Raw genomic sequence first — 58,412 nt, 5'->3', positions numbered from 1 at the left:
CAGTGGCATGATCATTTCCAGGATTTTTTAAAATTATATCACATTAAAACTGTTTTATATCAAACAACATTTTTTACTATTTTTACTTTTACATAAGTAAAAGCCACAAGTTTAGCATAAAGAACATAAAGTACTCATTATACAAAATGTATATCACTTTAATGTTGCAGCTGGAGAAGGTTTTACTTACTTATATGCTTATATGGTTATATGCTACTTAGGTGCTTGTGGTCAGCTGCTTGTTAAAGCAAATATCTAATTACCCAATCACATGGGTTCAACTAAGTCCATTTAAGCATGTAGTCATGGACAAGACGACCTGCTGAAGTTCAAAGTGAGCATCAGAATGAGGAAGAAGGGTGATTTTAATTATTTGTATAGTGCCAGATGGGCTGGTGTGAGTATTTCAGAGACCACTAATCTGGGATTTTCCCAAATAGCTGTTTCAGAGTTTAAAGAGAATGGTCCAAAAAAAAAAAAAAGAAAGTATCCAGGTAGAAGCAGTTCTCTGGGTGAAAATGCCCTGTTGATGTCAGAGGAGACCAGACTGGTTCAAGGTGGAAGGGAGCAGTAACAAGTAACTACATCTTTAAGCCAAAGTATGCAACAAAGCATTTCTGAATGCTCAAGACTTGAAGCAGATGGGCTACATCAGCATAAGACCATACCAGGTGCCCCTCCCATCAGCTAAGAACAGGAAACTGAGGCAAGAATTTGGACAGGTTCACCAAAATTGGACAATAGTAGATCAGAAATATGTTGTCTGATCTTATGCACCCAATTTCTGCTGTGACATTCAGATGAAATAGTCATTTGGCATAGACAACATCAGTTTCATGTTGCTTTAAATTATGTTTATTAGTTTGGTGTTTTGTGCTGTTTGCCCATCAACAGATCATGCAGCAAAAGGAGATTTAAATGTGTGTGCGATACATCTGAACATTAGTTTCAATGATAGTGCTGCCAAAAGAACATCAATCTGCTGCCGTTTGACATTTTTTCCTATTCTCCCCTCTCTCTCAGCAAAACACATCTCCATATTTTGCTTTTCATCCCTCTGCCCTTGAGTCCTCGTAATCTGCGTGTCACATTATCTTATAGTGCTGTCCCACACTAGCACATCCAGCAGTCAGCGTCTACCTGTTGGCTCACATTTCCTTCCTGTTTACCACTCGCAGCTCTTGACCTGCAGGGGTCACAGCTTTATTGTGTGTCCCTTGGCTTGTGTTACCTACTGGCTTCCCCAACCTTGTCCTGCAATCAGCCATCATAGTCTGCCCTCCATGCCACCCCCCGTCTGCAGAGATGAGAATTCAAATCTCATAACAGCAGCTAAGGGTAGCCTACATGATAATCTAATCAAGTGCTGTTGTGCTTGTACAGTGCTCGTGTCACAATACAGTATATCTGCTGATGTGTTTGCTTAACACACACAATTGTTCATTTATCCAGTTAAATTCCATATTGGAGTGATGTCAAGGTTATAGTTTTTTAAACTTTGCACAGTTTATAATACTTTTAAATGTTATGTTCAAAAATAAATTTAAAATGACCTTCTCCGATACAAAATTGTGAATAATCAGGCCCCGTCATGTCTTAAAGACCTCATAGGACAATATTATCCTATCAGAGCACTTCACTGTCAGGCTGCAGGAAAAGTTGTGGTTCCTATAGTTTTCAAAAGCCCATGTACTGTAGAGACATCCCCCAGTTTGGATTCAGGAGACAAACACCCTCTCTACTTTTGAAACTCATTTTTGATAAAGCTTATAGTTACGGGTAGATCAGATGACCATGAACCCTCCCTTAGTTATGCCACAATAGACTTATGCTGCTGGGGGGCTTCTTAGAATGGGTTGGACATTTCTTCTTTACTCATCTGTTTTCACTCCCTGTGTGTTTATGCACCATTACTGCTTTCATTAGTTTATTATTAACATCTGGCTCGTTCTCACTTTTATCCTGTCTCTCTCTGCTCTCTTCTCTTTTCCCTCATCCCCAACCAGTCATAGCATTCTTCCTGTTAAAAGGGGTTTTTTCCTTACCACTGTTGCCAAGGGCTTCTTAATGTGGTTGTTGGTGTTTCTTTCTAATATTGTAGTGTTTTTACCGTACATCATTCATGAGGCTACAGTCGCGAGTTGACAGTATACAAACAAAGCTGTATAAAACTGAATTGAATCCAGTGGTTGATTTCTTATTTCCTTCATGTGTATCAGTCTAACCTTCAAATGTTTCCCTTTAGCACACCTTTACCTTTTTGTACTACACATATGCCAAAAAGTACTGCAGATTATCACATTTAATTCTGGACTTAACTATTTTGTTTATCTCGTTATGTTTTTTTCTTCTCTGCTCTGTACTGATTGGTCTTGCAAGTGTAGTTTTAAATTGCATGGCCTTTATTGGTTTATTCTGATACTGTGTTTATTCCTATTAAACTGTAAGTGTCCCTGACTTTAGAAGAACAGGTCTGTATGAGTCCAGTAGAGAAAGAAGGAATAAAAAGCATTTCGTCCCAAAAAAACCTGTGAATCAAGCATCTAAATGTGTGACTGCACGACTACATTTGTGACTGTGACATCAAGCTAATGCCAGAGTAGGCCCCATACTGTGGTTCGGAGTGGCAGGTGTCTGCTCTAATAGTCAGGTTCCTCCTGTAATATACACATAATTAAAATGATACTAATGCGGAAGCCCTGAAAAAAAATTGCTACTCTGTATTTTGGCGCCGCTAGCGGGCCGGAGAATAGTGAGGTGGCTGTTAGTTTTAATCCCCCAAATCCTATAAGTGCAGAGAATGAAAAATCAGTGTGCTATTTAAAGTCTTCAGGGTGTAGGGGTTGTGATGATGGTTGTAAGGTGGCCAGAGTTCTGTCTGAGAGCTTGGCAGGTTGTCCCACATCTAAAGTGACTATTCTCATTACCCATTGGCTTCAAATGAACGTGCACCAATTAATTTGTTTAGCAAATTTCTGTGCTTATTTAAAACTGGTTGTTTTCTTGCTATCTGTGTCTAATCTCTTGATTTTAGCTGATGTATCGCATATTATGTGCAGCATGTGCAGTGTTTTGTTTGCCTAGCCTGAGCAGCACCAAGGTGTAGCTGGGTTTATTTGCAAAGCTGAGGTCAGGTGTCACCCAATCCAACCACGGTGACACTCAGGTGGTCATCAAGGACACCTCTTCTGGTTTCTCCCTGTGTTAGCTCTATGGTTCTAAAACTCTCTCTCTCTGTGACACACACACACACACACACACACACACACACACACACACACAAAACTACAGTGGTACTGTACATACAGTGTTTGTGTCAGTTCTCATATACCTGACACTGACACTGTCTGTCTCATTTACTGCTGTGATCAGGGTAAGTAAAGATTTAAAGGGCACCTCCAAACTGTAAATGAAATATTGTAAGTGGGTGTTTACGTGTGTTGTGTCCATACAGGTATGTGTATATGCAGTATAAATCCCCATACAATAAGAGTTAATTAGAGCTCTTCTTGTGCATGTAAAATATTTCAGTGCTTGAACTGCTGTTCTTGCAAATCTGCACTGTGACATCCCAAAGCAGAGGACATACTGAAACACACTGAGATCTGCACTTGTTTATAAATAATGAAAAGAAATGCATGACCTGGATTTATTCTTTTATTTTTCTCTGTAATTTGTTAATTTGCACATTTATTTGAACAATACAGCTTTAGACTCTATCTAGAAGAAAGCTACTTAAAAATAAGAGAAGAACATAGATATCTTTGGACCATTCAGGCTTCATCTAACTAGCGGGACAAAGGTTGACTACAGTAAAAGCCCCTGAAGCAGTTGGATAAGGATGGCAGGAGGAAAAATCTAGATGGAGTCATGGAATCCAGCTGCTTAGGACAAGACCATGGCTTGGAACTCTGTTGAGGAAAAACATGGATCAGTAAGATGTAGCTCAGTGTAACAAAAATATTATTTATATATATATTAAAATATTATTTTCCGTGCAGCAACTATGGCAATCTTATACCAGAAGAGAGAAACAGTTTGATGGCACAGTTGTAATATCAAAGTTAACAGCTTGCAACTGACTCGAGTGTATAGCCAGTTATAAACCTAAAATCACAAATGTTCTAGAAAAACTGTGTGCAAGCATGCAAATTCAGGAATTATATGTCAAATAGGTATGAATTGCCTCACCATCTGCTCCAATCATACCGTCGCTATCATCATCAGCAGCACTCAGGAAAGCCTTGGTCTCCTTATCTGTCAGAACACGAGCCCCGGGACAAAACCTCTGGAGGAAAAACCTGGTAGGCACAAACAGGGACAAACACGATCCAAAGGTAGAGTCACTCCTCAATGACAAGTGGATAAAAGGCAAAGTAAGTGAAAATGTTGCTAATTTTAATGCAAGCGTAGGCCTATCACACTGGCTTCAGTCGTCAGCCTTAGATGCTGCTCTGTGTGGTATCCTGCAGCCACAGCACCCACACTTTAAGACCTACCTTATATTAACATTGTCTCGTTGTGCTTTAGGTTTGCTTTTTGCGTCTGTCTTTTACTGAGGGTTGGTAAAAATATGTGACTGCTGTGCTGCATTGTTCAACTTGAATATATTTCCCAGAATATTATAAATTGCTCTTCCAGCTTTCACGTCAGCCTTCCAAAGTCTGATAGATTAATGCTGAGGCGCATCCTCTTCTCTAAATCGCTCATATCTCTAAAAGAATAAGTGCACATGAATTTGATTTTGCTTTAAGGAAGCCAGTTGAACTGCTTCTTCTGTTAAATCCTGTCTGCACTAAAGGGGGGGAAAAAGTTTATGAACTCTCTTCTCACTCACTTGAGCTCTTCTTCCTCGATGAAGCCACTGGCATCGTTGTCCAGAATCCCAAAAACTTTCTTTATATCCTGAGGGCTCTTCTTGGTGAGGCCACATATCTGGAAAAACTTCTTAGCACAGAAGGAGTCTGGAGCTGGAGAAATAAATCACAGTGAGTTTGGTGGATGACTCCAAAGTCTGCCTTCCATTCATTAAACTGACTTAAACAGGTAAATACTAATATATGAATGAGTAATGTCAGGTATTTTTCAATAAACTGGTATTAAAGCAAACTTGTTATAATACCTGCAAAGCCTCAGACTATTTATGTGACTTTAAATTACAGACACATGATAACATACAACCAACAAGGTATTATTAAGTATGATATAAAACACGTAATCTTCTTATTTAGGGTACACATCATGAAGAAAATCACCGTTTCAAATGTTGTATCTTTATTTTATTTTTTGGACGCTGGGAGGCCAGTTACTGGGATCTTTACCTTTTATATTTTATATATTTTCTGTGCATTTATGTCAAGACTTTTTATGTCTTCCATTTATGGGCTTTACACATAGTTACTTGCACATATAAATATATATGTGTGTCCTTGTATTCTGTTTATGTTTTTATGTGTGTGTGCTTTTAAATGTAAATATATCAGGGGGAGAAAATCTCCATACTGTAAACATATTGGTGGAAAACGATACCTTGGCAGTCCTTGATAGCACTGTCGATGGCATCAGCAGAAAGGATAGATGAGAGCGACATTTTATTCCTGCAGGAGGAACAGCCATGGTGAATTATTAAGATTAAGCCAGGTGCAGTACAAACCTTCTAAGCTGACACTGACTGACAGACAGACTGGCAAAAGATGCCCAAGTGGAAACACTGTTACGGAGAAGTTACTGAAAAGTACGGCATGGAGTTAACGGAACAGCATCCTTACACAATGAAAGACTTCGATCTTAAAGAGTTGTAAAAAAAAAAAAAGCCCGTAAAACTGCGATAGGTTTTCTCTTTGCGACCTTTTTAAGCCACTCAAGCAGCCTACCACAAATTAAAAATGATCAAATGAACGTTTCGCTTCTCGCTTTGCCCTTGTTTCCCCGCCACCTACGGCGAGAGTCAGTCACAACTTTTACGGACGCAATTATTTGCCCTGTCACTCAACTAGGCGACCACACAAAAATTAAAAAAAATTATCTCACACAAAACTTTTCAGTTTTTCTAAAAGCAGTTAACTTCCTGCCCGACTTGGCGCAGCAACTCACCGTGTTAAGGGGGTTCTCTCCCAGGTAGACGATCCAGCAGAGAGATGAGGTTATGTGGTGGCTGGTGTCCGTTAAGACGGATTTATATAGGTCTGATTGCCGTGACAATGGGGATTGCTTGGGTTACCCGTCTATGGATCAAATTCTAACTGCCCGCCCCTGATCCAGTTTCTCGGCTAACTAATTAACCTTTACTACTTATAACGCCCAGGCGCAGAGAGACCGGAACGTGAACGTCTGTAACGCCCTCGTAAATAGCATATTAATTTAAGAGCGCTTTCTTCCTCCCATCCTCCACTCCCTCCTTTTATCCCAGCGTCCCTCCTCTAACCTCCGGGATTATACAGTAAATGCTGCTTTTCTCCTTATCCTGCTGTTTCTGAGAGGGTCCCCATCCCACCCTCTCATGCACGTATCCTTTTACTTGCAGCACTCCCCAACCACCGTACTCCTCTGAAAATATGCTCTTTTTATGACATCTGAGTAAGTATGGGAATCCCAACGTTAAAAGTCTGTTTTGCTGTAGTCTTGCGCATGTCTTTTCGTATGTCATCTTAGCTTGTTTAAAGCAAAATAAGATTTCACGGAAAAGATGATTTCAGAGATCAACACCTGAACTTGCTCTGCAGATGATGCTCTGCAGTCTGTCCACATGTATGCCTCATGGGGTCATGCTAAATGGGGCTCACATCATCTCCAGTAATATCTAAAGCGACCTGAAACACATGCTCAGAAGTGAATGTCAGGGACGCCGGTACAGTGTCTCTGAACTGCTTTGTCAACTGTGCTCATTAAGGGACGGGCAGTCATCCCCCTTCTGCCACTATCCCGCGACAATGTAGGCACAGGGGCGTAATAATCAGGGGCCCAATGACAGGAGTGACCCATGCAAGCCATAAAAAGAGTTGTATTTGTCTTAAAAAATATTATTTCTAAAAAAAAGAAAGAAAGAAATGAAGTAAAACAAACTGTGGGAAGTCGGCTGTTAACACATATCTTTAAAAGAAATGTGAGCAGGGCACAACTATCAGATTAAGAATGATTTAGCTGTCAGCAGCTACTAAAGACAGTGAGCCAATGTCAGATGTGACCCTATATCAGAATGACCCAGCACAACTTAACACCAAATGCATGAGTCTTTCAGAAACAGCCATAGAAGCAGCAGCAGCACATCCCTTTCCAAATGACATAACACAACATGAGCTCACATGGTGGCAACTAAAAGTTATTCCAAGCATTCATTTGTATTGACATCCATACCAAGGTACTGCAATTTTAGTATTGCTGTTTTGTAAACATAAACATGTTTAGACACTTGTTTAACCATTCATGATTACCAAGATAGTATGGTATGCCCTGATGATCTGGCTCAACCTCTCATGTACTTTAGTACCAAACAGGCTGAAAACAGTATGACAGCACGAGGCTGTAAGCAGGTTAATGGGTAAATATCAGTCCTATATACTTTATTCTTCTGGAGGTCTGCCTTTGTAGCAGATAGTGAGCGATAAGATGAGATAATGGCTCAGGGAAGTGAAGAGAGGGAGGAAAATGAAGGTTGCTCTGAGGGTAATGGGGAGGATGGGCACAGAGGAACATGGTTGAAAAACTGAGGGCAAGCAGAAAATGTTTTGCCCAAACACCTCACTAATCAGTAGAGAGGAACAATTTTTTGGAGACTGGCCAACAAGGGTGTAGAAAAAGCAGGTATAACCAAAAAGCAACCAAGATATGGAGGAGAAAACATTACCAAGTTATCTTCAGCATGCCGAGTCAGCCAAAAGGCTATTTAAATTGAGAGTGCACAAGCACTGCACATAAATGCTTCAGTAGTATCAATAAATAAGTACTTAAATAAAAATGAAAAACATAAACTTAAAAATGGTAAATGGTAAATGGCCTGTATTTGTATAGCGCTTTACTAGTCCCTAAGGACCCCAAAGCGCTTTACACATCCAGTCATCCACCCATTCACACACACATTCACACACTGGTGATGGCAAGCTACATTGTAGCCACAGCCACCCTGGGGCGCACTGACAGAGGCCTAAAAATAATCTAGTAATAAAATTATACAAATGAAATTGTGACATAAAATAATAATGATAACAAATATTAATAATAAAAAAGACACGTAGGGGAAAATTAGTTAAAATTAGTCTGAACTTGAAAAAGTTGATGAGGAGAGCCATGTTTTCTGCTGGGATTTAAATAATGTAAGTGAGGTAGATGACCTAATCTGATGAGGGAGACAATTCCAGAGCTTTGGAATTGCCCCTGAGAAAGCCGAGGTAGGCGCTAAGAGCCAATCGGGATTCTGGAATTACTAAAAAATGCTGATCGCTGGAAGTGAGCGGCTTGAGACAAGGAATTTTAAAAAATCTGTGTGACACGATAAAAGACCCACACACAGCGTTGTAGGTTCAGTGTTTTTATTGTCAGACTGCTCTGCTTCACAGGAAGAAGGGTTAGGGTTATAGAAGCAGCTTATTACCGGCAACATTAATGGTCAGTACAGATTGCTATATACAGTATACACAATAATTTGCTTAAAAAAAAGATCTGTAATGAGGAAAGGAAGGGGGTCCACAGAGACAGTTAATACACCTTGCCCAGAGTTATTTGCTGCGCCCCTGGTGATGCATAATGTGCAGTGCTTCATTTATAAGAAAAAACAAACAAAAAACACAACAGCGGTAAGCACTAGTTTCATATCAATTACAGTTTAAGAGTTTATTTTTTGTGATTTGCTCAAAGTCAGAGCAGCACATTGGATTTTGTTTCCTGTACGATTTGTCCAGTTGCAAAACGACCAGGTCGGCTTGCCTTTCCGAGGACGTTTGTGTCCTGGTCTGACACACAGACTAATGCAAGGGTCATTAAGCACATCCCTGGGAGATTGGTCACTGCAGCAGGACACGGAAAAGAAGGTTATATCTCTCCATGAGATAAGGGGGAGGTGAAGTTGTACAGATGTAGCAACCAGCACCTGGGTGGTTTGGAGATGAACACTTACAATTTCAAAGCTATCAACGTGGACAGAAAAGCATCAGTTAAAACTCCAAACGACAAATTAATCGAAGATCCCACGGAGAGTTGAAGTCAAATCCCTGGATCCACAACCCTGAGTGCTAACTATTACATCATACAAAACAGTATCCAGCTTTTCCCGATTATTCCCAAGACCTTTGCAACCCGACACCGAGCCTCATTCTTAATTCTAGCCAAACGGTCACAATACCTCGAGGTCACTTTTCACGTTGAAGTCGGATTCTTAACGTACGCGTGCTTGAAGCACGGGGCGAATCTTGGCAGGGATGCGCTCCCTCGCGCATCAGCTGGCGAACGCGAACAGCAGGTAAAGTTGCACTGGAGAGGTATCGCGACATGTGCGTAAAGATCGCATTTAAACATTATTTAAAAGCACGAGGGTGTGAAACTGCTGTCAAATTTGTGGCCCGTGTACTGTGTTTGGTATGACAAAGTACTCCCTCCCCCACCACCTTCTTCCAAACCCAAAGAAAAACATTTTCAGTGGAGAGCGTCGCATTCCCAACATGTGCACAAAAATGATCAGACTTTTATTTGTTCAGACCTTCTTTTTTTTTATCAAATAAACGAATAAAAACTGAGATGGAAAGGTTGATTTGGTAGATTTTTCATGTGTGGCAAATGAAAGATGTTGATTACATCAGGATGGGCAGGTAGTGATTCTCTGTGTAACATATTGTGTTCCCGTGTGTCGTATAATGCACGGGAAGTCTTAGTGTTTTTATTATATTATTTTAAATGCGTGGTGAACAAAGTTTATACACAGCATGCGCTCAGTGGCTCTTATTCACTTCTTTAGCAGCATCCTAAAAGCTTACCTCCGACGGTTTGTCACCGTCAGCCACCTAATCCAGTTGCCAACTTATTAATGGGGCCTTCTCCTCTCAACAAGTGATGTCCGACTGTCTGCAGTTAGGTTCTAGTGAAGCACAGAAAAGGTAAAGAGAAACTTAATCATCCACTGTGTGTGAAAACGAGACTCGGGACACCGGATTAAAAGCAGTGGTGCGATTTTATCAGCACCCGGTACATGATGTCATACGTCGTACTGATACCTGGCAGACTCTACAGTTACTGGGCAATTATTTATTTATTTACATTTTCTAATATTCTTTCGCGGAGCTAACACAGAGTCACAAACAAACATTTATAGGCTACTCACATTCACGCACTCATTAAATATAGCAAAAAAAAAAACGTTAATTTGCAGAAAGGCTCCAGCCGAAGGGTGGATTCGAACCAAGGACATTAGTCCTGTGAGCTAACAGTAATTTCTTTAACATCCTACTGCCCCTTGGGCGGTTCTTACGCAATGAAAGTTTACGAAACTACAAGAAAAAGAGGAAAAAATGCAATGCAAAAGGTCGGCTAAACAATGAAAACAACGTCAGTCGGTATTCGTTTTAAACGATGCTATTCTCCAATTAAGAACAAATCAAAAGTTCAATGTACGTTTCATTGCATTAAGCCAATATTTCCTTTAATTGATATATAACTGAAATATATTTATGTAGTACAATTTCACTTTCTAAAATGTGTAAATAAAAGTAGCCAGTAAATACTACAGCACTGCAACTGTAGTTGTTGCTATGTTGCCGCCCCAACCCCACTTTTTTAAATGCTTTGGCTTAGGTTGCTGAAAAAGAACGTATCCCATCTAGCGGCAGTAGGGTGGAACTACATGAACTGTGAACACTACATAGGCTGCACTTGTGTGCTCGCTGTGTGTGCAGTACGTGTTTTACTCACGGACATATACAGTAGCGGTTTTAGATACGGGCGACACGGCGGTTGCCCGGGGCGGCATCACGGGCATCGGCAAAAAAAAAAAAAAAAAATTGCTCGTACTCATGCTGCCCCGACATCAGCCAGCGCATATTGGGAATGGCATAGGCACCGATCGGTTTTCTATCGTCCATTTGCTGGGAGTAAGGGCGCCTGCTGCTTGAGGCAGAGGGTGGAGGAGCGGGGCGGCGGGGGATTCTCTGGCTGGCTGGAGCAGCATCTAATAACCAGCTTGCAAAATAAAACAAAATAAAAACAAACCAACAAACACGAAAACACCAGCCATTATAATACAAATTTATAATTTGCAACGATGTTTTTTCGAAATTCTATACACGAAAAGTGAGCGCGAGAGCCCTCGATGCGCCTGCTCGCTGCTGAAGTCAAAGTAAACTTTATTGTCATCTCCGCTACATACAGTCCAGTATATAGAGAAACGAGGCTCCAGTTACAGCAGTGCAAGTAAACAAACAATAAATATAAGAAGAGTAAGAAAATAAATATACACTTTAGGACCAGGGGTAAAGGGATCAATAACAATTTAAAATTTATAATTTACAGTTTGATGATTTAAAGTCTCACACACAACCTGCCGAAAGGGGTGGGGGGCCGGCTGCTTCCAAATAGAGCACATTTCATTCATAATGATGTAAATCCAAGCCCATCATGTATTCATGACTTGAATTCTGGGTTGTGCGAAATCCCAGAAATACACCTTAGACAAAGTGAATCTGTGAACTAAGGTGTAGGTCTATTAGATTATGTTGTGGTGATCCTCGGGTTGGGGGATGGGTGTTCATACTGGAGTGCAAAATTAAAACCGATGGAAGATGGACAAGAAAAGTTCAAAGCCATCAGGTGCTCAGTTTAGAAAAAGAGAAAAGAGGAGGAGGAGAAACGAGCAAAAGATACAGGTAAGCAGATGTGTCATTGGATAATGGCAGGTCATCCGTTACTTAGAGGAAGAACCTTATATATATATATAGTATATACATTGGGTGAATGTGCAGTAGTAGCAGCAAGCAGGTGAATTCTGTACATTAATATGAATAGACATCTGACTATTTTACAGAATAGACAATATAAACATATTTAAAATTAAAGGAATTTGAAATGTACATTGTGCCTGGATTTAAGAGTGTCTGGAAGAGAGTCCTGTCTCAGTCAATTATAGATGATGTGAGAGGGTGGGTGTGTGTGTGTTTAGGGCCCGGATGGCTTGGGGATAGAAGGTGGTTGTCCTGGCACCATGATGCCAGATTCTTCACTTCGTCCATGTAGGCCGCCTTTATTAATCCCTAAGGAAATTATGTGGGTTACAGTTGCTCCAAGAAGAAATGGTAAAAAAAATAGTAACAGTAACAGACTAAACTCCAAACAATACATTATGTTACAGATTTTAATATTAATTAGTCATTGTCAGTTGTTGATTTGTCCTGTTCTCATTGTATGACAAATTATGATGGCTGTTTGGTAGCCGTTTGCATACTATGCATACTCTCTCTCTCTCTTCATATGTGTGTGTGTTGGGTGGGTGGGGGGGGGGGGGGGGGGGGGGGGGCAGAGGGAGTGTTCGCCAGGGCGCCAAACAGGCTAGGACCGCCACTGGATATATAATAATAATAATGGGAAGAGGAAACAATAACACCGTAGCAAAAGAATATTTATTCTTTTTGATCGATCGTTCCTGGAAAGAGCATCATCAAAGATTTTACAATAAGCAAAATTCGTATTTAAGACATGAACACAACCGAGCGGCATTTTCATCATTTTGGACAGGTGTTGCATAGAAGAAAACGTCTTTTAAGCAAATGTATAAAAATTAGGGTGACGAGATGGAGTTCGCTGTGGTCATTGTTGTTCCATCCATCACTTGGCACCATTATTTGTCTTAACCATGACAACGAACTCTGCAAAAAGACAGAAGGAAAAACACCTGTGACATATCCGTTAGCAGGAAAAACAAAACATCCAAAGAGGAATTTCACTGTGGTGCACGTGCATTTTTTTAATTTATTTTTTATACCATCAGCGCCAATCTTGCCGTCACCGTCGGTGTCACCGGCACCGAGGAAAGCCTTGGTCTCGGCGTCGTTCAGGACGCGTGCACCTGACTTGAAGTTCTGGAGGAACAGCCTGCAGACAGAGGTGAGCAGTGAGTTCACAGACCCAAGTTCTCATTGGCTAAGACATGCAATCTGACTGCAGAGAGTACAGTTTGGATACAAGTCAACTAAGGCATAAAAAAGCTGTTTTCTTTAGCTAAATAAATAAAATCAAAGCAAAATATTCATTCAAAAAAACGACCCATACCTAACCGAAATATATCATTCTGGTTATATAAAACCAGTGCATGGGTTAAATATGGCTACACATAGCTTACTGTAGTCTACTGTTAGTGGCTGAATGGTTTTGTGCTTACAGCCTCCTGCCACTCATTATGATGCATCCAAGGTCAAATCAACAACAACAGCAAAACCCTAACAACGCCTTTTGTATGAACTTTCTTACTTAAGCTCGTCCTCCTCAATGAAACCGCTCTTGTCCTGGTCAATGATGGCGAAGGCCTTCTTGATGTCATCTGCGGACTTGTCATGAAGGCCGCAGGACTTGAAGAACTTCTTGTGGTCGAATGTGCCGCCGTCTGAAAGTAGCGCAGGTTGTTACTGAAATTCGCACAAAGCAAGCGCAGCTGAACAAAAAAGAAGGTGAGTTGTGATCGCAGATGAGGGAATCACCTTTGCACGCATCCAGGGCTGCAGTGATGTTAGCCTCAACTAGTACACCTCCGAATGCCATTGTGAACTGGGAAAATAAAAATAAAATCCATTATTAAGCTTTTAAAGTTGGGCTTAATGTCCATAGGTGACCATCCCAGGTTATTATTATTATTTTATTATTATTAATAATATTATTATCTTTTAGAACATTGGCAGCATCTGAAGAATCACACATCTGTAAGTTTGCTTCTTGCCAAAAATAATCTGAGCCACTCCAAATATGAAAGGGCAAATTATTCATTGCGCCTCTTTCTGAAGCTGCAACTCTAAAGATGCGAGTACGTCTGATCAGTAATCCATGTGGCCAACGATGATGACGCTCCGGCAAGAAAGCGCAAAACTCATCTCCTTCTTCTGATGCTGCCTCGCAGTAAGGAGTCCCGATTTAAAGCGTAATTAACAATAAATTTAAAAAATAAATAAATGTAGTGTTTTCTCAAAGATGCCAGGTGATGATGTGGCTCCCGGGTTTCCCTTCTCCTTTCCATTCAAACTCACCTCTTGTGTCTTTGCTTTGTAGGCTACGAATGACACAGACAAGACCCGAGTCGACTGCAGTGACCATCACGGCGCTCCGGGTGAGCTTTTATATGATCACGCCATCGAAATCTGAAGCATAAGATAACTGACACCGAGAAGAAGGATGCGAAAATGCGTCCCCTTAGCCAGAGAGCCGTCTATTTTAAGTTTCACAAATGAAGACGCTTAAAAGGTGCGTTTGAAGAAGTCTTTCATGTCCACTCAAAGCTAAGAATAGGCCCCAGCACTGCTGAGGAGGACGAATTGGAAGTACTGCGGGCGGGGGCGGGGGACTGAGCATGCATGCATTAGAGCTGGCGTAAGTTGTACTAACTGGTTGTTTCTCCTCTTTTTGACGATTTAGAAGGCGTGGACTATTCACTGCAACAGTATGTGAAATATATTTGGCGACTTTGAGGGAAATTGTGGTTTTGATTTCTTAGCTGGAACAATGAAGGGTACTTCGTAAGATATATATGTATTTCACTCCTTTCAGATTCGTACAGATAGTCTGCCTGCCTAGCACATTGCTAAATACTTTTTAAAAACCCGTCTTACTTGTGCCGCATACGAATTCCAAATATCAGCCACGCCCGGTTTTACTGTCAAGTCCTTTTTGTTCCAAATATTTGTAAAAAGATTTATTAAATAACCAAATTAATTCAAGGGGACTCTCTGACTTTAGAAATATTCTTAAGTTTTCCTTAAAAATTCCATCTGCCATGTGTGATTACGATAGATATTCTAAACCCCTAAAGGCACAAGGGCATGCTCATGCTTTTAGACAAAGCATTAAAAATCAAAATGGGCAAAAAAAAAGATAATCACAGTCAGCTACTCTTGCTGAAAGAATGTGTTTGACCTGTAGGAGGCAGCAAAGTTCTGTGGCGCAAGCCTGGCAATTGTGAGGAAACGGCAGACTGCTATCACTCAGACTATTTCTGATTCCCCTGCTGTTAGACAATAATAACCTTATGGCGTCATCTGATAGGCTTGAGGTTTACATAATGCTGAATTCTTAGCTTACATTGGGATCGTAATTTGACTTTAATATGGAAACTGAGCTGTTCAAAATTCCATTCCAGGCTTATGCATATAGAATATTTTCTTCCTCAAAATGAGGTACACACCAGGTGCTGATAGAAGTTAAATAATGTATTAAAGACCTTCGGCTGATGTAGATGTGCAACTGTACAGTGGGTTCAGTGTGTTAAAAGTTCCTGCTGATGCAACAGTGACTGTTAATAGAACTCCTGTTGCCACAGCACATCATTTAATTGACTATGCAGCAGTTGGTGGAGGAGGAGACCTTGGAAGAGACAGCGTGGCAGCTATCCATTGCAAACCTCCCTAAGATCCCAGAAGCATGTGAGCAAAGCCCCATGGGCCCATTCCCACAGCATTTCCCAGTCCATGGCCAGAGTCCAGCCACACTCCACTATCTCATTAACCAATTATCCAAACAAGTGCTGGGCATGTTGTTTAGACCGTCACTCAACACCTCTGGAGTATTCAAACACCCTGGCAAATCAACAACTAATTTGAAACGGCCACTTCCTCAAACCATTGTGTTGGCATAGCTACGTCTGTGTGAATAGAGAGGGTTTTGGTTGACCATGCAAAAAACGACTGACCTGAACGAGATGACTTTACACCAAAAGAGTATTTATTCCTGGTTTTTCACTCTTCCTCAAAAAGTGCAGATGATGTTGTACAGTTTGCACAAGTCATTTTTTCAGAACATTTAACACATCTGAATAACAGTATCAGTAAAATATGTGCTCCATGTTGAGAAACAGTCCACAGGCAACTCATAAATAAGGTATAAAAAATATTCTTTCAGCTGATGATTAGTGAATCTTGCAAGGAGTTCACAGTTCCATGAAAAGAAATGGATCTTGGTCAATGGAAATTTATGCCTTTACAAGGGCAGCAAACTCTGTGAAAGTAGAATAGAACTGCCATTAGTATTGGGAACAAAGTGGATTCAGGTTAGTGGTATAGTTTAAACTGACAGGAGCCATTCTCTGACTAAGGGTATGTCAATGGATGTTAAAAAAATTAAGCTTGTTTCTAACATCTGATTCATGTAGGCTCTGCGGGTAACACTTCATATATATGATGTGTTCTGCTAAACTGAAAGATCTGTAGGAAAGTGCACCATGCTCCACAAAGAACCCTCACCATCAATTCCGATCTTGCCATCACCATCACTGTCACCAGCGGAGAGGAAAGCCTTGGTCTCCTTGTCAGTGAGTGCTCTGGCACTAGCAGAGAAGTTCTGCAGGAACAGCCTGGCGTGTGGACAATAAAAAGCAGCAGTTATTATTTATTATTTTCTTGTGAACCCTTTGGTTTTCTATGTTTTCATGTGTGAGATTTTAAGACTTAAATTGATGTGTCAACCAAATGATCCATAAGAAAGTCATCAACAGCTTCTTTTTGGGGGCTTCCTTAGCAATAGTTACTATATTATTTGGCTTGTAGACTAAAGCCCAAGTCTATAAATAAATGACACAAATCACACTGATAAGATCGTGAATACTCTGGACCACTTAGGCTTGCAAGTATGAGATGCCAGCATTAAGTGTGAACTGCTGGAATTACTTACTTCAGCTCATCCTCCTCAATGAAGCCGCTGTTGTCCTGGTCAATGATTTTGAAGGCGTTCTTCACATCATCGGCAGTTTTTGCAGCCAGGCCGCTGGCCTTGAAGAACTTCTTGTAGTCGAAGGAGTCAGCAGCTAGAACACACATTTTAACTCAATTAGCGCCCAGCAAGTCTGCGCAAGCACAAGTCAGGACTTCATTGTTGATGCAATACGATAACTGTGACTGTTTATACGACACAATGTGAAACTGAGACTTTACTGCTTTCTGACTGAAGCCAAGTTGCATCACTTGTTGGTGTTTTGAATCAAATAGCAGTAAAATGTTCAACAAAGTTACATGAATAATGAAAAACTAGAACAGCTTGTTCACTGTCTGATGAAATAATGATAATGAATGCTCACCTGCGCAGCCATCCAGAGCTGCTTTCACTTCAGCATCATTGAGGACACCAGCAAAGGCCATTTTTTAATCTTAGAGAGGGAAAAAAGACAAGATAACTGGATTAGTATGGTCATTATAAGTCCTATGCAGTGGTCATACTATTGGATTATAGATCATTTTTCAATTCTCCAACTTAACTGGACAATTTGACCTATTTTGTTTTGACTACATTACAGTGAACCTAACTATATGATGTGAGTAATCATAAATAAAACACAGGAAGGGTCAAATCAGACATTAGTGGTCAAAAGCTTAAACAAGGATTAATCCACAATAAAGCAAAGCCCCCTTTTACTTTATGTTGGTCACGAATCAACTCTTTTCCTTAATCCAAAGTCTACCATGCAGCTCTACCCGTCCCGATTAATATAAACAACTACTCTTAAGAGCTGCTCTTCGCCTCCGGATGTTTAATCACAACACGGCACTGACTGTGTATCCCAAAGCGTTTTGCTGCTATGGCACGAAATAGATGATGCTTCCACCGAGAGACCAAATCACGGCAACATGAATCACTGACACAAATAAACAAAGCACCAGTGATGTCAAGCGCGCCAATAACCCTAGGTGTGTTATCATAGCATTTCTTTTATCCCGTTAAAAGAGATAATGTAAATAACAATATTCATCCACAAACGGCGCTCTTCTGAAATCTTTTGGCCTCCTTTGCGCGCTAATTGAATTATCCTGTGGTCCATGAAGTTGTTGGCTATGTTTGTTCCAATTCTCTCTATAGTTTATAGTCCACGTGGATCTCCTTGTCTGAATCCCCTTTTCCCCCTTCCAGTGTAGAAGTCGGTGTGGCGTTCGTCCGCATCCCCGCACTCACCTTTGCGCTGAGTTGAGGCGAGTGAAAACCTAGGCGGACTCGAGTGAATGCCACGAATCCCCTTTCCCTCTCTCTTATATATCCTTGAGCAACACCATTTACAGACCTTTGAGTCCCAGTATCAGGTACCAAGATCCATGGGTTTCGAAAAAATGTGTCTAGTAGTCCAGACCTATTTTTAGGTGAACAAATGAGGATGCTACCATGTGTGAGTGAGGCCTATAGCTAGACATGTGTAACTCGAGCATGCCCGCTGCTACCCGACTTCACTGGTCATGTTGCACCTATATGATTTATTGCCAGCATGCTGATTTTGATTCAGAACGTTTCCTCTACGAGCTTAAATTAAAGGAACTGATACATGTGAGGGTGCAGGTCATCCTTATTTTGATTTGTGAGAACCATGTAAAGGAACACCAGCCAATTCAACTTCCTACTTTAAACAGGATAACCTTTATTAACGTCACTATAAGCCTTCACTATGAAGAGAAGACCACTGGAAAGGACTGCCTTTTAAAACACCTTTATTTTTGATTTCCATGTCAATATGATCACAGAGCCATTTTCTCCTATGCCTTTTAGACTTCTGATAGTGTTTATTTCTACCGTGTTTTCTCTGGCATCATATACTCCAATCACATGCTATATAAACCCACAGTGAGTCCATACAGTCCATTAACAGAGCTGTTTTATGATAAATCTTTCCAGCAATATTTAATACTCGTGGTTGTAGAGTGGCTGTGGCTCTTGGGCGACTTATAACTAGATTTACACAAATTCCAGGTTATTTTACATAAATGCAATCTTTTTTCCTTATATTATTAAGAGTTTCTTATTTATTGGTGTCAGGCTTTCTATTCTTGCCTCTGAAGTTGCAACACCAGGCAAGATGGTCTCAGATGATAGACATGTGCAGCTTCTGCCTATATGCTGTCCTGTAACATTAACTAGCTATACCTAGTGTATAAGCTACAGCACAGTATACACAAGGTTCATCTGAACTCTTCACGAAGTGTTGAGTTTCAAACTAAACCACCACCTTATCAGGGTTGAGACTTTGAGGCCTATTTTTTTACATGCTGTATGATTGCAAGCATGACAGTTTTCCATGCTATCCTCAGTAGTCACACCAGCATGTGTCTGTGAATAACATCCTTATAAAGCTTAAACCAAAGACTGCTGATCTCAGTCTGGTAGTTCTGTGTAGTCAGTCTTTCTTTTCTTTTCTTTCTGTCTGGTCAAACTGAACTCGTGCTAGTGAGTCTACAGCAGTGACTCAAAATGAGGATATTCTTAACTGTCAGAACCATGGTAGTGGTCTTTGGTTAGATCCCAGTTTTAGGCAAGCAGTTTTAAGTAAAAGCATTGGAAGAAGCAACTTTATCATAAATATTTCATGTTTAATGGAAATACTGGATATCAGTTTAATAAAGTAAAACAGTGGCTCTCTCAGAACCTGCATTATACACACTATTAGGCACACCTTGCTAATACTGGGTTGGACTGCAGAGATATTGGTCCATATTGATATGATAGCATTGCACAGCTGCTGCACATTTGTCTGTTTCACATCCATGATGCAATTCTCTTCATTCACCTTTTTGGATTTTCTCTAAATCTCAATGGGGATGCGGTGACCATTTGAGTAGAGTGAAATCATTGTCATGTTAAAGGAGCCAGTTTCAGATGACAGCAACAGTACTGGCAAGCAGGCTGTGGTGTTTCAACTGATCCTCAGAAAATATCCCCCACAGATTTACACCACCACAACCACTGCTACAAGGAAGGATGGATTCATGTTTTCGTGGCTAATGCCAAATTCTGACAGTATACCATCTAAATGTTACGACACAACTCATCAGACTAGGCAACCTTTTTCCAAACTTCTGTTGTCCAGTTTTGGTAAGCCTGTGTGAATCATAGCCTCAGTTTCCTGTTTTAGGTGACAGGAGCGGCTCCTCTGTGGTCTTCTGCTTCATCTGCTTCAAGGTTTATGTTCAGAGATGCTCTTCTGCATACTCTGCTGTAGGTTTTTCTGTTGCCTTGCTATCAACTTAAAGCAGTTTGGTCATTTTCCTCTGAAGTCTGACATCAATAAAGCATTTTTACCCAGAGAAGCGCTGCTCACTGGATATTTTTTAGGTCCATGCTCTGTAAAGTCTAGAGATTGTTGCATGGTAAAGTAGATCAGCAGTAGAATTGTTATTTTTAAATATTTTTTTCATTTTCATTTTGGTTTGACTTTTTATTTTTAATTCTGTTTAGTCTAACTTACTGCCCAGATTTGTTTCCCCTTTGAGTTGTTTTTTATTTGAAGATTTTTTTGTTTTTGTTTAGTTTTTTTTTATTAGTTTCAATGTTAGTTCTAGATAGTTTCATATTTTTAGTTGATCTTAGTTAGTTTTCCAAGTTCACAAAATAACTTAGAATGATTAATTTTCAACCTATGGCAGTTTCAAAAGTTTTGCCTTTTATTTTTCTCAACTAGTTCCCCTCTTGCAAAACACTTAGCCCTATACTGTTTGGATCAAATAATATAATGGTGACAAATTCACCCTCTCAAGCAGCAGGTAGCTGGTTTGATTCCAACCAGAGACACATAAACCTCTTTGGGATTGTGACAGGGTGTCCGGCATCAAACTGCAAACTCAAACATGCAGAGCGACCCTTTGTGATGAGGGAGACAGCAGAATAAGAACCCTAAATTTCATATATTTCATTTCAATTTTAACCTGAAATTTGGTTACTTTTCTCAAAGTGATCCAAAATATATAAAAATAAAAATGTTTAAAATTGTATGTTGTTCATGGAACATGGGGAAGCTCTAAACAGTATAAATGTGTATAAGGTGCACAAAAGGATGAGAGATGGTGCTCGGTCACAGGATGTGAACTAGAGGAGTGGGGTTTCTGAGCGTTAGTACTATCAGCTTACAGCACGAAGGTTCCTGGTTGAAATCCTGTCTGCAAAGTTTGCATGTTTGACCAACTCCATTGCAATTGGGAGGGGCTGTCTCCTACAGTTCAAATTACTTTGAGCAGTCAGTAAGGCCAGAAAAGTGCTATTTGAATCCAAATACATTGTGTAACTGCCCCTTGTTGGTTGTGCTTCAAGTATCCAGAATGTAAGAAAATAATGAAAATAATTATTCATTATTTTCATTATTCTCATAATCACATTAGAATGCAGCAAACTGAGATTAAAACACAGATCAGAAGAGGGTTGGAGAGTCATAAGATTATAAAGTCATAAAGAGCAAATCCTCCACACACAACATTTCCTTCCACTGCTTTAAATGCACAGGCTAGTTTGCAATACGCAAGTTTTGTGCTCTAAGTGATAATTAATATTGAACTAATGTTGATTAGTAATTGTAAGATATATATATATATATATATATATATATATATATATATATATATATATATATATCATATTATAAATCCCAAGAGTTCAGATATTTTGCCATTTTCACTTTTAATAAAGCATAAAACATAATAAAGCAGTGCTACATCTTCTTGACTGAGGTAAAACGCAACATGATATTTTGTGAAAATAGATGTTTTTTTTTCTTCTTCTTCTCCCTGACCTCTGAAATAATACCAATTTAGTATTATTTATTAAAGCATTAACATAACAGCAGAATGCAATTCATACATTCTAAATAGATTGTTGTAGATAATTATTATGAAGCAATTTTTGACTCAGTTCTAAACCTGACCTGAGCTATGTGAAGTCATTGAATATGAATGAATAGTATGTAATGCTTAATGCATCTATTTGCATCTATTTAAGTTTACATGTATATATATATATATATATATATATAAAAAAAAGACAAGCAAAGAGTAAGTTTACTTCTTTAATTGTTCACATTTATTGATTCAAGGTACCTGATTGATTAAACACAAACATGTTTAACATCCAACTTTGGTCATCTGTCTACTAAACATCTTATACACGTTGCATCACATGAACAGGGAGAGCAGCAGGCAGGTACAGATTTTGTGAGGTTTTTGGTCTTTGCATGAAACAATCCAGAAAGTCAAGATCTCCATTGCAAATCCATTATTCAGAACAAGGGTAGACAGCCTCGGTCGTATGTGTATGTAGTTTCTCTTTACTTCAGGAGATCACAAAACTCTGTGTGGGGGAAAAACAGAGACAGCCAAAAGTTGAATTGTGGTTGTCATGCAGCATTACAGTTAAGCAAGATGACTCAACAAACAAGAAATCTTTTGTTTTCTTTTTTTTTTAACTTGTTGGAGAGCAGAAGTTTATTTGCATCAGTTTTTTTTAAAGACTAGAATTTCAGCACTAAGTGGTGGACAGCTCCTCAGCACAAATTGCTCTGATTTCACATCTGCTAACAGCTCTTCTAGATGTTTTACAAACACTCACCTTCTATTCCAATCTTGCCATCACCGTCTTTATCCCCAGACGCCATCAGAGCTTTGGTTTCAGCCACAGTCAGCTCTCTGGCCCCCGGAGAGAAATTCTGAAGAAATAGTCTGAAGGGTAGACATAAAAACAAAACAAAACATAGAAGCAGTAAGTTCAGACTGTATCTCTGCTGATGCCTTTTCTTCACCTCTAAGCCTTTTTCAGTTGTCCCTGTCCTCCTCACTCACTCAATTCATGTATCAGTCAATTCATGCAAAGCGGAAAGGCTGCTCCATTCATACAGTGACCTCTGCCTGAGGCCCATCATGAGGGACAGTTACGACAAACTGCAGATGTAACACACATGCACAAACAAACACACACACTCCATCTGTACCACCATGTGCTCCTGCTCAAGTCTTTCAGCCACACACACACGTACACACACATGCACTCCATCCTTACTTGAGCTCCTCCTCTTCGATGTATCCACTCTTGTCTTGGTCCAGGACTGTAAACACTTTTCTCCTGTCTGCTTCAGATAAGCCAGTCAGTCCAACTTGTTCAAAGAATGACTTGAAGTTGAATGTGCCTGGAGCTACGTTGGACCACGTACACACACACACCAAACACACATAGTTGAGAGAGGAAGAGAAACAGACACATGGGAATAAGAGGTCAATCACACAATGACAAGAAAGAAAGAAAGAACGACGGGAGACTGAATAGACATGTCGCATTAACTCATTCGCTCAGATGACTTTCATTCTTCAACCAATGACATTTACCAATATACACCCTGTGGCACATCACTGTCTTATACCATTACAGGCTATGTCATTATGCCATTAAAGCAGGCAAAGCACAATGAATATGGCCCATAGGTCTAATGCAAATGTTAAAAGCCTTTTATTTACAGTCATAGTGGAATTCTTCTGGTACAAGCTACCTTCAAATAATTTCAAAGGACTTTTCTGAAAAAGACTTGCACACACTGCAGTGGAGTTTAAAACTTCTGATTAATAAAACAAAAATCTTCTTAATGCTATTTTGCCTAAAACATTACTAACAGGCGGGTTTGGTTGAATTAAGGGTATGAAAGCACTGACATTTGATTTTCATCAGATCAGTCGAGCTTTGTCTGCCTCGTCATGAGGACATAATTTCTAGAGATAAATATTTAAGTAATTTTGGATGTGAGGACTTTACAGCTTGTGTGATTTGGTGTTCTATGTGTTAATGCTCAACACAACCACTTTGGAAACTACTCTCCTGCCACATGGCTGCCTGGTTACCTGCAGGTACCCTGTCCCCACTGTGAAAATCACATGATACAGATATGCCCTGTGGGAGTGGGTTTAATAAGCACCTCTGTGTGTGCTGTGTATATGTGAATGGACCTATATTCCCTTGCTGTAAAGTACGTGTTCTTATGTTCACAATTAGATGCTTGCAAAGTGTGTATTTTTCTTGGATGTAAGTTTTAGTGTGCGCTGTCTGACTCACCTTGACAAGCCTGGACTGCAGCCTGTATGTCCTCGTTGCTCAACATCCCTGCAAATGCCATGGTCCTCTGTGGCTGCCTGAGGGATACACATACACATGCATGGAAGAAATGCAAAGTGACACTAAATTGAACTGCTGAGGGCATTTTCTGCTGCCAGATAGCTGCAACTGTCAAAGAAAAGCAGGACTTGTGGATAGGTTAAGCATTATCATCACCTACGTGGGCATTTTTCTGATCAGCACAGTCAAAAAGAGAGCTGAGTGGGACCTTTTATCAGCAGGGCAGGGCTGTACCATTTTAACAATAAAGTAAAATTATTATAGCTATAAACAGCATAGGCTCCACAGTAGGAAAAATGTTCATTGTGTGGTATCATTTTAGCATCGTATGTGAATTGGATTATGGTTTTCTAATGTTAAACACATTCATTTTTCCACAAAGGAAGTTGCAGGTAACTGAAAAGGTAATCACAAATAGGTCCGAACATTTTATTTTTTTTGTCTTCCTACATTTAAACATTTATATCCCCCCTCTCTTAAAGCTAGAGGACTAAAGATTCACAAAACAGTGACACACAGCTATCAGCGCACAAAGAATTTGCAGAAAAACTGCACTTGAATTTGCAGAAAAAGTGGTACTCACCGTGCTTCGGGTGAGGTTTGGAGATCTCCGTTGCTCTTGCTTTGTGCTTGTAAGCCACCAACACTCTCTTACAGCTTCGTGATCCTGAGTGCAAGAAGCAACCTGACGTATCTGTCCTCAAACCAAGGGAGATTTCCTTCACGCCACCGACTGCCTCCTCCCCCTTCATCAGTTAATCAGAGCAGATAATTTTCCCATTCATACTGTTTTGTGAACTTGCATCCATGACCAAAGCACAGTAAGAACATATTCACATCCCAACACATCTGATCCTCATAAACATGCATTTTTCTGCAATTTATCTATTTTACTACCACAGTTGCTATGTTGGTGCTGTAGTATTGTAGTACATTTGTAGGGAAATTAATAAGGATTATACAATCAGGTACACTCAAGTGAAAATGGTAGTTGTCCTTGATTTTATTACACCTATGTGGCAAGTTTTAAAACATGCAATGAAGTCAGTCTTAACAGAGCATGTGATTTTTATGCGTTCTTGAGCACAACATGCTGAATTAAAAAAAATGAATTAAAATACAGGCGAGATTGTATTACAAATAATTTCATACCAGTATTCCAAGTAATACGCAAAATAACATATATAACCCATCCTATGGATTACATAGGAATTACAGGTTTACAGCAATATCTACATGCATTTAGTCTTGATGCCGTTTTGGGGACAGATTTTTTTTAGGCTATTTCTATGTTTGGTTTTCCATGTAAATCTAACAACGAGCCATATTTATATGAAATTCATACTCACAATAAAACAAAAACAACGAATAAAACCACACATACCCATAATAAAGGTCCTAAAGGTAGCATCACTCGTCAAATACATTCATAAATTTTTGTAGTTTATAACTTGCCGTAAACACAGATATAAACATTTTATATAGAGAGGTCTTCTTTCATAACCACTTTTACGTGCCTCACATGGTTGGCGACTGACTGAATGCAGAAAGCTTTCTTCAGCTTTGATACAAATCACTGGATTTAACTGACTGAGAATAAAGCTCGAACCCGATTGGCTGTGGGAGTTCAACGCGACGGAATTGTCCCTTGTAATTGGTTTAGGCTGCTGTCAATTCCTTGAAGTTTCACGGCCCACTTTCAGTGACGTCACGGTGTACAGGAACATGGCGCTTTGGAGGAGAGGTTCTTCATGATAGTCAGGGGCTATAACGATTGAAATTCCCATTGTTGTGTTCATTTAGACAACACTAAAGTACAGACACTAAATATGAGAGGCCGCGAAAGGTGACCGCCCCCTCTGTCTCCATGGATACCCGACCACTGCGTGTGGTAGCGGCGTTTGCTGTCGTCAGCTGAAACTCTTAGCATCGATAGCTAAAGCTAGTTAGCTGGCGAATAGCCAGACGCAAAAACAGACAAAATGTGCTCGTTTATGTAGCCTAGACTAACGCGAAGCTGCTATTCAATGTTTAAAACACTTAAGCCTTTTTTAAAATCAGCCATTTATTTGATTTCACGTAGCTAACATTTTGTTAGCTAAGCTATAAGGATGGAGAACCGCCGTGTATATGTTTTGTTGCTGAGCTTTGGGATTTTTCTATCGGCTTTGGGACTGTCTGAAGGCGCCCCTCTTCAGTATGGTCAGAAATCAGGTAAGGCAACCGATTCACAGGTAAAGTGTGTTGTGTTTGTCCACATGAGAGGATGTTTTGCTGAAATTGGTAGCTGGTGCTAATACGAAGCTAAAAGCTAACAACACACTAGCTTGAACTGTATTTCCGGTTATCCAGACAGGAGTGTTTTCAATGGACGGGTTGTCATACTTGTTTGTTTGGTTGATCACAGAGTTATCAGAATATCGGTTCTGGTCTTTCCGTAGTTTGTTTAATAATGATGAATAACTGCAGGTCATTGTCACGACTCGGCCAAATGGCACAGTGATCAACACAGACGTTTCCTTTAACTATTCTCGGAAAAACACTAATTTATTGCTGCAGGTTTATTTCTGATTAATATTTAACAGCAGAAAGCAGTGATGTGTGTGTTGTTGCTTCCTGGTACATAGATGTTAACCTTTTACTGGGATTGGTCTAGGTGTTGATGTAAACAAGTTTAAGGCACAACAAGGTGGATGGTGGCCTACCCGCATGGAAATAATGTTTCTGGTTCTAAAGTGAACCTTGATTAACTTGCTTCGATGACTACAGTGTAATATTTCACCCAAATAAAGAGTCCTGTTATGGTTGGGGCCTCATGAATTGTATGTGTTCTTTGAAGAAAAGTTGCTATCTTATTAAAAAATTAAAAACACTTAATGTAGTAATTAAGAGAGTCTCCTGTTCAGGACACAGCTGTAAAAACGGAAGAAAACTGTGTTATTAGGTTACTAATGTGACTATTTCATATTTGCACAGTCACAAATCACCAAAGAAATACAAATGTGAAACAATCATCTTCTTAAATAATCAGTTGAGATGGAATATTCAAGATTCCATAATACTTTGAGCAGTCATTAAACGTTACAGTGCTATGAAAAAAATATTTGCCCCCTTCCTGATTTGTTTTTTCTTTTTGCATATTTTTCACACTTAAATGTTTCAGGTCACCAAATAAAATAACTGAAATAAATAGAAAATATTTTGCAATTGTTAAATTTGGTTTTTCATTTATTAAGGGAAAAGTTTACCTAACCTACAAGGAGCTATGTGAAAAACTAATTGTCCCCCAAACCTTATAACTGGCTGTGTCACTTTTGGCAGCAGAAAATTAAATAACTGGCAATGAGTTTTTAGCATTGTTGTGGAAATTTGGCCCACTCTTTGCTAAATTGTTTTAATTCAGCTACATTAGAAGGTCTTTGAGCATGAACAGCCTGTTTAAGGTCATGCAAATGGCTCTCAATCAGTTTTAAATCTGGACTTTAAATAGGTTACTCCAAAACCATCACCACCTCCTTTTTTTTTCTTGAACTATTCAGAGGTGGACTTGCTGATGTGTTTGAGGTCTTTGTCCCGTCTAAAGTGTGCTTGAGCTTCAGGGCACATATTGTAGGCCAAATTCATGCTTGCATCAATCACAGCAAGCTGCCCTGAAACAGCAAACCAGCCCTAGACCATCACACTACAACCACCATGTTTGAGTCTTAGTATAATGTTTTTTTTATGAAATGCTGTGTTTGATTTACACCAGATGTTACAGGATGCAAAATTTTCAAAAACATCACCTTCTTTTTGGCAAATGTGAAATAATCTTGTTTTATTTTTGGTCAGCAATGGTTTTTGCCTCAGAACTCTTTCATGCATGCCATTTGTGCCCATTCTCTTTCTTATTGTTGAATCATGAACTCGAACCTTAGCTGAGCCAAGTGAAGCCTGCACTTTTTTAGATGTTGTTCTAGGTTTTTTTGTAACCTACTGGATGAGTTGTTGATGCGCTCTTGCACTAATTTTGGTAGGCTGGACACTCATCAAAAGGTTCACCACCATTCCAAGTTTTCCATTTGTGGATAATGGCTCTCACCATAGTTCACTGGAGTCCAAAACATTAGAAATGGCTTTCTAACCCTTCCTGATAAATGTCAGTGTTTTGTGTCTCATCTGTTGTTGAGCTTCTTTAGATCTTTGCTTGATGTGTTACATTTTGAGATCTTTTAACCTACTTCATGTTGTCAGACAGGTTTTGTTTAAGTGATTTCATTCAACAGGTCTGGCAGTAATCAGGCCTGGGTGTGGCTAATGAAATTGAACATGGCTATCTGAAGAAAAAAATGTGGTTAGTCACAGATATGTTTTTTTTTTTTTCTTTCACATAGGGCCAAGTAAACCTGGATAGTTTTATTGCCTTAATAACAAAAAAAAATCATAATTTAAAAACTGTATTTTGAATTATCTAAGGTCATCTTTGTCTAAAATTAAAATTTGATCTGACACATGTTAATGTGAGAAATGCACCCCCCCCCCCCCCCCCCCCCAAAAAAAAAGAAAAAGAAAAAAGAGAAAATAGAAATCAGCAGTAGCTGTAATACTTTTGCCACAAAGCTACGAGAAGCTTCTTCAACTGAAGAAGCTTCTCGGATGAGAGGTGAAACGTCTTCAAGCAACTTAAAGAAGTCCAGACGCTTTTCTTTGCAAGCTCCTTTGACAACATGTTTCCTAGCACATTACCAACACTCGCTGGTAATGTGTAACTATAACAGATTCCAGTCTTATCACTACAAGTTAATGATTAGCAACAGCGTTGTTTGCTTAATCATAACGAATAGCACAGGAAAGTACAGTGTAAGATGAAATATAGTCCATATTTTTATTATTTTATTACACAGCAACCTGTCCTTTGGTCCATTTTCCTAGTCTACTTATATCTGTGTGTACACATGATATAATAATTCTTGATTATTTGATTGTTCAAAGTTTTGACTTTAAGTTTCTGATTGTTAATGAGATTGTTCTTATGAATATGACTTGGGCTTGCCAATCTGCAAGGGATATTCCGTTTACACATGACAAACAGGGGTAAAAATAGGTTGTTAAGCTTTAACCAAAATGTCAATGTTTAAATTGTAGGGCATAGCCAGGTGATATTTGTTTGATTAGTCTACAAGTCATTAACCTTTCACTACTCTGCTCAGTGACTACCACTACAGACTGTTGGACTGTTGGAGATGCTTGTAATAAGCAAGTTTATCCTTTAGCAGTTGTTTATTTTCTAAATGGTGGAAATCAAATTTAGTTTTGTCCCTAACCAGACAGAGATAAGTATTAGCCTATTTTAGGTGCCTCTGTTTTTTCGTTTGATTCATGATATTCTCAGACTGAAGAACCTTAAACTAACCCAAAGCTTTTAGCCACAGTGCCATTTGCCATTTTGTGTGTAACTAAAAGTAGACATCCACTGTTGTGCACACCGGTCGGTGGGTGAAATCTGTAAAAAATGGGTCAACTCCTCCTCTCCCTGAATGCCTGCTGAAATATGCAGTTTAACTGAAATAGGAGGTGGCAGCTCCCTGCTGTATTGGTCCCAAAAACCAGTTGAGTCATTTGGTGGGGCCTGCCAAGTCATAATATGAACCTATGACTCAAATAAAGCCTAATGGAGGAGAACTGATCCCATGTAGCGCTGCCGTGACCCAGCTCCTGTTTTTTTGTATCTGGCTGCTGCTGTAGCCTCTCTGGGAGCCCTGCACTGCCTGGAACCCTGTTGTTTTGCTGAACCAGGTAGTGGGTATGTGTCAAAAAGCTACCCGCAATTACAGCTGAATGTTTTTCACAGGATTGGTGTGAGCTTTGGAGTTATTAAAGCCATTTGTTCCAATGATTTATCCCACTACTCATTTTAATTGCTGTAATTTAAATAGAAAGGGGCATTGGCTGAAAAATAGCCAGATGTGACATAATTTAGTGCCGACTGAAACAGGGCTGTTAAGTCCAAGCTTATCATTAGCTTGGTTTTGCTTTAAAGTTGTTAGAGGTCATTGCTGGTCTAGAGAATATTATAAAACCCTTAAGAACTGGATTGCCTCATTTTTAGATCCAGATTAGTATAGTAATGGCTTGCTGTGTGGTTTGAGAAAAGTAAATATAGGGCAAAGCTACTTTGATTTCCCTCTGAAACATATTTGCTTTGGCATTGTGGAAAACCCCAGTAAGAAAACACTCTGTCTCAGTACAAGATTCTCATCTGGGGGGCAGTACGGATGACTGGTTTGAAGGCTGACACAGTAACAGCACAAAAATGCATTTGGTGGATTCATATAATTTTTAGGGATGTTGGCCTAAACCATGCAGTGATGTGCATCTGTTCACCTTTTTAAAACCATGCCTTTTTAGCACGGAGTCCTCAGCCAGAATTGTCTGGGTCAGGTTTTTGCCTTTACTTGCCTTGTTAATGGGTCATTTGCTTTTCACATAAGAATATCAATCTTGACATTGCTATTGCATAAATGGACTTAAAGGCTTATAGTTTTATATAATATGAATCATTTATCTCTGGCATTACCTATAGAGTTTGCTTACAGGTTTGAGTTGCATGTGTTTATAAGGAAATATTATGTTTAATTCTTGTTTTATTCACTTAACATTTTTGATTGTTAAAAAGTTTCAGTCTGGTTGGACGTTCAAGACTTAACAATCCCTCTTCATTGTTCTGTTGATGGTGATGATAATTGCAAGGTAAAGAACCCTTACATTTAACAGCTGTGAGTACACATGCCATTTATAGCTACATTCACTGGTCCAATACACTACAGAGCTATTTAATCTTTAATTTCTCCTCTCATCAATATTTTACTGGATACAGTTTCTCTGTTGCAGTCTTAAGCACAGAGGTTTGTGGAAGTAATCCTTTAGAAAGAGCACTTCATAATGGTGGTCTTGCTGTTGTTGCTAATTTATTTGCATCATAATATATCATCAACTATCATTGACTTACAAAGATCTTCGTGATATCTATCACTGGCGATTCAAATTGTAACTGTGCACAGTTCTCAGTGAAAGAGGCCACAGAATTCAGTTTACCTGCACCAGTTTTGGGGTTGTAGTTCAGTATTTTCTGCCCAGCAGGGAAAACATTAGGCATTCAGACATTAGTGAAAAGAAGCAGAGTGCATGAAGGACTTTCATTATGATCATAAGTAAAGAGAACAGATTAAGCCATCTTTTCTATTTCTGTCAGTGACTGCTTGGTGTTCTGTGGCCGACACTAAATGAATCTCAATCATGGCTGACACTCTGTATCATATCTAATATTCCTCAGGGAGTTGGAGGGATTGCTGCTCCATCTTCTCTACTCTCTGACAACCTATGCTGTGTGGATATACCCCCCCTCCCCCGTCTCAGATTAGAACTTACTAAATAGTTAGACCACTGTACAGCCTCATGTGCCAAGCTCTTGCCTTAAGTTTATTTCAACAAAATAATTTGTTACCTGCCACTGTTTTGCCTGAAATTGCAAACCTGTCAACCTAGAAATGATATGGCACCCACATTTGTTTTTCTGATTTTTTTTTCAAGAGAGTTATGTGCAAACTAAATACTCATACAGTCAGAGAAACAGGAACAAACCTTTCTCTTGGTAAATAAATATAATCTCAAATGATGAGTGTGATAGGTGTTAGTGGTTCAAATCATCATTCTGTTGATTACCCTTGGTGTTTCATTGAGGAAGAACACCAGAATTTAATTCACAGTTATATTTATTTTCAATTTCTTGTGTCATACTGCCTAAGCATAAAATTGATGTGTCAAAAACGGCTAGCAATTACAACAGTTTCCATGCTGACGGAGCAAGGGCAGATCACAATTTCATGTTTGTGAAATCCTCTGACATTCTAAACATGCACATGAACTGTGACACCTGTTCAACTTAATTTCCTCCCAAAATTGGGCCCATGTTTACAGTTCAAATTTTAAAACGGAATGCAGTGTTAAATGTTGAACCTGAAAATGTGCTGGATTGGATGTTGGATTTCTCATTTGACTTACATTTGTTTTTACTGTGGTAACTGACCTATAGTGAAGTCAGATAGCACCCAAAGTCTTTCACTATGGTGCTATGCTGTTTAAATGTCTGTAGGGGTGGGTGATATAGCCAGATGAACCTTTTGTAACTAGAGATGGCACGATACCACTTTTTTATGTCCGATACCGATATCATAAATTTGGATATCTGCCGATACCGATATGAATCCGATATAGTGTTTTTTAGTCAACAAAACTGTTTTTTAAATATCTTGCTGCATTTTGTATAAGTTCATACTCAAGTTTAAAACAACAACTACACTAAAGCTATTCTGTTATACCTGTATGCAAAAAAAAAATATTTCATAGTTCAGCAATACTGATCAATCTAATAAACTTGAACCTACACCATCCTCCCTATTCTGGTATTTTAAAGAGTACTTAGCATAAATATTAAGCAACCTAACTAATAGGGTTCCAACTCCCAGCAACAACAAAAATAAATAAATAAAAAATAGGGAACCACCCCTCACGCTCCACCTCATGATGCTTAATCGACGTAATCAACCTTAATTTGATGCAGTGTGAAAAAAAAGGCACAGAAATCAATTATTTTTCAAGAAATATTAAATAGATTCAACATCTTTCTTCAACAAAATTGCAGACTGCACAGATGGTACCTTCCCAAAGGAAAAAGTACTATAGCTTACTAGGGTATTTATATTAGACTTAATAGTCACTATATACAGTAATTGACTTCTATTCATTTTACATCAAATTAAAACTTTGGGTGTCAGATAATTATTTATTAAAAGCTAGACATTTTAAATGAGAATAAGAAAGAAAAGTATGTCTTTGTGCCCCCTTTTCCCTGTTAATGCCCTATCGGCCCCCCTGGCTAAACTTTGCTAGATCCGCCCCTGCACAGTTACCAGCCGTCAGCTACGTAGAAAAAGATCCTCGAGTAGAAAGTAATATTAAATAAATTCTAACAACAGCTGATCAAGCTTAAACGTGCTGCTGTTGTTCAGCCGCTGGTTTCCTCTTTCTGGTGCAAAGTGGGCCAAAAACAAACAAGAGACACTGACTCGCACAGAAAAGCCGATCAGCTGATCATTAAGCAGTTTCATGATTGAAGTAGCAGCAAGAAGAGGCAGTCGCTTGTTAAGCTTAACGCAGGAATGCTTTACAAACATTCAGAGATGGACTTACACACTTGCTTTACTTCTCTCGGGATAACTTTGTCGGAGATGAAATGCCGGGTTGCTAGCGAAGCTCCAAATGCTATCCAGACCACCGACAGGTCCCGCATGCCACAGCCGCTCTATCACGTGATGCATACTGCTAACGTTCTGAGGTGAGTTATGGCGTGTTGCAAGTTTTGTGAGGTGCTTTCGTGATATTTAATGGATCGGATTACATTTTTTATTTTTCTCCGATATCCGATCCAGTAATTTAGGTCAGTATCGGACCGATACCGATACGTAATATCGGATCGGTCCATCTCTATTTGTAACCTGTGATGTAGCGTATACTTAGGGTACAGATTGTTAATGTCACAACATTCCATATATGCAGAATCTGCAAATATCCATTATGCATGTTTCCAGCACCCTTTTGAATCTCTGTTATAGAAAATTGAGAGAGTTCTGAAAGCAGTGTACCTACTAATTATTTTTTACTATGTAGATAAGCTAGCTAAAGTCAGATTTTTCATTTATTCCAAATCGGTTCAGGTGTGTGTTGCAATCATACTCACATGTTGGTGTGAAAGCCTGAGACACCTAGATGTGAGTTTGTCATCTGGATGTATTAGTGACCCAATTTCATCTGTCAGAAATTTTGTAGCCAGAAGGAGACTCAGTAGGTGTATACTGTCCTTCTAGCAGACACAATGTACCTGACAAGCCGCAACCAGTGGGACGCTGAATAAACATTGACGGGAGGCTAGGAAGAAGTGTCTCGCACAAATTCCCACTGCTCTCAACTCTCACGGGCCACATTGAGGTAGATTGTAGGTGGCTGTGATTACGTTCAAGTTATAAAAATAAATGCATTAGACTTTGGTGAATTTGTTACCTCATAATGAAACAAATTGATTCAGCAAGTCCTTTCTGTGTGAACTGAAAGTTGTCATCCATAAAAGATGATTCAAGCTGCAAGTGAGAGAGATTGACTTTAACGTCTTCTGACTGTTCACTGGCATTGGCAGTAAGACAAGAAATGCAATGACCAGTAGTCATACCATTCAAAGGAACAGTTAGAAATGAGCAGTGACATGTCGGAAATAAGGTGGGTATGAATCACGCACACCCTAACAAAAGAATGCGCTTTTGGCAGAAATGCAGTGAACATACAGGTGTTCTTGAAATACAAAGAGTATAGGTGGTGTTATGTTGTCTAGCAGCATGTCCAACCTTACAAACAGCAATGAGAATTGGTTGGTTGGACAAATATAGGTGATAGGTGGTTGGCGAGAAACACCTAATACATAATTATGAATGGTAAATAGCAATACATGGTGTGTCTTTTTTGTAGTGCTGAGGTACGGTTGTACACAGGCACCGATTGAGTTCCCATCAGTTTCTCTAGCCTGTTGTTAAGGCTAAACCAGGGCAAATATCAAAGTTATTTTGGTCAGCTTTGTCTTTTTTTTTTTTAAACATGTATATGCACAGACATTGGAAATCCAACTTACAGACCGGTGAAACCAGTGTACTTTTATTGTCAGGCCCAACCCTGGATTTGTACAAGGAAGGGCATCTGGCTTGAAAAGGACATCAACTTTGCGAAATCAGACATGCAGGTCATCAGATTTCCAGATCAGTCAGGGCCCGGGTTAACTACAGCTTATTAGATTTTAAATTAAAGGAACATAGCTTTTCATTCAAGTAGTTTTCCATATTCTTTATTCATAATTCACTTGAATATACTTAAACAAATTTAGACTTGCTGAAAGGTGGAATAATCTCATTACAACAAAACAGAATCAGTCTCAATAATCTGTTTATCTTGATGTTTCTTTTTTATTAATCTGTGGAAGCTAAAATTGTAATTGCAGTTAAAATTTGATAATGCACAGCCCTGCACATACATGCTGTATATAGTGCCCTCCGTCATCCTTTTGTCTCCTGTAGTATCAGCTTGTACAATTTGGTTAACTAAATCTGAGGCTCATGTGGTTTGGCATTAGTATAGCGAGTGAGCTGCAGCTGAGCAGCACAGTGGGTGGGTTGTGAGGATGCTGTCAGCCCTGACACTTGAACTGCTGGGCCAGCAGCATCCTCACTTGAGCAGATCTACACCCGCTGTCACGACTGCTGCACTATCAGCTGGTGATTGGCCAGCAGACACCCCCACAACTGCTTCTCTGAATACCTGATAAGGGATAGAGGTCATCTGAGAAGTCACACTTATTGCCACAACATTTTGGGAGAAGTGGTGAATCACTCATTAATGTATGCCATGCACAATGGTACAGATTGTTTTTTCTTCTCACTGCAGTGGAGTTGCAAGAGAAAGACAGTAATGATATGAAGAGGTTGTAGTGTAGTGCACTGTGCAGTTTATTTTTGTTGTCAAGCTCTAATGTACCTTTGTGGGTGGCTTTAGAAGTACTGGTACACTTCTCATGTGTTGTACTGCTGTCAAACACACTTATGCTAACCTAACACAGCTGTCATGTTTCTTCTTTATTCCCTTCTAATTTATTTTTGAATTCCAGAGATAGATGTGAATGATTCAGCACATTTTCTTTCTGTTTTTGTCATTTCAGGTGAAGGCACGGGGGACACTTTGTCTGTCTCTATCTACCTGTCCCTGGTGGTGTCTTTGATGGTGATTGTGTCCTTGGTGGTGGTGCTAGTGAACTGTGTGACCTGCTGCAAGGAAAGGGAGATCAACTTCAAGGTGAGAGTTTTGGCAGGCAGGTAGCCAGACACAAGTGAGTTTCATTTCCTTCATGCAGACTTGACTTGATGAAAACACAGTGGGTGAATGTATAATGTAATGGGCTGTGTGTAAATTTAGTCTAAAAGAGAGTCAGCGTTTTTTGTTTGGGTTTTTTTTGTTGTTGTCATGCCGTCAACAAATTTATACATGGCATATGTTTGTGTGGACGTAGGAGTTTGAAGATCACTTTGATGATGAGATCGACTTCACTCCGCCAGCAGAGGACACCCCTTCTATGCAGTCCCCAGCTGAGGTCTATACCCTTGCTGTGTCTCCTGTGCCCCTGCCTGGCCCGCCACACCTCCAACCTCCTGCCCGCATCACAGGTCTGATACATACACATTCACAGAATCATGTTGTATAAATAAACTTGGCACAAACACTAAGGAAATGTGTGTATCTTCCATGATTTCTTTGTTGTAACAGTGCTTTTAGGCAATAAGTCTTATAGTGTTGGAAAGCCTGGTTATTTCCCTTAAATAGTGCCACAAGGAAAATGCATTTGTGGGTTGAGCAGCAGAGTTGAGTTTATGGGTTGCGCCCATGAGAAGCTTACAAAATCTTTTCTCCCAGTGCCAGACTGTTTGTTCTGCTATTGATGGTTTGGTTTGGTTTGGTTTAGTTTAATTTACTGGACTGGATGATTGAAGTCTGAAGAAACAAGACAGTTTGCAATTTAACTCATTCACTGCCATTGACGTCTATAGCCGTCAATTGCAGTGAATGAGTCAATGGGTTTAACTCATTCACTGCCAATGGCTGGCAGTGAATGAGTTAATAATTTATTTGTCTAATAAACGGGGGCCTCAGTAGCTTGTGGGTGAATGATGCACAGCCACAACAGCAGTACTCAACTCTGCTGCTCAACCCACAAATGCATTTTATTTACAAATTTTACACCATTTAAGCAGAAATAAACAGGCCTTCCAACGGTAGTTAAAACAAAGAAATGATCAAACACAAATTTCCTTACTTTTGTGTGCTTAGCTTATGTCATGAAATACGGTTGTCCATTAAAATATGTTTGTTTGCACTTTGTAGTAAAAAAATGTTCTATTAACACCAGAGGTGGTGGAAATCCACCTGTAGACTGTTTGGTCCCCACCATTAAATAAATATTGAGGGTAGAAATATTAGTACCCCAAAACGTTCTCTGTGGAAAAAACTAAACAAAAATGGGATTTCTTTGGCAAATGTGATCACTGTGTCACAACAGTTCACATAAATTTGAGAACAGTACAGGGATGGAAGGGTGTATCTTAAAAAAGTTGTCACATTTTTTATTGAAAATGTCATACCTAGTACCCATAAACAGTGACTATGAAATACTTGTTCAGGGCTCTAGACTAACTTTTTTGCCATGGGCGTACCGGTACGCCTAACTTTAAAAAGTTAGGCGTACCGGCACAAAAGTTAGGCGCACACACATTTTATAATAATTTATATAATATAATGTGTTTTTCTGGGTACACTGTGCTTTTTCAGCATTCAAAGATTGATGACACCGTGTCAGAGCACTGGCTATGAATTTCAGAAGGATCAGGCCTTAACTTAACGAAAAGTTAGCAATAGTTCTTTTCCTAGTACAGCTACATCCACTTCTGTTGTGCCTAGGCTGCTCACTAGGGCTGGGTATCATCACTGATTTCTATAATCCATTTGATTCCGGTTTTCAAAGTCCCGATTCGATTCAACTTAGCCTCAGACAGTCAGAAATATTATAATTCTGATCATTTATCAGTACTGACTTCATCAGAATTGTGAACATCACAGCAGATGCCTTTGTGTGAAAGTAACTGAGAATAAAACACAGAAAAACATGAAGGAGATTTTCCTGGTCTGGCTTTTTATAGCAGATAACCTTAAAAATATTCTACAATGTTCTGCATATAAAGTTAAAATTTCTTCAGTATTGAATAACAGAAAAATAGGCTTTCTTGTCCGAGGTCATTTAAGTGAAAAAAGAAAAAGAAAAGAAGACAGCAGCCACAGCGCTGTAAACAACGGTAGACTGGTGGGTAATAAGCGAATGAATAGTACAGAAAACAGAGATTTGAGACGGGAAACTGTTCTTGAAGTACAGAGAGAGAGATAGAGAGAGACCTAGCTGTGCATGAAGTGTGATTTTAATAGTCGTGGAAGCAAAACAGCAAAATTCATGACGACATTGATCAAATGTGAAGCGCAGTTTGCTGCTTCTTTTGCTGCTGGCTCGGTGAATTTTGGTTGGAGAGAGACAAAACCTGCAGCTCAGAATCAGCGCAAAAAGACGTAAACACAGCGCGGACCGGACGCATCAGGATCGCTGAGCTCCGACAGCGTGTCCGTCTACGGGCCGTCGGGCGAGAAAGCCGAGAAAGACAAAGCTGATTCTGATGCGTCGAGTCCGTTCTGTGTTTACGTCTTTGTGTGGAGTCCGTGTACCTGCTCTCATCTGCTTTTTGGTTGTTGTTGAAATGGTTTTGTGAGCTTTAATCTGAGAATCTGGCATTTCTGGCAAAACACAGTTATATTTAAAAGTCAATTCAGGATTTAATGAATTGATATCGCTTTATTCAAGCTACTCACCTCCCACTTCCACCTGCACTTTCAACTGGACCACGGCCAATCAGAGAGGTCCCGCCCCTTAATATCTCTGATTGGTTTAGTCCACGATAGGGGCATAATGTCTGTCTGTTGTTGACCACAGGGAAGGTTGCAGATTTTTTTTTTTTATTGTTACACGAACAGTTGGTTGCACAGGTGCAACCAAATTTTTATTTATTTTTTTAGTCGCACCACTGAAAAATTTGGTCGCATTTGCGACCAAATTGGTCGCACTCTAGAGCCCTGTTGTTCATATCCACACACGGTATGTTAAACTAGTTAGTAACTTAATGTAAAGAAGTTGATGTACTTTCTGTTTAGGTGTAGTTAGCTACACATGCTGCATACAGTGCTTAGTGCTAGTCATTAGACAGTTTTGTTTTTTTTTTAATTTTTGTTATTTTAATGCAGTTTTATTGTTGTTGTAATTTCAATGTGTTTGTCTGAAACAGGTTTCTCTTGTAAATGAGACATTGAGCCTTAATGGGACTACCTGTATAAATAAAGGTTAAGTTAAAAAATTAAATATTTCAGATAGTTTGTTAAGAAGACCATCTCTGACTCAACTATGTGACAACACAATTTCTCAATTTAATTTCACTGTAGTGTTTTCTATTTTGAAGTTGTTGTTTTATTAAGTGGTTCAGATGTAACTTGTGATGCGTCGGTTGGGGCAGTCTTAATAACAGTGATGGGTATTTGGTGTCACAGAGGGATCAACAGGCTTCCAGGTCGTGCGCCACAGTCTGAGCTACATCCAAGAGATCGGCAACGGCTGGTTTGGCCAGGTAAGATAGTTTTTCTTTAATTATCTTCTTCACAAAATTGCATCCACACAAAAGACAAAGAGCTAAATACTCATCTGAAAAATTCATTTAACAAGATGGCAAGCTGTCACTTGTGATTTAATCATTGAATCACAAGTGACAATCATTAATCAATATCGCTACAACCAGTGACTACAGTGGCTTGCAAAAGTATTCGGCCCCCTTGAACTTTTCCACATTTTGTCACATTACAGCCACAAACATGCATCAATTTTATTGGAATTCCACGTGAAAGACCAACACAAAGTGGTGTACACGTGAGAAGTGGAATGAAAATCATACATGATTCCAAACATTTTTTACAAATAAATAACTGCAAAGTCGGGTGTGCGTAATTATTCAGCCCCCTGAGTCAATACTTTGTAGAACCACCTTTTGCTGCAATTACAGCTGCCAGTCTTTTAGGGTTTGTCTCTACCAGCTTTGCACATCTAGAGACTGAAATTCTTGCCCATTCTTCTTTGCAAAACAGCTCCAGCTCAGTCAGATTAGATTGCGAATACTTTTGCAAGCCACTGTAGTATATTGTGTCAAGTAATCCTTACCTCTCAAGGAAAAAAATGACACCTTTTCCTCTGTTAATCAAATCTTTTTCTTTTTCTCTGCAGTTAGTGGTGCTCCTTGAAATCTTAGAAAAAAACATCTAGACTTGGGTGGTGGTGATGAATCTTTGTTTTCTTTTTGTTTAGCGTGACGTGTTCTTTCTGTTGTATTAACAGGTCCTGTTGAGTGATATCTACACAGACCCAGGGACAAGAGTGGTGGTCAAGGAGTTGAAAGCTAATGCAAGTGCCAAGGAGCAGAATGACTTCCTGCAGCAAGGGGATCCATACAGGTAAAAACTGATGTTTCTCTCTTTGAGAGCACCCCATTTGCAGAGAGCTGTTATTGTTTTTCAGAAGGCTATGGTTAGGGTCATCAACTTATCAAAGACTGTTTTGTTTACTGCACCCGGAGCATCTTTCCTCTTACTTATTGCATTAGTAATTGCAATGTATAGTTTGCTTATTTTAAACTTTTTTGGTAACCTGATGGTCATCAAATCAATGACCTGTTATGTCAATTTGGTTTTCAGAGTTTTGCAGCACCCAAACATACTCCACTGCCTTGGACAGTGTGTTGAGGCAATTCCCTTCCTACTGGTTTTTGAATACTGTGAAATGGTAAGTAACTATATGCTTTTTAAAATACACCAGTACAGGTATTATGTCAATAATACCATATGTACATGGGAATTAAATTAGGCTGTTGTCAATCTACCATCTACAGTCCTTGTCCAAGAATTTTCAGTGATTGTGAAGTGGCTGTGCTTATGGTGTTTTAGCCACCACTCACCTAGAAATTTGTATTCATTGAGGAAATTGAGGAGTTTGAGAATTAGCTCATACACAGGTATTTAAAAGATAGTACTCAAAAACTGTTTATCAACTTGTGATATGTGAGAGATGCTCAAATTTCGCAAGAAACTGGTTCTTAGCAACTACTAAATATAGTAGTGAGACTACCCGGTCTAGGTGTGTCTTTAGTCACCAGACCTACTCTGGAGTGATAAGACCAGATAGAGACACTATTATGAACTTGGCAAACTGAGCTTTTTTTCTGCGATATGACACATTGCACTTGTGATTTGGATAACTATATCAGGGATATTCCTGGCAACTAATTTCTTAGTTGCCTAACAGATTGTTCTAAAACTAAGAAACTCAGATATTAATGTAAATTTAATTTAATGGGCATTGTCAAAATCCATATTCTGCTTAAATGCATGGTACTTTGCGTTATGCACTATGAACCTGTGTTATACTCCAAACAGATAAGAAAGACGAAAAACACTTAAACTAACCGGCTCAAACTGGCTTCTTTCGATGTGTAGGAGCTCTACTCTGAGCCCCTCCTGAATGACTGAACTCCTTACAATATCGCTAAGGGAGAGCCCATCCACGTTTTGGAGAAAGCTGAGTTCCGCCGCTTGTATCTATGATCTCATTCTAGTAGTTTTAACATAAAGATCAGGCCTAGATTAACACATTTATAGTATTTCTCAACAACGATGGCAGATGACTGTATAACATTTAGGACACAATAATTTATTGGCATTGGAGATCAATTACAATTTGAACAAATGGCTTAAATGACTACTACGTCTGGTACCAACTAGTGACAACAGTGACTATTAGACGTGTAAGCGACTAGTCGCACACATCCCTAAACTACACATTTTATGGCTCATTAAAGTACCTTAATTACCTCGTCAGCATGCACTTTTTATGACGGTTGTAACTGCTGAAGGCCAGTGTATGGTGCTTTGTAAGGGTTTGTTTGCAGAGCTCTCTGCCTATACCAAAGAATTATGGGAATTCACCTGACACAGAGGGTATGGAGACACTATTTTGTGCACTCCTCCATCAAGTCAGTGGAGCATTACCTCTGGCTGATTGAATGCTGACTGGTTGGAAACATGTTAAACAGCAAAGAAGCACAGACAGTGGCTGCTGTGGATAGTTGTAATTAATTTATGTTACTACAATATAAAGACATTTGTTGTACACTTTGATCTCGGTTTCTTCTGCAGCCAGTAGTTTTGATTATGGTGCACTATTTTTTTTCATGCTGCCCCCTAAAGTGGCAGCAGACATGAGGCAGACATTTGTCTACCTGCTCAGCATCAGCACTATACCAAGCTGGAGAGTTCATGCACTCATTACTTTACCAAATGATTATTGAAGATAATTTTTTTCTATGTTTTAAACTTAAGATAATATGTATATGTTGTTGAATAAGTTAAGTTGTTGCCAGTTTTCTTTTATAAATATGGTAAAGATAATGGTTTAAACCCAAAAAATAAAAATAATTACTTAAAAAGCCCAAACCATCCACTCAAAGCCAAGAAAATGAATGATCTAATCATAATGAAGTCACTCAGACTACATTATGGCAGCTGATTTATTCACTCTTCTCCTTTATTTATTCTGGATGGGTTGAGTTCTGACTGAGGGAAAGCTCTCTTCTCCTGCCTCCTCCTTCTCCGGCCCGAGTTACATAGTTACTCTAAGCTAGGGACCTCTCACATTCCCACCTCGCCCAGCAAAGCAACAGGCTCCATTTACGCTCCTCTGGTGTCAGATCCCCCAGTTGCTGTGTTTGTGCATTTTTATTGCTGGCACCTTGTGTGTGTGTGTTAGCGGCTGTTGAGTGCAGTAAACTAAGCTCTTTCTAAAGAAACCTATGGGTGCACGCTGATGAATGCAAAAAGCCAAGAGTGCTGTCTAAAAATATAAACCACCCTGTCATTTCTGTTTGATTTATTTAGCAGGACAAATCTTGACTTTGACTTTGAAGTTGTGTTGGAGAAAACTTCAAAGTTGATATATTTTATATATTATATATTATATATTTTAATGTTTATATAATTTTTTTTATTTTAATGTTAGTAATGTTAGGCCTGTCTGTAAATGTAGAGTTTGTACCCAGGTAAGGCGTAAGGTAACACTGCTTGGAGCAACTTTCTCCTTGCTTCCCAGTTCTCTGACATGTCCCTCAGTGTCCAGTTCAACTTATCTTGCCAGGGATTGCGTAACCTCACTAGACTGGGGTATTGTCAGCTGCCCAGACCTGGCAGATGACCTGGCATTGTGGTTTTTCCCAGCCAACTCTCGTAATGGCTCTGACAGGACATGGAAGTGAGTCAAGGTGAATGACTTATTATGAATGCGTGCAAGCTATTAGGGAGGATGGCATGATGAAGAGCAAGTCCTGTTTGTTGAAGGCGATAATGTGTGAGGGTAGCACGACTGAGTGATGTGTATGCTCACTATCCCTTGCTAGATAAAAGTTTTGAGGCCTTTATCCAAGTACGGTTCGGGTCTCGTCTTATCAGTGTGATAAGCAAGATGAGCAAAATAAGCTGCTGACACTTGCTTCATAAAGAAACAAGTGTCGAAGTGCTTGTGTTGCATGTAAAGTAAGGGATGACTTGCTGATGGCGTCTTCCTACTTGAGGCCGTGTCAATCATCTGCTACATGTCGAAACATGAAATGTGACACTGCAGCTGCCCAGCGGACAAGGTGAATCCCAAAAAGCCAATGTACTGTGACGTTCCCTCTGGCAGGCTTTTGATTGATGGCGGTTTTTATGTTTTGTATCACCCATGCCAGTAATCCTGACTGAAAGCATTTTAGACATCAAAATACATCCAGCAACTGGTACATGGGCTGCAGAATGTCACATTCTGTAGTGTTAGTGAAAGCTTCAACTGCGTAGATTTTCTGCCTAGTGATTGGCCAAGATGTTTGTTGAGACTTTTCTAGTTCAAGGTCTCAGACAAGTGGCAGTTCTTCTTTTTAGATTTCAGAATTCACCTTTGTCCTTTTTTAACTGTTACAGCAGCAATCGCTGTGATTGCTTTTTCTCTTTGTAATACTGTAAAGAAGTTACACCATCACCCTGTGAGCAAGGTTATGTTGTTGTTGCCCATTCTCACAACTGCTTTTATTGAAAATCAATTATTTTTTAAACTTGAACCGATTTAACAAAGGTGCCTATCCTTGGCCTGCTGTGGTTCTAATATCCAGTCGCAGAATTCAGCAGTAGAAAGCACTTAAAATAGCTTTTTTCTTTTCCCCACCACTGTTAACTTGATCGTGTGATTACTGAGTTAGGCACGAATCTGTGTTGGAACCTTTACATATCCTTGTTATAAACAGGCCAGACACCAGACTTAATTGTTTTGGCCTTTCACGGTGAATGTCATTTCATTAACAGCGCTGGATCCCCATGAACCCAAACCTAATCACCTGCTTCACATAAAGATAGGCACGCAGTATCACTTACCATATATTGAATATAGCTCTTCAGTGAACACCCCTTCTCAGAGCTATGTGTCTGTCTGTGTCTGTCTCTGTCTGTGTGTGTGTGTGTGTGTGTGTGTATGTGTATGTGTTTGTGTGGAATAAGCAAACAAATAGTGCTTACGTAAGACGACTGATCTAAGCTGCTTGCACTGAAATGGCTCAAGGAAAAGTAAACCCTTTGTAAACACACACCCAGACTTGCATGCTCAGTAAATGCATGGGATTTGACATTTTTATTAAAGCATTATTAGCATTATCAGTGGATTCTAAATACACTAGCATTATTTTTAAAAGAAACATTTGTTTAATCTACATCAATTCCCCTGACAGTTTGATTTGTCAGAATCACTACTTCATGACTTTTTGCTGTGAAACTTAATGAGAACTGAGTAAACTAACAATCCTTGGTCTTTACTAAAATTCTATAACAATACAGTTCAAAAATAAGAAAATTGCAGATTGCCCCTTGTGAATGGTTGAAGGTTAATTGTTTTTTTTTTTTTTGCCTGACTTGTCTTCGCTTTTAAAACTTTCAGTTATCGGCAGTTATAAATACCAATAGATTGGGAAGTGGCTAAAATTAGCCACTAAGATTGTCCTGGCAATAAATTAGTCAGGCTCTAATCATGCTGTTACTCTTTGATGGCCACCTTTGCTAAAAGATGTTTGTAACAGGGTTCATTCAGAAAAACCTTTGCTCACATAGTTCATCATCTAGTTAATGGTTAGCAAAGCTCTAGTATACAGTGCAGTATTTAGTTGCTGAACAGTCTGAAAAGTTTTGGTTAAAGTGTTCACAGCAACTCCCTGTTGACTGTGTTTTGAAACTGCACTCATCTGAGATCCAGCTCCATCACAGAGACCCCTGCAGGACTGTCACTCTGATAACTTACAGCATTTTGTGTCCTCTATCAAATTCATGTCTGTGTTTATTGTTTAGAGGGGACTTCAGTCTGAACTAGAGCAGGGCGATATGGCCAAAAATATTTATCACGATATATATTTGAAAATTTGCGATAACGATATAACCGACGATATAATTGATGCGAGACAAAATACAACTCCACAACATTACTAGCGCAAAAAGACAACCTTCCATTTATTTTCACTTAAACAAGAAACTGGTTTTTATGTACATTAAAGCTTTATAAAAATATAACAGTGCAAATGCAAATTCCTTGCTGAAAGTTTAACCAAAAGGCATTTCCAGTAGAAATGGGCTGACATATCCTGAGCATAACCATGTATAATATCCACTGAAGTTAAAAAGAGGTGCTTTGCAACATTAAACTGCAGTGTGCAGTACGCATTTTTCGGACCATAAGGTGCACGGGATTATAAGGCACATTAAGCGAAACAAAGCAGTCAGATAAATCAAACTTTATTAAACTCATTCTTCTTGCTTCCTCCACTTCTGTACCATTGATTCATTAATGTTGAATTCTCTGGCAGCTGCTCTATTCCCATGTTGCTGCAGTATATTAATGACTAACCTCGTATTGTGGATGGATTATCTCAGTTGTTCTCCTGACTGAAGTTTGGTCCGTTTACAGCATCCTGCCATGCGATTGCATTTGTTTCTAACCATGAAGAACCTTCACGTTAACTTTTATAAGTGGAAAAGTGTTAGTGTTCGTCCTCCAGCTTCACTGTTTATGTTATGCTAACATAGCTGTGTCGCTAGCGATCACGTAGCACATCATTATATAGCAGCTAGCCCAACTTCAGTAACCCTACAAACGTCACTGCTGTTTAGTTTCCCGTCTTCATTTATGTTGGAAGTGATAGCAGAGCTGTACGTTTGATTTTTTTCAGAAATCTCTCAGTCAGAACATGCAATATCATGCTTAGGTAACTAGCGAGCTAACTTCCGCTAGCTTCCTGCTAACTTCTAACTCCGTTAAATGTAATAACTTTTGTTTTCATGGATGCCTGGAAGTTAAACTTCATAGTTACACCTGGTAAAGCAGCAATGCTGATCGTTTTATTAAAGATGAAAGAATTTAGACAGTTTTTAACTCTAAGTGATGCTGCAGTGTTGTTTGACCTGAAGCATACGGAGTTTAGGACCCAGATTACTCCCAGATTTAAGAGCATCTTAGTCCGACAAATATGACAATAACAACGGCCGCTTGCATGTTCTGCAAAAAAATGTGCTTTGTTGTGTATCTGACGGACAAACACCAAACCAGTTCCACATCACTGAAGTTGCACCATTTTTACAAACCAATTCTGGTTCATCTGTTTCACTCAACAATCGGCCATGTGCGTATGAAAACAAAGGCACTGCGCACGCGCGTTTTACTCCCATTCTATCGCGATATTTCATTTTCCTATCGTTGCCTAACATTATACCGGTATTACCGTGAACGGTATAATATGGCCCAGCCCTAGTCTGAACCCCATCAGGCAAATTTATTTCGCTGGTCTGAACTGGATTCTTTTGTACCCATATACCTGTGACACAGCAATACTCATTAAACCGCCTTACCCTTATTTATTTTTCTCACATGTCAGCAGTGAGAAGTGCTGAGAAGTCAGGAAGAAGAAGGGGACTTTGCTGCCCCTGTGTGGCGATGTCTCCACATTGCATTTAATTATTGCCACTTGATAAATTCTTCCCATTGCTAGAATACATACGAGGTTCTGCTGCATTTGTTGAATGTTTATTCCTGATACTAATGAGCGAATGTGTTTATCTGTGTGTGCCTCTGCAGGGGGATTTGCGGGGCTATCTTTCTCAGCAGGACTGGATGTTCAGAAATGCTGAGTTGCTGCAGCTGCAGAGGATGGCCTGTGAAATTGCTGCTGGTGTCACTCACCTTCACAAACACAACTTCCTGCACAGGTAGCACTTCAGAGCTGCAACACTTTTAGCTACCTCTCAGTTTTGACCCACTAAGCTAAACGTTGTGCTTTTCCTTCCACTCAATACAGCCGGTGTTTCGGGAAATGCTTTTCTGTCTAGTGGTCACTGACAACTAGACAGAAAAGATTGTATTGACTGTATAATCAAATTGTGTGCTCCAGTTGTATTTTAATGTTAAAAAAGATAAGTAGAAATGTTGGTGATTTTTATTTAATGAATGTACTTGACTAACATGTTTATCCTGAAATCCCAATATACTAAAATCACACCAAGTATGTGCTCTTATTCGTTTTAATGTTTGTCCTATAGATACATTTTACTAGGTGCGTACCACCAAGTATCTCTTGGCGAGTACTTAGTCATTAGCATTCCATAATATTATTATAAAGACAAGGGTAAACTAATAGTTTTACTTTTGTGCTGACTGCCCAGCCACTCTAAGGAGTACCAGTGGTGTCCAAAAATGGTGTGCACAGCAGAGAAGGCTGCGTTTCATTTTCACCCCAGTCTGTACTGGACATCTGGCTGCCAGCCAGCAGGGGGGTACAAGGGGTGTTGGGAACTTGGGGAACATACGATGCTCAGCTCATCAGCTCTATTTTGCCTGCTCAGAATAAGCTCAGGGGGTTCCAATTACACAGCTCCCATGCATTGCCACAGTGTCAGCTGTCCGCTGCCAAAGGGATATGATGATTCTGCTTTTTGCGTGTAAGTGGATAGCCTCATATTGGGCGTTGTGTTTTAATCCTTGTTACTACTCAACTAGAGTTCTACAAGCCTGTTCTCATGTGAACTAATTTATTCTGCAATCGTAAAAATGTTTCTGTGGCACTTTTAACCACAGAATATAAATTAAAAAAAAAAAAAGTACCACCAACTGAACAACACTGCACACAGACACATGCTGGCAGAAATGACAGAGAGGATGGTTATGTAGCAATACCATGTGCTGTACACGCCGTATCCAAAGCTGAAACCTCAGCTTCGTAATGCAAGGGTGAAATTGGACCCGTTGCAGTACAGTATGTAATTTATTCTGTGTGCCATGAATAGATTCCCAATAGGAAGACGTGGACAGGGGTGTTTAAGCCATTATAAGACATTTTTGTGCTTTTTCATTAGGGTTTACCAGGATTTTGATTGTATTATTCTACTACAAAAGTGTTAATGTGTTAATGATTGTGTTAATGTTTAATAAGATCACCTTTTCATAATATAAAAGAGGAAAAATGTAATCTAATCCAGTGCCAAATCACAGGAGTGATCATCTTAAAATGCTTTATATTGTATAGTAAGGTAGGTAGGGTTTCTATCTAACAGCTTGCACTGTTTATTTTCCTGTAATCCGCGGCGTGTTATGCTATGTTTTCCTCCTGTGTTAGTCGAAGCATCCTAAAGGATCAAATACCCTTTGCCTGAACAGTTACAGTGCTATCTTTGACTGCAGGTTTTATTTGCTGCTGCATTTACATTGTATCTGATATTTTGGGGGTTTTTTTGAGAGTGGGGAGCAAAGTTATTTTCATGCATTTTCTATAAAAGATCTTTGTCAGTTGTTCTTGGACTCTGCATTTATTGACTAGATTAGGTTACTAGATTATATTATTCTTTCTGTGTTAACAATGACAGTTCAATACAAAGACATATTAGTTATGTTGCTTTTTCTGCTGGCAACCATGATACCAAATTGCGCAAGTGTCTGTATGGATGGTAAGGTATGGAAGCGATCACTGCTGTGGCATGCATTAACCTTGTAGGGTTAAGATATTGGACTTCCTTCCTCACTGCTGTGTTACTGTATGTTGGGCTGTCAGCCAGCAGCAGAGGACAGGGGACAGGAGAGTTTAAAATACAGCTCCATTTATCTTACAGGGGTTTCAGTGGGTCTGACAGTAGCTGGGCCATGTGCATGCAAGAATACTTGTGTCAGCAGGGTTTGTCATTGGGTGGGTAAAAAGGCCTTGGAGCTTGTGGACAGGGAATGCTGCAGGGCTAGAGGGAAACCAAAGCCTGCCTCTTCAGTCAGTGTGAATGAACTACCATATGGCTGTTTAATGAGCAGACTGAGTCTCAAGAGCTTGTGACGCCCTCCCCTGGCAGACTAACAAAAAGTCTGCACAGCCTGTGGTTCCCTCCAGAAATCATATCCTGCTGTTGGATGCACAGTCAGGAATAGTCCCCACAGCTTGTTGCAGTGTGAAAGACAGAAAAAATAAGAAAGACCCTGTTCTAATTTCCTCTAAATGTTTTAAGTGTTTTGTGATCCTTGCCAAACTTTCCTCACTTGATTCTTGTTGATTGTTTTGCACACTCCTTTTTTATACTTCTAAATGGTAATGCCAGCATAGGCTAAACAAAACCGAATAAGCTAAATAATTTCATTAGTGATGGCCTCGGTCTTTCTTCCAAATCTGTGAATGCTGTAGCAGTTGTGAATTTGTCTTGAATGTCTTCACCACTCAAAATGTAATGCTCATGTCTGTGTTTATGCTCCTGTAGTGATCTAGCACTGAGGAACTGCTACCTGACTGCAGACCTCACAGTCAAAGTGGGAGACTATGGCATTGGACCCTGCAGATATAAAGTAAGGAGAAACCTTAAGTGAGATGCATAAAAGTGTTAAAAGTGCAAAGAATAAAGCATTATATGAATGGATGAATACGCATGAAGTGATTTGAGTAGTTAGTAAGTAGGCAAGCACTGTTTAAATGCAAGTCAGTTTTATTTATGTTTAAGTCTGGCCATGTTTTTTGGCTGAAGTCAGTGCTTGTGCAACCAGTTGCAAATGAACAGACTGAAAATAAACAGACTTTATCAGAGGCTGTACATGTTTCCTTTGATCAACGATATATTTCACTGAAGAATTAATACTGTCCTCTCATATAACATGACATGCTGCATATGTGAGGAAGCTCTGTCTGCTGCATTCCTTTAATACTGCTGATCTGTCAGTTTGGCTGTCTGAATTTAATACTCATGATATAAGGTCACCCACTAGATCTATTTCTGTAAAGAAAGAGGGAGGCAGTGCAAGAGTGAACCACCTCAATGAGAGCTAATAAACGTTTTATTTAGGTCATATTTCTGCAGTATTTCTTGGAAAAAATTTTAAAAATTGTGTAACAGATTGTTTTTAAATTGTGCTACCATAGGAAGATTACATCATCACAGAGGATGATGTGTATGCACCCCTTCGTTGGTTGGCCCCTGAGCTGGTAGGCGAGCGCCATGGTGGCGTAATTACTATGGAACAGACCAAGCCAAGCAATGTGTGGTATGTACCAGATTTCAGCCCTGCACTGACACTAGAGGGCATTTCAAAAACTGACTCACACATCCAGGCTCACTTGCTGTCATTAGAGAAGAGAAACTGTATTAATGTGTTATAACAGGTATTCTAAGTAGAGCCAAATCCACAATAGCTCAAATATACATACATGTAATTGGAACATGATTTATTTTTGGAATACAACAAAGTAAAGTATCATAGTAAATGATTACTTACAGTTTTGCTAATGTTCAGCAGATTAAAACAACAATCCTGACAGTTCACCAACTGTACATCTCTCCTCACAGTATTCTTTTTGAGCCCCTCCATGACTTCACAGTTACTACTGCCTGTTTTAGTCAGGACAATCTTACAAATGACTTGTAATTATATTTTAGTTATATTTAGTAGTTATATAAGTTATATTTTCTTTATTGAATAAAGGTTACATTAAAAACTAAGTCTATTATGGGTGGCTGTAGCTCAGGTGGCAGAGCAGGTCAGCCACTAATCAGAAGGTCGGTGGTTCGATCCCAGGCTGCCTCCTGACTGCATGCCAAATATCCTTGGGCAAGATACTAACCCCGTGTTTGCCTACTGGTGGTGGTCAGAGGGCCCGGTGGCGCCAGTGTCCAGCAGCCTCACCTCTGTCAGTGCGCCCCAGGGCAGCTTTGGCTACAATGTAGCTTGCCATCGCCGGTGTGTGAATGTGTGTGTGAATGGGTGAATGACTGAATGTAGTGTGAAGCGCTTTGGGGTCCTTAGGGACTAGAAAAGCGCTATACAAATGCAGGCCATTTACCATTTACCATATTATCCAAGTACCTAATTTGCCACTGAATACAACTATGTTGACATTCTAAACGTTTCCTGAGGTAAAGAGAAAGTTAGTATTTATTATGTAATCCTACAGCTACACTGAATCTACAGCAAATACAATTTCCAACCACTTTATTAGGTACTATTTAAGGCAGTTATCTAATCAGCCAATCACATGGCAACAGCACAATGCATTTAGTCATGTAGACATGGTCAAGACAACTTGTTGTTTCATCAAGTTCAAACCGAGCATCAGAATCGGGAAGAAAGTGACCTTGAACATGTTCGTTGGTCCCAGATGTCCTGCTCTGAGTATTTTGGAAACTGCTGATTTTCCCACACAGTCTTCTCAAGTGTTTACAGAGAATGTTCTAAAAAAAAGAGAAAATATTGGAAGGCAACAATAATTTAAATAACCACTCATGACAACAGAGGTATTCAGTTGAGCCTTTCGGAATACACAACACATTGAACTTTGAAGCAGGACTACAGCGGCACAAGACCACACTGCATGAATCTGGTGTAAATGTCTCTGCATCCATCCTGGCTTGTATCAAAGATCAAGGTGGTGTAATGGTGTCAACGATATTTTTGGAATACTTTGTGTGCCAACCAAGTATTGTTTAAAGGCTGCAGCCTACCTCAGTATTGTTGTTGATCATCTCCATCCGTTTTGCATCATGGATGTGCAGCCGACAAATCTGCATGGTAGCATCACACAGTTCTGAGGGCAAAAGGGGGTCAAACCAGGTACTAGCAAGTGTCTGGTGAATGTATGGATCGTGTGTAGCAGAACATATCTTTTACTCTGGACACATAAGCAGTGCACGTTTTGTGTAGGGATTTGTGAAGCACAGTCCAAACATGATAAGCTTTCACTGTGAGATTAAGTTGTCTTTAGCTACTTTAGCAACTCAACACAGCGCTACAAAATCTATTTACCAATTTTGTGTGAAACTGGTAAATAACTACCTATAGACAACAGTTGACTGTGTAAAGTTACTGAAGTTACATTGTCTGGTACCTTACTGACAAAAATAATGCTGATGCTGGTATATGTAATAAAATACAAGCACTTTATGATCCATTTCTGTGTAAACTTGGCTGTGTTGTGGAGTCATATAGAAAATTCATCTAGTTTCAAAGCAGATACCTGTGGCACATATGCATTGCTTATCCTTCTAGTACAACTTTTTTTTTTTTTTTAATCCTCAATTGTCCGTAGGGCATTGGGGGTCACATTATGGGAGCTCTTTGAGAATGCTGCTCAGCCGTACCCACATCTGTCTGACCGAGAAGTTCTCAACCATGTGATCAAGGAGCAGCAAGTCAAGCTGTTCAAGCCACAACTGGAACTTCCCTACTCTGATAGATGGTGAGTCCCCAGAAGATGGCTATTTAAGCAGCTTGCATTAAAATTGTTAAATTTAAAACTAATGACATTGCTAAAATTATTAGGCTGTTAGCAATATAAAGTGTCTAATTTTTTTTTATTTTTTTCTGTAACTGTAGGTATGAAATTTTGCAGTTCTGTTGGCTGTCTCCAGACAAGCGGGCCACAGCAGAGGAAGTACACCGTCTCCTCATCTATCTGCGTATGCAAGGCCAGAAGGACATAGAAGAAGATTTCGAGCAACGCTGGGATGCACTGAAGCCTAACCCCACTATGCGGCAGACCACTGTTAGCCATTCCTCCTTCCCAATCTTGGAACAGTTTGCTGATGATGCCCTGAGACAAGAAATAGATGAAATTCTGACTGTGACTGAAACAAGCAAAGGTCTCAGCTTTGAGTATGTTTGGGAAGCGGCTAAGCATGACCACTATGATGGTAACCATGGACGTTCAGGCGTAGACACAACACTAAACTACCACAGCATGTTCTTTCCTGTTTCCAGTGAAGATATTCAGGCTCATTTCCCTGATCCTTCAACTAGCGCAGCAGGAGGAGAAAGTGGGAACACTCCAGGATTTCCTGGGATCTTACCGGTGTTTGATGCTCAAAAGCCATCTAATGGGAATGAATATTATATCCAACTAGAAGAGCAAGGGGAGAGCACTGTTGGGGAGGACGGGAATAGAGAACCAGATATGGGCTTTGGTTCAAGCGGGCAAGATTTTGTTGTGCTCCAAGATGTGCGGCTAGATGAGTCAAGCACAGATGCTGACTTTTTCCACCAAAGTATTGACTCAAAGGATTCATATTTACCAGACAGCCACATCTGGTCGTCTCTTGAAAATGACAGTCCGTACCACACCAACATTTTTACAGAAGACGGGTCAAAACAAGAAGACTCGCCTTCCTGGAGGCAGAATTTTATGGAGCTTCCAGACCGCAGCGGAAACCCTTTCCTTGAAGGGGGAACTTTAGAGGGTGAAGCAGTGAATAGAGATGGAAGCTATGGGGATGCTTTTTTAGGGGAACCCACTAAGGTGGTGAATTCTGTGGAAGCAAAGGATGAAAACATGAATGGAAAAAGTCTTTTGAGTACTGAAAAACTAGCAGATAATTTTATGTTTCTTAAAGATCAAACCCTAATGAAGGAGGGTGCTAGTTTCTTAAGCCCACAACCAAATTTTCTTTTACCTGGTTTAGCCCACGAACCAGAGGAAGCATTCAAAATGAATTCTTGGGATAAGCTTGACTCGTTAGGCAGCTTAAACACAGCAGACAACACTTATTTTAAATCGGCAGCAAGTAGCACATCCTCAAGACACGAACTTCTAGACTCTCCAAGTAACAGTTTGGGGGAGTTTTGTCAGTCTCTAGAAAATGAGACACTGGTGCCTTCCATTACAGTGGTCACAGAAGATGACACAAGCAACCAGCTGCCAGCTAGAAATAGTTCTTCCACAGAAGACCTTGGTCTGTTGCAATCCTCAAACAGAGGTGTAGACTCTGGTTTTGATTCTACCTCAGAGAGGTTTGAGGTTCTCATCAGTCACACTGATGACCACACCACTGCAATATCTGACAGTGCCAATACAGATTCTTTGTGCACAGATGCCAAAATTCCCAGCCTTGAAGATGACCTTGGAACCTCAAAGGATGACACTCAGCCCATAGAAAGTAAAATGCCTGAACCCCTGCCAGCTCAAGTATTACCTTCAGATAATGGACACAGTGAAGACCTAACAAGTAATGATTTGTTGAGCGAGCTAATTGAGGATGCAGATATACAAATGGAAACCACTCTGTCTGATCATGAAGAATCATTTATGGATACCAATGGGCATCCTCATGATAGAGCTTCTCTTCTGGTGTCGGGTCCATCTTTGGACCAGATCAGCCAGGACAGTTTATTGGAAGACAGTATGTGCACCACTATTCCAACTGTAGAGAACTTTGCTGAAACACCAGACTCATTAGACTCATTTGACATACACAGGCTTGGAGAGCAAGGAGATGAACTGAATGCTCAAATTGCTCAACACAAACTCCAACCTCCATACAGGATATCAGATAGTGGTTATGAGACTGAGAACCTGGAGTCTCCTGAGTGGAACTCTCAGCCAAATGTCCAAGATTCCTCTCCTGTAAAAAATGGCTTGAGTGTTACCAAAGAAGAAGAGGAGACAGAAGAGCTCACAACTGCGGCAAATCTGGTTCCGCCGAAAATCATAATCTCCGAAGTAGAGGGTGTGCTAGATACTCGCAGTGAAGATCCCAGTGAGGAAGATCAGCCAGATAATGAAGGTCCTGCTGAGGAACCAATTATGGGAAGTAATTACAGAGACTCTGCATACTTTTCTGACAATGAATCAGAACCTGAAAAGAAGTCTGAAGAAATAACTGCAGGTGGTTCTGTTGAAGACACGTGGCTGAGGAACTCCACTGATGAGGTTCCCGAGGCTTCTGGAGCTCCTGCACTGGAGGCTTACAAGGAAAAAGATATTGACTCTTTATTTTCTCTACCTGCTGAATCACAAGCCAAGGATGTTAAGGAGATGGGTTCAGTAGCAGATTCAGGTATCACAGAAAATGGTGAAAACCAGGTGGTCGAGTCTACCAGCAGCTCCAATGAAGATGGAATTAAACCAGAGGTTTTCAAGGACACTGCATTTACTGATCACCTGGACCCCTCTGAAGGCCCAGAAACCTCAATACTTCCTTCTATTGCCCCAGCTAAGCCAGCAACAGAGAGTGTAGTTCACGCTAAACTCACCAGAACCGACACCAGTGATGGCCATAAAATAAAGGAGCCGGATGTGGAGGGGCGTTACCTGGGGAGGCGGGATGGGTCGGGCTTAGATGGGCAAGAAGATGGCGTAGATGCAGACGAGGAGGACGAGAACAGCGACGACTCGGATGACGACATGCGCGCGTACCAGCTGCACAGCTCTAGCTCAGAAAGCGAGGATGAAACCGTGCACCCGGTGCCAGTTGTTATCTCGGACGACAGCAGGGCGAAGAACCTGAAGAGCTTGTTAAAACCCACATCTCTGAACATCGGAGCATCATCTTTCACGTTTCCTGCAAGGTTTGGTGCGGATAACTCCAAAAGAGCCGTGTCTTTCTTTGATGATGTCACTGTCTACCTGTTTGACCAGGTAAAATTTTAGTCTGTGATCTTCATTTTCTTAGTTTGCGGGGGCAACTGGTAATATGTTTTAACTGAATTAAATCTTATTTAGGAGACGCCCACCAAGGAACTGGGTGACCACTCCTTGGATTCAAACAGTCGGGTACCACAGTTCAGCAGTTCCACGCCTGCTGCCAGCTACCTGAACCGCTTTGCCAACTCTGAGAGCTCAACAGATGAAGAAGGTAATGCCACAAGTCAGCAATAAAAGCCTCTATTTGCACAAAGCATATGTCTTGATTCACTGACTAAATCTTTACAGGTGGTGGTTTTGAGTGGGATGATGACTTCTCCTCACCCGCACCCGCCTTCCTGTCCAAGACGGGTAAAGACACGGTATCCAAGGCAAGGTCCTCATCTGCAGCGTCGTTTTCCTCTCCGGCCCCTGCAGTGGGGTCCATGCTAGATACCAGCTGGACCGGCTCTTCAAGCTACTCCCGTTTTTCCATCTCACCGGCCAGCATTGCCAGCTTTTCCCTTACCCATCTTACCGACTCTGATATTGAACAAGGAGGCAAGTAGAGCAGGCCAAACTGGTATACAGTCTTGAATGGATAGCTCAGTATTTTAGGAAGAAAATGTCCATGTCTGTGCAGTAAATACAAAACTTTAATGAAACCTTCCTCACTCAAACCTGAGTCTTCTCCTGATCTTTCACATATTAGACCCGTTTGTAAACCACTACACTGTACAGCTACAGTGTGCCATGTGTATGCATCAAATTCACAAACTTAGGAGGTGTGCATTCTTACTGAGCCCAGCTATTCTTGAATTGCAGTCTTGGTTCTAAGTTAAGCTAACCAATCTGATTCCATTGCGTTCCTAATTTTATTATATGTATGCAAGTGTCTGAATATATTAAGATTATGTTTAATTTGATGTCCACCACTGTCATCAGAGTTTACATGAACAATAAAATGGTTGTGTTTTCAGGGGTTTTACCAGATGACTAAACTTGTCTTTGTTCACACCAGGAAGCAGCGAGGACGGGGAGAAAGACTAGGGTGCTAAATGAAGGGACCGTTTATCTTCACACTACTGTGGAATGAAGCTACTCTCGCTCTTTTTTTTTATTTTTTATTTTTTTTGGGAGAACAGCCGAATAAGGACAACAGACGACACAGTTTGTGGGGACAAACTGCAGATGCTTCTCTCAGGCAGAACTATTCTCAGCGGCGTGGCCATGAGAACAAAAGGCTGTAAACGGACATTAGGCAAATAAGACGGACGAGGCCCAGTCCCAGTCTGAGCCACATCACCTCTCCAGCTCCATCTGTGTGTGTGCGTGCGTGTTTGTATGATTTTTAGTTCAGTGCAATTAAAATGTTTTGGGGAGGGAAAACAAACTAACTGACGTAGCTTCTAAATGTTTGCTTTAATGCCTCATCATGCGCATTCCAGGTGTTTGGCTGCTTCTTTTTGTTGTGTGTAAGTGCACTCCTTTTCTAGGACTTTTGCTTCACCAAAAAAAAAAAAAAAAAAATTATTTAATTAAAGAAAATCAACCCACTGGGCTGGTAAACGTATCACTACAGCCAAACAAGAATAAGCTCTTTGATTTCACACACACCTAAAACTGACAGCTTAATTTGTTCACTTTGCTCCTTCATGTCATGTGATTATTTCCGTGATTGCCTTTTATTTTAAAAACTTCCTGTTAAGTTTAATCACAGTCTCCTTTTTGGAGAGGAAGCCATGTGTGTTGTCTTTCTGTAGCAGCATTTGAATTAACGGGTTGTAACTGCTGTAGGTGTAATCCATGCATAGGATGACTGGAACACTACACTACAGAGGCGACACACTGTATTGTCCTTTATGTTTTAAAGGAACATGTATAGTAAGCGTAGTCGAAGTTTGGAGAAATGTCGGTAAGAATTGTGGGATTGTCATATCAGTCGTTAAAGAGGCGACCCAGCTGTAAGACAGTTGTGATGAATAACTTAAAACAAGTTGTTGTTGCTTTTCTTTTGTAAAGCTTTATTTTATCCTTGCGAATGTGCAGGAAGTCGCTTTGATGGTTGTCTCGATTACTTTGTCACTGGGTCTCATTCCAGTGCCTGATGACGCTGAAAGACAAAGAGGCTGCACCCCTCGATTGATGATCGCTACAAAAAGTTTAGTGGTATGATGTTTAAAAAAAAAAAAAAAAAAAGAAGCTATTTTTAAATGTAAGGATGAAGAAAATGTCATGAGCTGTTTGTAATCAAATGTGCAATGAATTTCATAAATTGGTTTGAATCAGAGTTTGTAGGACAAGCTGACGAGCGTGTGCAGGGACTTTAAGCTTTCACAGCAACTTACTACTAGAACAACGACAACAACGACAAGAAACTCAATGCTGCTGCTTTTATAAACCCGAGCGTTGTGGGCGGAGTTGTTTGCCTTTTTCTTTTTTCAGCTTTGTGTCAAACTTCACTATTTCAGATTGCATTTCCATCTTAAATGACCCTTTCTGTTCAGCTTCTGCCTCTGAGTCTTATCATTTGCGGGGCCGTACGTACAGGGATGTGCATTCGTCGCGATCACTTTCTGTATAGAAGCGCAATGCAAATGGTTATAGATGAAGACAGACCTTTCCTCACAT

The 58,412-nt window shown here is 39.9% G+C and overlaps 5 protein-coding genes across 5 annotated transcripts; 1 reads left to right on the top strand and 4 right to left on the bottom strand.

Annotated features, from left to right (window-relative positions):
• Positions 1-3,644: 3,644 nt before the first annotated feature.
• On the bottom strand, positions 3,645-6,308 carry pvalb8 (parvalbumin 8). Its single transcript, XM_082529127.1, has 5 exons — positions 6,094-6,308; positions 5,530-5,597; positions 4,838-4,970; positions 4,192-4,301; positions 3,645-3,911 (listed from the first exon to the last, which is right to left on the bottom strand). The coding sequence occupies exons 2-5, from the start codon at positions 5,588-5,590 to the stop codon at positions 3,886-3,888; spliced, it is 330 nt and encodes a 109-aa protein (XP_082385253.1). The 5' UTR covers positions 5,591-5,597; positions 6,094-6,308; the 3' UTR covers positions 3,645-3,885.
• A 6,266-nt stretch (positions 6,309-12,574) lies between these two features.
• LOC309704137 (parvalbumin beta-like) lies at positions 12,575-14,336 on the bottom strand. The gene is made up of 5 exons (XM_082529125.1): positions 14,208-14,336; positions 13,668-13,734; positions 13,441-13,573; positions 12,956-13,065; positions 12,575-12,839 (listed from the first exon to the last, which is right to left on the bottom strand). The coding sequence occupies exons 2-5, from the start codon at positions 13,726-13,728 to the stop codon at positions 12,799-12,801; spliced, it is 345 nt and encodes a 114-aa protein (XP_082385251.1). The 5' UTR covers positions 13,729-13,734; positions 14,208-14,336; the 3' UTR covers positions 12,575-12,798.
• A 1,536-nt stretch (positions 14,337-15,872) lies between these two features.
• Positions 15,873-18,219, bottom strand: LOC309704138 (parvalbumin alpha-like). Its single transcript, XM_082529126.1, has 5 exons — positions 18,112-18,219; positions 17,243-17,311; positions 16,840-16,972; positions 16,413-16,522; positions 15,873-16,167 (listed from the first exon to the last, which is right to left on the bottom strand). Exons 2-5 carry the CDS (start codon positions 17,301-17,303, stop codon positions 16,142-16,144), a joined length of 330 nt encoding a protein of 109 aa, XP_082385252.1. The 5' UTR covers positions 17,304-17,311; positions 18,112-18,219; the 3' UTR covers positions 15,873-16,141.
• A 3,722-nt stretch (positions 18,220-21,941) lies between these two features.
• Positions 21,942-24,659, bottom strand: pvalb5 (parvalbumin 5). Its single transcript, XM_082529135.1, has 5 exons — positions 24,644-24,659; positions 24,001-24,077; positions 22,960-23,092; positions 22,513-22,622; positions 21,942-22,254 (listed from the first exon to the last, which is right to left on the bottom strand). Exons 2-5 carry the CDS (start codon positions 24,059-24,061, stop codon positions 22,232-22,234), a joined length of 327 nt encoding a protein of 108 aa, XP_082385261.1. The 5' UTR covers positions 24,062-24,077; positions 24,644-24,659; the 3' UTR covers positions 21,942-22,231.
• A 1,078-nt stretch (positions 24,660-25,737) lies between these two features.
• On the top strand, positions 25,738-58,001 carry lmtk2 (lemur tyrosine kinase 2). Its single transcript, XM_082529109.1, has 14 exons — positions 25,738-26,274; positions 35,852-35,985; positions 36,200-36,353; positions 39,325-39,401; positions 40,160-40,275; positions 40,516-40,603; positions 47,009-47,139; positions 49,660-49,744; positions 50,313-50,434; positions 52,473-52,622; positions 52,760-55,796; positions 55,881-56,013; positions 56,091-56,342; positions 56,803-58,001. Exons 1-14 carry the CDS (start codon positions 26,172-26,174, stop codon positions 56,829-56,831), a joined length of 4,611 nt encoding a protein of 1,536 aa, XP_082385235.1. The 5' UTR covers positions 25,738-26,171; the 3' UTR covers positions 56,832-58,001.
• The last annotated feature ends 411 nt before the right edge of the window (positions 58,002-58,412 follow it).

The sequence above is a fragment of the Aulonocara stuartgranti genome, assembly GCF_965226115.1.
Source record: "Aulonocara stuartgranti genome assembly, chromosome: 4".
Lineage (NCBI taxonomy): Eukaryota > Metazoa > Chordata > Actinopteri > Cichliformes > Cichlidae > Aulonocara > Aulonocara stuartgranti.
Note: the sequence above shows the minus strand (reverse complement) of the source record. Positions and strands in the feature narration are given on the sequence as shown.

Excerpts from the sequence above, each read along its gene's own strand:
- pvalb8 (XM_082529127.1), bottom strand. The coding sequence starts at position 5,590 with ATGTCGCTCTCATCTATCCTTTCTGCTGATGCCATCGACAGTGCTATC. Across the intron at positions 4,971-5,529 it reads TGCTATCAAGGACTGCCAAG|CTCCAGACTCCTTCTGTGCT; the intron begins GTATCGTTTTCC and ends TTATTTCTCCAG. Across the intron at positions 4,302-4,837 it reads ATCGAGGAAGAAGAGCTCAA|GTTTTTCCTCCAGAGGTTTT; the intron begins GTGAGTGAGAAG and ends TGTGCCTACCAG.
- LOC309704137 (XM_082529125.1), bottom strand. The coding sequence starts at position 13,728 with ATGGCATTCGGAGGTGTACTAGTTGAGGCTAACATCACTGCAGCCCTG. Across the intron at positions 13,066-13,440 it reads ATTGAGGAGGACGAGCTTAA|GCTGTTCCTCCAGAACTTCA; the intron begins GTAAGAAAGTTC and ends CTCTGTCTGCAG. Across the intron at positions 12,840-12,955 it reads CGGCAAGATTGGCGCTGATG|AGTTCGTTGTCATGGTTAAG; the intron begins GTATAAAAAATA and ends GTCTTTTTGCAG.
- LOC309704138 (XM_082529126.1), bottom strand. The coding sequence starts at position 17,303 with ATGGCCTTTGCTGGTGTCCTCAATGATGCTGAAGTGAAAGCAGCTCTG. Across the intron at positions 16,973-17,242 it reads AGCTCTGGATGGCTGCGCAG|CTGCTGACTCCTTCGACTAC; the intron begins GTGAGCATTCAT and ends TGTGTGTTCTAG. Across the intron at positions 16,523-16,839 it reads ATTGAGGAGGATGAGCTGAA|GCTGTTCCTGCAGAACTTCT; the intron begins GTAAGTAATTCC and ends TCCACACGCCAG.
- pvalb5 (XM_082529135.1), bottom strand. The coding sequence starts at position 24,061 with ATGGCATTTGCAGGGATGTTGAGCAACGAGGACATACAGGCTGCAGTC. Across the intron at positions 23,093-24,000 it reads TGCAGTCCAGGCTTGTCAAG|CTCCAGGCACATTCAACTTC; the intron begins GTGAGTCAGACA and ends GGTCCAACGTAG. Across the intron at positions 22,255-22,512 it reads TGGCAAGATTGGAATAGAAG|AGTTTTGTGATCTCCTGAAG; the intron begins GTGAGTGTTTGT and ends TCCCCCACACAG.
- lmtk2 (XM_082529109.1), top strand. The coding sequence starts at position 26,172 with ATGGAGAACCGCCGTGTATATGTTTTGTTGCTGAGCTTTGGGATTTTT. Across the intron at positions 39,402-40,159 it reads GCAACGGCTGGTTTGGCCAG|GTCCTGTTGAGTGATATCTA; the intron begins GTAAGATAGTTT and ends TTGTATTAACAG. Across the intron at positions 40,276-40,515 it reads CAGCAAGGGGATCCATACAG|AGTTTTGCAGCACCCAAACA; the intron begins GTAAAAACTGAT and ends TTTGGTTTTCAG.